The sequence below is a fragment of the Psammomys obesus genome, unplaced genomic scaffold (genome assembly GCF_907164565.1).
Source record: "Psammomys obesus unplaced genomic scaffold, mPsaObe1.curated_primary_1811, whole genome shotgun sequence".
Lineage (NCBI taxonomy): Eukaryota > Metazoa > Chordata > Mammalia > Rodentia > Muridae > Psammomys > Psammomys obesus.
In genome coordinates this window covers 17,990,600-18,062,688 of record NW_026596079.1, presented here as the reverse complement: position 1 = coordinate 18,062,688, position 72,089 = coordinate 17,990,600, and the positions used below count along the sequence as shown (strand labels likewise).

Genomic DNA, 72,089 nt, shown 5'->3' with positions numbered 1-72,089 from the left:
GCACCCATGTTTGAAAGTGATGTCTGAGTGGCAGAAAAGGTGACAAATCAGAGAAGATTTGACAGAATAGGAATACCCAACTCTTATGAGAGAGGAAAGGGAAGCTATTTAATGGGTAATGCAGAGGGAGAAAGGAGGCAGTTTTACTGGGACAGTAAGAGAGATAGGTTACAGAGAGAGAGAACTGAGATAAAGACTGAATGAGCTAGAGAATGAGAAGGAGCCAGAAGACTAGAAAAGACTGCAGAGCAATTCAGGGGCAGAGAGAGAAGCCAGACTGAATAAGTTTTGGGAAAGGAGTTTGAGCCAAAACAGTTGAGTTGACCCACGAAGAACAAGAAAGGGTGAGCTTATTAAGCAGTACGTCTCAGAGGCTGAAACATTCTAGGCCTAGGTTAGATTATACAGGGGCTAGAAGCTTCCAGGACTCAGCCTGGGTTAGCAGACAGAGGCAGTAATCCTCAGAGACAACTGAACAAGGTCAATAAAAGTTCCTTTTACCATCAACTACCCAGTGCCTGTTCTATACCACATATTTCCCATAGGCCACATACTCAACCTCAGGCTCATAGTCCTGTGAGAAGTGTCACTGCAGTTTTATATAGGATCCTTCCCTAGAACTCAGAAAGTTTGATCTCACATATAGATTTTACATCTACAGATCAGCTTAGAACCACGTGATTCCAAAAGGCAAGTGCTATTGGCATGGTTTCAGGAAGCTTCCTATATAACAGAATGGTGCCAGGGTTCTTGGCAACAATGACTTCCATACCAGACTGAGAGGAGGGGCTTCTGAAGACCACTGAAGAGGGTTCAATAGTGTATGACCCGACTATTTCTGATGGGTCTATAATTCTCTAGACAAGTGTGGTGGTTTAAATGAGAATAGCCCCCACAGGCTCATATGTTCGCATGGTTATTCCCCAGTTGATGAACTGTTTGGAAGGATTGGGTGACATGGCCTTGTTAGAGTAGGTGGTATGTTACTGGGAGTGGGCTCTGAGGTTTCAAAAACCCATGCCAGCCTCCCCCCGCCCCACTCCCTGCCGGCTACCTTCAGATCAGGATGTAAAGCTCTCATCTGCTGCTCCAGTGCCATGCCAGCCATCCTGCCATCATGCTTCCTACCATAGTATCCCTAGATTAACTCTCTGAAACTGTAAGCAAGCCTTGCAACTAAACGCTTCCTTTATACTTTGCCTTGGTACTTCTTCACAGCAATAGAACAGTAATGAAGACGCCAAGCCTTCAAAACTTTGAATTTTATGCTGACACTAACTTTTTAAACCCTAAGTCTTTCTTTGCAGAGGCAAAATGATTTCTATGGAAATTATTAAATAACCAGTTTCTCTGTGGATGGACAGATTCCAGAGAGCTCACAGCAATCACCCAGCTCCTTCTCAGAGAGAGGGATGAGCTATCATGTGATATCACCATAAATGCCAAGGACAGAAAAACTGGATTAGCTAAGAACACCTTTGCATTCAGAAGCATAGGGCTAACATGAGCAAGACAGAAGTGTTTTAGGGTCCAGAGACCCACAGGGCCAGGCAGATTTAACACTCATTAAAACTGATGTCTTGAGCTGGGCGGTGGTGGTACATGCCTTTAATCTCAGCACCCAGGAGGCAGAGGCAGGTGGATCTATTGAGTTAGAGGCCAGCATGGTCTACAAAGTGAGTTCTAGAACAGCCAAGGCTACACAGACAAACTCTGTTTTGAAAAACCAATGTCTTCTCCTTGGAAATTGCCCTCCATATGTCACTAAATTGAAATATTTCAAGAGTTATATTTCATTTATACTTTTCCTAAATTGGAATACTTCAAGAGTTGAACTTATTAGGTTATTTACATTAAGTCTTGCTGCAAAGTACAGACTAATACAAATCAAATCAGAAGACTTCCTTGCCCAGTATGTTAAATTATGGGAAAGGAACGGAATGTAATGTGTCCTAGGATCTTGTGAGCTGTATGCGGCACTGTGCGCTGTATGCGCTCAGAAGACAGAACTGTGGGCTCACAGAGGATGGAAAGCCTGCCTGGGCTCTGAGATAGCATGCTCCCAAGGACAGTTCTGTCACCCACCTCCCTCTCTCCACTCCTTTTTGGACACTGAACATATAGGTAAGAGCGAATACAGAAAATATCTGTTGTGAACAGAAGTGGGAATTCTTACATTTTGCAGAGACCAAGACTAAATCTCAGTTAAACTACTTCTCAGCTTTAGGGTAGGAGGGATATTGCAGGCGGATGTCACCATGGAATGTGAATGTAGCCAACATCCAGCCCATAGACTGTAGCCTGTCAATCAAACATGCCACAGCTCAGGTTACATGTAAGGTGATAGAGCTAACAACAGAGGCAAAACACACTGAGACAGGCAGGCTATGCAATCCAGAGAGAGGCTGGCTCATCTCTTCTACAGCAGGCTTCTCAAGATCTGAGCTCAGAAAGGGAAAGGGGCTTGGGAAAATGAGTTAGGATAATTTTAACCTTGAGCATCAACTGTCCTTCTAAAGTGGTTCATCTTCTACACAGAGAAATACAAATACAACTAATAAAAGCATGGCACTGACTTTTAGAATATTCACCTGTGAATTAAAAGCCCCAGGTTACTCACTACACTGCTTAGCTGTTGGACATACTCTTACTCTAGAGTTCTGAAAGCGTAAGAGGGAGAGGGAAGAGAAGGGAGAGAAAGAGGGAGGGAAAGAGGGAGAAAGACAGAGGAGGAGAAGGAAGAGGAAAAGAGGAAGAGGAGGAAAGAAGGAAAAAGGGACAAAATGAAGCCTCATGTGTGAGTTGTGAGAGTTGTACTTAAATAGACATGTAGCCACTTGAACAGCAACTGCACAGTTGCTGTTTAAGTGCTTCTATAAAATCGGTGGTTGCACTGTCCTTAACTATTGGCTGGAAGATAGCAAAACATTCTGAAGGCTCATCATTGACTGTTCTTTTTTTTTGGCTGCCATGGTGATTTTCAATGTTTTCAAAGGCTTCTTCCCTTCTCCATCACTCAGACACACTTTCAGCTTAAAGTCCTTTCTCCTCACCTCTTATCCATGAAGAAAATCATCACTTAGCTCACAGTGTGGAAAGCCTGTTGTTGCAGGAGATGCCAAGGAGAGCTAGTGCCAGCTCCTACCTAGAAGCAGTCATGGGATTGCAGTCTTGGTACCGCTGGCTGTTGAAGACACATGATGCCCTGCCGTGGAGGGCTGTCCTGTTACGTATGTTCCTAGCCTCCACCCACTAGACAGTGGTAGCACCTCCATCCCAATATTCAACAATCAAAATTGTGTAGACATTGTCAGATGTCCCTTTGAGAAAGAGCAAAATTATCCCCAGTTGAAAATGACATAGAGGAGAAGCTTCCTGGAGATCAGTGTGTCATCGTGGATCAACTCAGAGAGACAAACTTAATAAGCAAAACTCCGGCTAAGCAGTGGTGGTACACACCTTTAATTACAGCACTCAGGAGGCAGAGGCAGGTGGAGCTCTGAGTTTGGACAGCCAGAGCTACACAGAGAAACTCTGCCTCAAACAAACAAACAGACCTGTTTGAAGACACTGTAAAGCTTCTGGACAATTAGCATGTGTGGGATCTAGAAAGTTTGATACCCCAACAATATGAGACAACTTTTCACAGTCATTTGTTTGCCTGAGGCAAGGTCTCATGGAGCCCAGATTGGCTTCAGACTCACTATGTAGGTGAATATGACCTTGCCTGAGTCTCCTGCCACAGCTACTTTTCTCCTAGGACATTTGTCCCTCTGGGCATGGACTAAGGGGGTTAAGATCCAAATAAAAGGCCACCACTAACAAGGGTTGAGAAAGAGGAAACTTTAGGAGAGTTCATGACTATAGGAAAGGGAAATCAAGAGCAGGAAGGAGCAAGAAAAAGGAAGAAAAGTGATCCTGGTACTCTTGGCCAGTTTTCTCTCATGAAAACTGTTCATTCCTGGAACTCTTTGAGTCGGAAGACTTGGGTAGTAAGTATGGGGAGAAGGGGACCCAAGTAAGAACATTTTGGCTATCTTGTGGCCCAGAAGAAACAAGGACCGATGCTCAGAAACAATTCACAGAAGGACCCTGAAGTGAGGAGGATCAAATGAGGATTGAGTCAAAACAGAGACTGTTTTTCTACCATGACTAAAGGGGGCATCCAACAATACTAGAATACTATGCAAGTGCATGCCAATACATTTGAAATGTCCAATGAAATGGCCAAATTGGTAGAAATATATAAACTATCAAAGGTGAAAGAATAAATTGAAAGGGGAAAGCTGAACAATCTTCTAGAACTTGAGAAAGTTCTCTAGTTAAAAAAAAAAAAAAAAAAACCTTCACAAAGAATCCTCTAGAGTTGGCAGATCTTCCTGGTGGACTCCTTGAAGCATTTAAGGTAGAAGTAGCAGAGAGTGGGTGAAGGAGAAGGGAAAGGAGAGAAACAGAGACAGAGACAGAGGGAGACAAGAGTGATAGAGAGGAGAAAAGAGAAAGGCAGAGCGGCAGTGGGAGGAGGGAGAGACAGACAGACAGAGACTGACTCAATTATCTCTATAAGTTACAATAGATAATATGACCCATGGCTTCTGAAGTTATATTGTTCCCAGTGCAATTTACAGCATTATTTAAATATTAAAGCCAACTTTAGAATCAAGTAAAACTGAGCTGATTGGCTAATTTCTCTAAAGAACCTCCTTTTGTAATTGGAATCTTTAAGGCTTTTATGAATAGTGATGTGTTTAGATTTAGGGAGAGAGAAAAGAGTGCTAAATACAATTAAACTGGAAGGCACAAATCCCCTGTCTCTCAGGAAGGGTAGTCTTTTGATTTTAACATCCCTGTGGTGATGCCATTAGAGCAATCTGGGCTAGAGCAATTCTGTTGAAGTCTCTAGACATTGGTGACCAGGAAAGCCAAGCAAGCAGTTGCCAGGTTGAGGAATTTTGTTTCTCCTGCATCCTTAATCTCAGTTGTCTTTGGAGCCTGCTCAGGGTGAACTAAAACTGAAGCTTAGATGAGCCAGGAGTAAAGGGAGCAATTACAGATGTTGAAGAGGTTTCTAGGCCAGGTGTGGTGACATAAGCCTATAATCACAGCATTTACAAGGTGGAGGCAGGAAGATTAGGAATTCAAGGCCAGCCTCAGTCACAAAGTGAGTTCATTCAAGGCTAGCCTGGGATGCAGGAAACTCTGTCTTAAAAGAACAAAAAAAAGGAAATTATCGTGGCCCCAGCATGGTGGTACACAGTTATAATTCTGGCATTTGGAAGGGGAAAGCAAGGGGGCTCAAAAGCAAGTTAAAGACAATGTAGGCAAACCCTGACTCAACAATAAAATAAAGTTTAAAAGAAGTCAGTTGAAGTTAGTGAAGAAAAGGCAGTTTATAAAATCCAGCACACAGTTACGATCAAAATACAAATCACCTTACCAAATAGGATGGAAATTCTGTTACTCTGATAAGAAAGATATATTTATATATATTTAAAAAAAAAAAACAAGCAATCAAAAACCTACAGTGATACATTGTAGTGAAATACTGAAATTTTCTACTCTGAGCTTCTCCAGCTCAAAAACTGAATGGCCACTGCCCATACTGTGTTGATGACCTCAGCTAAAATACTAAGCAAGGAGAAGTGAGTGTCTCAGCATAGGAGACCCAATGTCTCACAACCAGCTCAGAGGACTACGCAAGTCAGAAACAGTGGCTTGAGAAAAGTCATTGCATACAATGTTGATAAAAAAATAAACAAAAAATGCAGGAGCTGTAAGCAGAAAAAAATTGTTATTTATATATGACAAGAACAATAAATACTTAGAAAATATCTAAAAATGAGAGACCTAGTTTTTTACACGTACACAGAAACTATGAACTGCTTATTGGATTCGAGATTGAGGATGAATCGTGCACCCAGAGTAGAAGATGCATCACCTCTCCCCAAAACGAGTTGGGGAACAATGACATTGAAAAAAAAATAAGTATTGGTTTGTTGCGTTTCACTCTTGAACAGGCAGGCTGGCGGCTGCAAGTTGACTTTAACTGTATACACAAAACACAAGGGGCCGATTGGGGCACAAACAGTGTCAAAGAATTATTTGGTAAAATATAGCTAAATGAGTGAGAAGAACAAAAAACCAGGGGTTTAAATATGAATTGTGTAAGTTTTCTACTTCTGCCACAACTATTACACACCACAGATGTATTAACTGATGGGTTGTAGGTCAAAGGTCCTGCGGGCCTGGCTAGTCTCTCAGCATCGGGTCTCACCATGACAAAACCAAAGTGACAGGGGCATTGTCACTTGATGAAGTCTCTAGAGGAGAGCCCATTTCCTTGCTCTTGCGGGTAGCTGGGGATATAGGATAAAGTCCCCTGTTTCCTGAGAGTCTTCCTAAATCTCAGCCTCTGGAGGTGCCCCAAATTCCTTGGATCATGGTCCCTTTCCTGCATCCTCAAGGCCAGTAATAGTGCTTTCCTTGTTGCCAATTACTCTTTTTTTTCTATAGCATCTCTTTTTCAACACTGCAAAATCTGTCGTTAGCTCCACACTCTTAATCCTCATGCAAAACCATGTTATATAACACCTTCCCAAGTTCCAGGAATTAGGACGTGGCAGCTTCAGTGTGTGTACAGAAAGTTTGGGGCATCAGCCTCACTGTGCCTTTGGTTTTCCTTTCACCCTATTGTCTGATAATCACCTTCAGACCCCCTCCTTCTCATGGCTCCTCAATCCTAACCTGTGAAACCTTCCACTGTTTTCCTTTCCATCCTAAACAGCCTCCATTTCCCAACGCTCCCAAAGGGAAACCATGGCTTGAAAACCCTGGGGTCTCTATCCAAAGCTCTCTTGGGTTTCTGCACTCTTGCAGCAGGCTTTTAAAACTGCAGCACCCACGTCACCAAGAAGACTTGAAAACCTCTAGCCTGAAGGCAGCTACAGAAGCTAGCTCATTTCGTGATGCCCACTCATCTTAGAGTCTTCCCTTCGCCAATTTCTTCAACTAGATGAGCCCTGGTCTTCAGCCAGCTGTCTAGCTGGACAGTCGGGATGGATCTTTGCTGTGTGGGAATCACACGGTATCCCAACTCATTCTCTGCCTGAGTGGAAATTGTTAGTGCATGCTGAGAGTGTTGGACCAGGTGTTTTCCATGTGTAGGTTATCTGATACGAAGGGGCCACTTAAAGATAGGACAGGATGATGATGCTCCTGATAAACAGTCACGACTTAGAAACTTGAGCCTTCTCCCAGGTGGGTGTCTTCATACCAAGGGGAGAGGTGAGACATGGATACGTGGTATCCACAATACCATGTGACAGACAGCTGTCTCCTCAGAGGTCCTTCCTATTTCTCGATACAGACGTAGTCATCCGGAACAGAGACATCTAAAAGCTTCTAGATGGAAATTTGAGAGACGTGACACATTTCGATTTAAGTTGCTTTAAGCCACTTAGGGCCACTTACGGTTTTTATTCCTCCCTCCCTCGCAGAGTGGATATAACTGCTAACAAACCGTTTTAGATCATGCACTGACCTTAAGGATAAAAGGTGTACTTGAAACAACAGAAATCTAGGTGTCTGACCACTTTGCACAGTGTAACCCATTTACTAGGGCTGGACCAAACGCCATGGTAATACTATACAGAACATAAGTTTCTGTCTTATTTCTGCCATTGTTATCCCGGGATTTCGATGTTTGCAACTGGAGCCAAGGTAATCAGGACAGTTAAAACCACAGTTCTCAAAGTGGAGGTGTGAGCTGCAACGTTTCAGTGTTTGTTTTTGTTCTTTTAAAGCAGTTTGTGAATTCAAAACATTTTTCCTAATATATTAAAGCATTATTACTGTTTTTTTTTTTTTTCTTTACTACTGCTTGTTCACTGACAGAGCAGAAGTATGATTGTGGCTACAAAGGGTGAGGGAGGATGGCCTGAGCCCAGGAATTTGAGTTCAACCTGGGAAACAGGACTAGATAGAAGAGGAGGGAGGAGGAGAAAGGGAGAGGGGAGAGAGAAGAGGGAGGAGGGGCGAGGAGAGAGAAGGAGTGAGCGGTGGGGGAAGCAGTGTGGGTCAAAGCAGCCTAGATCCAAGCAGCACTTAAGCACACACTGTGTTCCCCAGTGCCATGCACTTGCAGTTTGGGCTCAAAAATACAGTCAAACAAAAGGCCACTAATACACCTTCCTACCTTCCTTTCTTCCTTCCTTCTGCAACCAGGAGTCGGTGTGAGGTTTTATTTTCTCCAAGCCAAACATCTGACAGATGCTGTCTCTAGCAACCCAGACGTTGAAGACATTTGGAAAAACTTTAAAACTCTATTTTCCCCACTAGCTGTTGGAAAATAACTTCCATAAAATATCTATCATTTACATAAACATGAAGTTGGTTTGCAGTTACACTACACTAATAAATTATTTTTATAATGTGTTAGTTGCATCTCTAACACAGTATTTATATAAGCATCATACATAAAAGCCTTTTGGAGAAACTCCAATCTTTGGAGAATAAAGGCGTCTCAAAAACAAGATGCTTAAAATCTCTGGTTTGTGATACTAAATTTAAGACATAACCACAGAGCTGTTTTCTTATGAAAACACACCCGCTGTTCATCCTTGAAGTGGGGAAATAACACAGTGCTGAGGAAAAAGTTGGGGGATGGGACTGGGCAGAGAGTTTCAAAACCATAAATCAACAGCATTGGTGTGAAGCATCAGGGAAAATGAGATTAAGGGCAAATGAAGTGGTACCCATTAGCTCCAACACACACACACTAAGACTAAGCCAAGAAGTGTTTGCTTTCCTTGAGGGTCTCCTACGTAGCCCTGGCTGGTGTGAAACTAGATAGGTAGACCACATTGGCCGTTGAACTTGAAGAGCTCACCTCAGAGCCTCCCAAGTGCTATGATTAAAAGCACGCACCACCAGGCCCAGTCCTTGGAGTTGATTTTTAAATAGGGAATGCATGTACACACTGCATTTCTCATTAGGCATTTGACTACCTGTATTAAACAGCAGAGGCCCGGACAACTGGCTGTAGAGTAACTAGCCTTCCAGCAGCAAAACGTGAAAAGGTCACAAGTGGCAGAGATTAGGATGCAGGAAAGGAGACAGTCTGTGAGCATGGGTACAGAATGCTCTGAAGGGCCAGTCAGCACTCCAGTACCTAAGGAGAAAATCAGAATGGCTTGGGTGACTGGTCACTCAGCAGGCAAATGGCCACCGAGCACCTAGCTAAGGGCAGGCTCTGTTCAAAGCCCCAGAGACAGCGAGCAAAGAGGAGACATCTCTTCCTCAGACCTGGCATTTAAAACCCAGCTAGTCCTTTTGAAATTTGGGCTCTTTGTCTGAGTCAGTGTAGAAGAAGGAAGTCAAAAATGTAAGTGAAATAAACTACATTAACTTTTTTTTTTTATTCTCCTCGAAAGTAGGAATAGAGAAGAAAGGAGAGAATGCTTGACTGACATGTTTTTAAAGTCACAGCACAGAACATAAAATGTACTCTAAAAACTGTATCTGTCTGCCTGAGGGTGAGGAAAAGAAAACAAGAAAGAGGAGAGAGGCACACAAGGCAAATATGGGACTTGACGAACTGACAACAGAGGGGAGTGGTGCTGCCAAAACTCCTGGTTAGTGAGGAAGAAGGGAAAAGTCCCTATCTCTAAGGTACCTCCCAGCTTGCATTGGTATTCTTTTAAAGCCCATTTCTGGGTAGCATCTACATAAGTGCTGTGTGTGTGTGTGTGTGTATGCGCACGCGCGCACGCTGAACACTATGAAATGTACAGATGCCAGGTCAACTACATTTTAGTTTCACATATTCACTTTATCCAACTAACTGTGGAGGGTCCCCTGCCCACCTTCTCCCTCACACTTTATCCACTTAAACAAGAAGTTCTTATAACTACGGAAAATAAGCTCGTGCATCTTCATACCTGAGCTCATGGAACATGTCAGTGGCATCCATGCTCAGTGCAATGAGATTCCACACAAACAGCAGTGTGAAATATGAGTCTGTGTCATCAGGAGACCTGCCCCCCTCAAAGACTTGACACTTCCAAAGGAAATATTGTATGTGCCTGTCTTGATTACTGCCCCATTGCTAAAACTAAAACAACCAAAAACACCAAAAAAGCCAAGTCCCCCACCCCAAACAACCTAAGTCTAATGTCAGTCCTAATTCAGATACCAGCAGCATATATTGCTTTGAGAAAAACAAGTGACCGCTATGTGGTCATAATAACATGACAAACCCTAATTACTTAGGGATAGATTATCTACAGAGTTTCTGAATGCCAAGATTACTTCTCCATGCTTCTGGGCCACTTTCTTCTACTGCTACCAGCTTAATATCCAAAGTGTATTCATTTAACACTTCCATGTTAATGTTCAGGGTCAAACCAGACATTAGCAACTGCACCAACAGTGGCGTTATGACTAACTGGGGTTATATGTGTGAAACCCTGCGGCAGACAGCAACAAGAGAGTGTTAATAAAGGAGGCAACAGTGCTGTTACCACAGCCACCATCAGTTTAGAGTCCAAAACCCATTTCTGGTCATTTCCAAACAATCCAAGGTAGGAATGGGAGTCCACTTTCTAAATCCACACAATTAAAAAAAAAAAAGCAGATCACATAGGAGTTTCCAGAAATCAGACCACCTCAAAGAGGGTGGAGATGGAAAACATAATTCTATTCCCCAGGCACTCCATTACAGTGCAATAGAAATGTCCATAAAGAAAACGGAATTCTAAAACTGGACAGATTTTCTTCAAAGCAGTTTACATAAACTTTTGGTGTAAAACAGAAACTTCTATTGTCCTTGTTGGCTGCTGGGGAAGGAAGGGTCAATTTTCGCTAAGAGTGTAGCCAGCCCCTGATAAGCCAGCCATACTCCAGTGAAAGGCCAGAGCCAAGAATATTTGGCAGTACAACTTGGCCTTGGCAGGATGAGGGGGAGGGGTAAAGTGGGGGGCTCAAAGTTGGGTGGGGAAAGAACCTGGGAAGATTTTGGGGAGGGATCAAAATGTGTTGCAGGAAATATACAAAGAACTAATAAATAGATTTTAAAACTCTCCTGCTGCTTTCACAATGTCCTGCCTGGATTAAAGGCCTCAAGTGAACTGAGCAGCCTGTGCAGGGCTTGGCCTGGGAGCACCTGGCACTGTGCTCTGGCGATCACTCACAGCTGTTTTATGAGACCGTTTCTCTCTCACCCTCCATAGGGTTCAATGTCAATGGGAACTCCAAAGGGGCGGGCTGTGTGGAAAACTGCTCCAAGCACTGTCTCTGTGCTATCGCTGCCACGTCGTCACAAAGCTGCATTTTTAATCCTGCTTCCTTCCGTGACAGAATAACCCAGGCCCTCTGAGATGAATAAAAGTTTTAAAATCAAAACCACATTCCAAATGTCTTAAAAGATATCTTTTGTTCAATTCTTTCATAAAAACATTGGTCACTATTTAACATACAGAGGCAACAAAATGCACCCGGGTTACATGCATCGATCAGTTAATAAATTGTAATACATGAACATGGACGCTGAACAAACAGTACTACAGCAGCTCATGATACAGTTTGCCGTAGCGCTAACGCTGACACAGACAGCTGCAATGAGAAACAGGCGGTCCAGTTCCAGCTGACATTAGATTCTCCGTGGTGAAAAACACTCAACAAGGGTCTTATGGAGTCACTAATTTAAAGGGAACCATCTTCAGAAATCACATTGTGCAAAGCATCATGTTAGGGCAGAGCAAGAGCGAGAAAACAATACCTTTGGTTGAGGACAGGGAGACTGATTTTGTTTGTCTGCTTTTGAAAACTAAGCATCTTAATGAGTCAAAAACATTTTATTGATTAAACATGATTCAAATTTTTGACTGAAAATCAGAACGTCTTTCAATGTGAAAGCTACATCTTTCATGTTTTGATAGCTCAGATAACTGAAGATTTTCAATGAAACTGGCATAATTCTGGTAATAAGGACTTGGGTATTTTCAAGAGGAAGAGAAAGAAAATCAACCGTCAAAAGTCCTTTCTAAACTCCAAGACAAGTTTCTGGAGATGAGATTTAATAAGAAGAAAAGTTAAGCACCACAATACAACACTTAAAAACAAAATCAGGGAATCCACCAATATACAAGGTAAAGACAAACACGTGTTTACACAGAAAATGAAGACGAATTCTAACCCTATCAACCTGGAACCCTCTGCTCGGTATCCACGTGTGTGACGTCTGGATGAAGATAAAAAAGATAAATCTGTGATCTCAAGTCGTGTAATGCTAGTTTGATCAAAGGAAAACATTACTTGTGTATATGAATTTGATTTTTTTTTTTTTACTTTTATCCTATCTAGTTTTCCTTAAAATCTATGATAAATGGACAGCACTAAATCATCCCAAATAAAAAAGGGACAAGATGTGACATGCTTTCTTCTAAAGAAGAAATCTTCCTTAAAAGGAACACAAAAAGTAATCATGTGCAAAATAACTCCAGAATGAGATTTTAAAACAGGCATGTGAAGCTTGTCTTTTCCATCTAGTTAGCAAACATGAACAATTTTAATTTTAATAAATTCTAACTTCAATTTCTCGCTTTCATATGTTCAATTATTCTGCTACACGTAACTTTTTAGCATGTGTAGTAGAACATATGGGAAAAAACTTCAGGGGTTTTAAATTAAACTCGGATTCCTACATAATTGTATTTGGTTAGACATACAAGCATAGACACAAACAGCTTTAACCAACCATATGCTATAATCACCACAAAAGAAAAAAAAAGTCCAAAAATGGGAGAAGGGATTTCTTCTCATGTTATATTTGACTAGATTCTATATAGTGAAGAGCAAAATATAAAATAGATGTTATTTCTTAAAAAAAAAAAAAAAAATGCATCCAGAAAAAAAAAAACTCATAAAGCAAGATCTAATGACATTAGGATTCTGGACATGGAATATTTAGACTCATTCCATTCCATGAGACAACAACACTTTAGGGGGAAAATTCTTCCAAAGTAATGAGCTGATGCTTCATGAACCTTCCAAATACCACCTGAACGCTACTCACTCCATAGAACTCCTTGAAAGTTTCCATTTTCTATTTTTCTAAAACAAAAAAGTTTAGCCTAATGCCATCCATCTCTAATTCCTCAGTTCACCCTACTCTCTTAATCCCATCCAAGAGACAGCAAGCAACAGAGCATGCCTTTTCCTCACAAATCAGAACTCCCCGAGTGACTGCTCCAAGTTGAGAAATGAGAGGAAAAAAGCCAATGAGAAATAAGTACACTTGTTAGCATGTACGGTGGTGTAAAAGGGAGGCCAGGTAATTGCTCTTTCTGATCAACCGCTGGCTCTTAAGACAGTGTGGTTCAAAATTAAAATGAATTGGATATGCTTAAAACACTGCTTCACTTTGAATAGCTGTGAAAGTTTTAAAACTGAGTGAATTTATATGCTTGGAAATGTCTGCTGTGAAATAGCACAGAAATGATGCCACCAGAGAGGGAGTTAAAATTTTAACTGATACTAAACATCTTAAATAATTTGGAGAAACCCTAGCATTGAATAAAACCATCAGGAAAAAAAAAAACAAAAACATAAATAGGTATTCCCATGCATGTACATGTTACATAACAAATAGGCAAACCCCAAGTCAGTACAGTACAGTACCAATGACTGAAAGTTAAATAATATGTTGATACATAGAAAGAATACATGTTGACTGCCACTGATGAAAAGCATCTCAACACTTTACATAAAATGATACTAAATAGTCTTTAAAAAGATGTCTTAAGAAGACCAAGCCACAATAAGTTAGTGTTTCCATAATACATGCTGAATTATTTGATCCCATATCTATACACTGTTACTGTCTTCACTGCTAAATGTTGTGACAGCATATTTAATGACTGAGGTACATTAGTTTACATCTTTTTATAGGTATTCTAAGATGATTAATTTGTCGTTTCCAGTTTTTCATCTTCTTCACCTCCTCCAAAGAAAATCAAAGGGAACATTCCTAGAATGCAGCCAATAGTCACCCCAACAGCCTTGCCCTAAGGAAACAAAAAAGAATATTTCTTAAAGTTACATGTCCTTAAAAGAGGTTTTCTTGCTTAAACATTGATGACAACAGTCAATTGCCACACACTATGAAATTCCCACTATAAGTGTACTCCTGTTGATTATAGAAACCTAAGTATTAAATAAGCTACCAAACACTCAAGAAAATGCCGTTTTAAAGTTCAAAGGAATAAAAGGAGAAAAATCATCATGAACATGTCATCAGAGAAATATTCAGGTAGAAAATACATATTTTTTTAATCATACATGTTTTTTAATGTCAGAAGATTGGAACACAGGAGGGAGAAATGTACCAGCTATCCTCAATGTACCAGGATTTGGTACCCTTGTAATCCAGTCCTTCGGCACTTAATCCCATGTAGGCTAAGTTATATGCAGATATAAGCACTGTAGACACAGTTTTGCTCTCTTCCTCTCTACCCTGTACGTGTTATACAGCACTTGTGTTTCCAAGCTGCTGCGTACATTCTGTATAAAAACTTTCAAGTTCCACTGAATTACGGGCCCATGGCCTCCTAAAAGCATCCCTAACTATAAAGCAGCCCACAGCTATATCCCCACAGCTGTGACACAGCACTCAAGGTTCCTATGTACAGTTCTTCTGATAATTTAAAAACTAAATATTTGTGCATCTTCATAGGGTATGGTCCTACTGTCCACACACATAAACTGCATAGATGGCAATTGTAATCATGTATGACATGTATGTATCACATTGAGATTTCTGCCACCTACACTGTACATTGTGAAAAGGTTTTAAATTTTTACTTCTATAAGTGATTTCAAATTTTGCATTCCTATTGACTGTCAAACGTTTTCTTTTTAAAAAACACCTATTTTATTATTTTTTAATTATTTATGTGCATGCATGCCTCTTTTTGTGTGGATACGCACACAGGAGTGCAAGTGCCAGCAGAGGCCAAAAGAAGACACTGAATACCCTGGAAGTGGAATTATGGGCAGTTTTGAGCCCCGAGTGCTGGGGACTGAACGTGAGTCCTCCAAACCAGCATACATTCTCTTAACATCTGAGCCACCTCTCCAGCCCCTCAATTAAGTTTTCTTCTTCTCATACAGACATTTACTGAGATTCTGTTGCTACTGAACTCTATGCTGCGTTATCGCAAGACTGGGATTAATCACATAGTCGACCTCTCCTCCTGGAGCTTCCAGTTAGGAACACGGAGACAAAACCAGTCCCATCTGACATTAACAGCTGCTACATCATCTGTAGCACTGAAGGAAATGTTTCCTGTTGGATAGCAGCCAGTTAGATCGTGGAGTATCTGCAATGACTTTCGAAGTAGACATTAAAGTTTTGACAATAGTGTATACAACACTTTCTCAGTCTGTTACTACAGAGTTTTGTTGTTTCCTGTGGTGGCGGTGGTGGTGGCGGTGGCGGTGGCGGTGAGCCACTGTTTTATATTAATAATTAAATCTGTCAGTCTCACTATGTAAATATTTTAAAGGCACTACAGTTTCAGGGATAGAACAAAGAGAAATTTGTTCTGTCCAGATACTAAAAAAGTTAGTTCTAAATTCTTATTTTGATCTCAATATTTTGTTCATTTATATTTCAATAGAGAGATTATTCTACTTGGCTCCTTGGAACATGACCGCAGCTAAAAGACCCCCTACTGCCCACTTATTCTGTTCAAATGCCTTTCACTATCACCCAACGTGACCAACGGTTCCTTCTTGCTCTCTATAGAAATGCCAGAGCAGAATGATCTTTGCCTCCATTAATGTTTCAATCCATTTCTACTTCATCTTTCCTATTAGTTCACAGAAACATTCAGAAATGACGAAAAATGAACAGCTACAGTATAAATGGGAATCTATTCCAGAACGACCAGAGGATAACAAAATCTTCAGGTGCTCAAGCCCTTAATATTAACCAAGCTATATAATGTTTAAAAAAACAAACAATCAAGGGATTGTTTAAATATAAATATAAATGGATAACAAACTCTTTTTCTGAGAATGTCCAAGGCCTGGGCACTTTTTCCAAGCAACTCCACTCAAATCAATTATAATCTCAAAACTCCTACCATGCTGTCCACCATAAGCCACATAACTTACCAAATGTGTGCTAACACGCGTTTGCCACATGTCAACTTGCTTTGGTGTAAGATCAGGAATTGAGAGGCCTAACCTAGAAGCCAAAGCCTCAACGTAACCTGCAAGGCTTTAAAGAAACAAGAGAACAAAAGAGTTTCAATAGACATGCAAATGTCTTCATATAAGAAAAACCAATCACTACAAAGAGAATACAGTTTTGTCCCTGTGTTAACCACTCTATACAGAGGAAAAAAATGTTACAATTCCGTTTTTTTAGGTATAACTCTGGTTTAAAATACTTTAGAATTCACATTTAATACAGTGACTCAGATCATTAATTCTTTATCATTATTCTTAAATCGCTACACTTACTTCAAACTCAAAGTATTTACACATATGATTTAATCTGATAACCATGATCAGAAAGTAACAGTTTTTAAAATTCATCAAACCAATGCAAAAAAGAATGGCAGCCTAGAACTTTTACCCTAACTGGGGATGTTATCAATTCTACATTACTGGATATAATCTTGTTCTAAGTACTGTCAGAAAGAAAAGAGCTTGTCAGTTATGCATACTGACAATCATAATACACACTCTGGCTTCAGATATAAAGTGTTTTAAAAGTGTGCATCTAAGAACACATATAATGTGACATTTGTGAGGAATTGTGAAAATAGAAGGAAGTAAACAGTTCGCAAATGTAAAAGCTTTTTATAAAAATTTTCAGACCTCAATCTAAACCTAAGTGGCTTTAAAATCTATCAGCTGGCTCTACTAATGCATCAGAAAGCTAAATAGAAGCTACAATACTGTCAACACGAAGTTTGGAAATGGGGGAAATAAAATGTCAAAGAAGCCATACTAAAGATGTATATCAAGAATTTTGGGAATATAAAATTCCTATCATGGCTCTAAAGCATAGCTTTGGCCCAAAACTCAAGTGCAGATGTCCAATACTGAGGATCAGATCACTTACAAAACTGCCTCTGCCTAAACTGCGAGCAAAAATAGACTCCAACTGGATCCAAATCTCAAAGTAGCCACTTGAGTAGCCAAAAAAGAAAGATAATGTCAATAACAAGATGAGAGAGAGAGAGACGTTTGTCCAAATATTTAATGCCAACTTCCCAGCTTTTCCAAGCCCAGGAAACAGCCCAGGCCATCTGCCACCTGGAAGAAGGCTAGAAGCTGGCTTTTCGAAGCAGCCATTCATTTGTGTTATCATTCCTGCCATATGAAAGAAGTAAAAATGGCCAAGTAAACATATGGCTTGTAGACTGGGGGGAAGGGAGAAGGTCTCACAGAGGTAGGGTACATCCTTAGTCTGCACAAAACTCTATGTTCACTCGTGTAACACCAGAGATAAAAGAGAGAGAGACGTGGACATTATTTCCTTTGCAGGTCAGCATCCTTAAATTTGGGCCATATCTCTTTATCTTAGGGCTTTTTGCAAGCAAAAGGAAGTGGAAAAATGACAGAGGTTTACATTTAATTCTCTGTTCCCATCGTAAATGTTCACGAAACACATCTTCAGTAAAGAATTCTATTTTGCTTATATTGTAATCATTTTAGAAAATAACATAGTACATATAACATAGTGACATGGTTCCATTATTGGAACCACTATTCAGTTTTATTGACACATTACCCCCAACAATAACATTTAATGTCAAACAAATATTTAGTACTACTGATTTAGAAATATTAAACACTTAGTTTCAGAACCCAAAGGAAAATAAGTGTCCTTTTTAAAGGCTTATTAATTACAGAAGACTAAAGACAAGAATACATGAGTAAGTACCTACAGAAATCAATCATAAATGAACCTACCCAAGTCCAGCTAAATCTGAAACAAGATTTCCCAAAGCAGCAGCTGGAAATTTGAAAAATATACAGTGAATTATCAAAATAAAGCCAGCGAAGGTCACAGTATTATATCATGCGAGGCACTGAGCTCTGGTCTGCCAGGGTCAGCCTGGTTCTCTACTGTAACAACTATGTTCAGAGCCACTCTGGGATAGTTTTAAGAGTGTCAAAAGTTTGCATTTTTTTCTACTCAACTTGAAAATAAATAATTAAATAGTGACAAAGGGTAAAAAATTTACAATGAACATGAATGTAACATTGAATTATGAGAAAAACTTGCCATAACATAGAAATTTAATGGAATACTATTAACCACTAACATAAATTACTTACAATTTCTCAGGGGGGAAATATTGTCATATACAGAAAACTAGGAACCAGAAGATTAGCATTAAAGATATCTAAACAAACAAACATCTCAATGAACAAATTCATTTAAAATAAATTATCATCTTCTAGGCCTAACTTACTGACATTTTAAAATAATATGCAGACAAGAGAATTTTGACATTTGCTAATTAAATACCTGCCATTGTCGAAATTCCCAAAATAATTCCAATAGACAATTCGATTTGGGTTCCCTGAAAAATGATCAGGAAAAAAATTAAAGCTGACATGACTATAAAAGAATTTTAGCATGCTAATAAAAACAGACTATGTAGTCAAATCAACATGCTGTTGCAATACAATTACACATAAAAATATCCATAAATGTGCACATTTAATTCATATATATATATATATATACACACACACACACATGAAGAAATAACCAATCACATTTTATCCATTAAAATTGAACTTTCCTAAAAATAAATAGCAACACATGTAGTGATCAATTCATCATTAAAAATCTAATTTCTAAATTCTTAATTCTGCTTCTCTATCTCCCAGAAATATGTTTTAAAGCTCTTTAAACAGAAAGATTGGTGCATGGATGCTAAGTTCCGAGGAACATCTTGTACTGTTGCTTACTCTATCAAAAGATTTGAAAGACTAAATACGTTTCTAGGAAAACCGCCATTAGAAAGATTTTCCTCGACACCTTTGGTTCCTTAACCATTGACTGGTGGGATTCATGTGTTTAAGTGGGAAGAACATGAACAGTCAACAATGCAGGAAGAATGAGGACCCACTATGTTCCTACCGGACTCACTTACTGGGAGTCACAGGTTCCCACATTTACACTTTGGGGAAAGAAGAGGAGCTCATGTTTCCCACACACTCTATGGACGTGGCACTGAGGGGACAGGGATTCAGTGACGCCCCTGGGCTGTCAAACAGATGGGGCGCTGGGTCTATTTTGCTAACTCAGTTCCAATCCTTGATGAAGGTTACTTTTCAAGAGCTCCCTAGAAGACTGGTATTAAACATTTTTTTTATTTTTTATTAATTTTTTATTTATTTTTATTTTGTTTTTTTTTGTATTAAACATTTTTTTAAAAATTAAATACTAAGAAAAAAGGGCTAATGTGCTACATAAAGTCAGTACTCATCAGTGAGTACAGAGTGTAAAACTGGATGATACTTTCCTCAATTCTCTTGCCCCTCTGCTTTCAGTTCTACCCTTGAAGATATAATCCTTGTTGAGTATGAGCAAACAGCCTGATGCACCATGCTCCCAGACACATAAAATTATAAAGTTCTAAAGGCACCTAAAATAGATTTCTGAGGAAAATTAAAAAAAAAAAATACAGAGAGAAAGATGACAAAGATAGCTCATATAAATGCAAAGATGGCAGAGCACCACTACAGCAGAGCTGTGCACAGATAATAATAAATATGACAGCACCTTTAACAGGAATGAATCATCAATGGCCCAGAACCTTTTTGCAAAATATGCATTTGAAAGCTATTTGTGTGAACTGAAGACAAAGCTTTGTGGCTAGAGTATCTGCTAACATGCTTGAAGTCCCAGACTTGAGCCCCATCACTCCCCACACACAAAGTAAGAAACAAGTGTGCTTTATCACTTGGTGAAATTTGAGGTGCTTGAAGGTCCTGCTAAGAGCATAAAAAGCTTCATATAAACTCCAAGATGCTTGGGGAACAATTCCCTACTTCTCTATTTTGTCCTGTATTCTAGAAACTTTTGTTTTAACAGATGAGATGGAAATCACAAATACAAATACATCTACATCAGTTGTCGAAGTTAAACTTCACTGCCCTAACTACACTTACAATTAATCTATTGTATAAAATTCTATCCTAATTGAATTGTAGAACGAATAAATTCCCAAAATGACTAAAATAACTGGATTATAAAAAGCAATCCAGTAATATAAAGTTATAATAAGCTATGTAACCTGAGGCTGAGTATTTTTAGCAGCCAATAGTAACGGTCTACTACATAATTGACTATATAGAAATGTGTTCTCATGACTACAAAGCCAGAAAGGTACATCTAACAGGCAGGACAGAACGTTTATACCAGGACAGGGCAGAACACTCTGACCCCACCCTCTCTGAAAAAGCTCACATCCATTCCACAATGCAAAAAGATATCTGTGCTTTAAAGCGTGGTTAAGGAGTAAAAATAAACAAAACAAACAGAAAAAAAAAATGCACCACGTTGCTAGGACAGTAATGATTACTCGTTTTCCTTTCAGAGATTCTACCATTGTATTACTTATCTATTTTAATCTCTAAAATGCCTCATTGGAAAATGTCATCCTCTCTGAAATAGCCTTCAATTATAGAGCTGGTATTTTTGTTAAGAATCATTGCTCTTCGTTGAAGTCAGTTCATTTAAAATACTTCAGTAAAAACTGGGGCTATGTTCTTTTTTTTTTAAATTGTTTATTAATTACACTTTATTCACTTTGTATTACCCCTGTGGTTCCCTCCCTCCTCCCATCCCAATCCCTCCCTTCCTCCACCCTCTGCATGCATGCCCCTTCCCAAGTCCACTGATAGAGGAGGTCTTCTTTTCCTTCCTTCTGATCCTAGTCAATTAAGTCTCATCAGGAGTGGCTGCACTGTCTTCTTCTGTGGCCTGGTAAGGCTGCTTCCCCCTCAGGGGGAGGTAATTAAAGAGCAGGCCAATCAGTTCATATCAGAAACAGTCCCTGTTCCTATTACAATGGAACCCACTTGGATAGTGAACTGCCATGGGCTACATCTCTGCAGGGGTCTTAGGTTATCTCCATGCATAGTCCTTGGTTGAAGTATCAGTCTCAGGAAAGACCCCTGTGCTCAGATTTTTTTGGTTCTGTTGCTCTCCTTGTGGAGTTCCTGTCCTCTCCAGATCTTACTGTTTCCCACTTCTTTCATAAGATTCCCTGCACTCTGCCCAAAGGTTGCCCATAAGTCTCAGCATCTGCATTGATAGTCTGCAGGGCAGAGCCTTTCAGAGGTCCTCTGTGTCAGGCTCCTGACTTGTTCCCTCTTTTCTCCTTCTTCTGATGTCCAGCCTCTTTTCCTTTCTGGATAGGAATTGAGCATTTTAGCCAGAGTCCTCCCTCTTGACTAGTTTCTTTAGGTGTACAGATTTTAGTAGGTTTATCCTATGTTATATGTCTATATGAGTGAGTATATACCATGTGCATCTTTCTGCTTCTGGGATAGCTCACTCAGGATGATCCTTTCCAGATCCCACCATTTACCTACAAATTTCATGATTTCCTTGTTTTTTATTGCTGAGTAATATTCCATTGTGTAGATATACCACAATTTGTGCATCCATTCCTCCACTGAGGGGCATGTGAGCTGTTTCCAGCTTCTGGCTATTTCAAATAAGGCTGCTACAAACATGGTTGAGCAAATGTCCTTATTGTGTACTTGAGACTCTTTTGGGTATATGCCTAGGAGTGGTATAGCTGGATCTTGAGGAAGCGCTATTCCTAGTTGTCTGAGAAAGCACCAGATTGCTTTCCAGAGTGGTTGTACAAGTACATTCCCACCAGCAGTGGAGGAGGGTTCCCCTTTCTCCACAACCACTTCAGCATGTGTTGTCTCTTGAGTTTTTGATCTTAGCCATTCTGATGGGTGTAAGGTGAAATCTTAGGGTCGTTTTGATTTGCATTTCCCTGATAGCTAATGAGGTTGCGCATTTCTTTAAGTGTTTCTCTGCCATTCGATATTCCTCTATTGAGAATTCTCTCTTTAGCTCTGTACTCCATTTTTTAATTGGATTACTTGATTTCTTGCTGTCTTGAAGGTGGTTTCAGTGTAAACAAGTTACTGGTAACCTGGAGTTAAGAATCTCAGGTTTGGGGGGAAAACACACACACACACACACACACACATACACACACACAAAACAAAAACAAAAAAAAAAAAAAACAAAAAACCCCTACTCTGATACACTAGGAATAAGGCACAGGCCTGACAAACACAACATAACAGATAATACTGAAGTGACTGGAGTCTCCAATATTGATGGTCTAGAACCATCAGTAGCTCCATCTACACAGACTCTAGCTTTTAATAAGATACTGCACAGGATCTGATTAGAAATATAACAATCTACTAGCTTCCATGCTCCTCTCTTCCTTCAAACTTTCCCTACACACACCCTTTTATTCAAAATGTATCATCTCCACAATTGCCCTTAGCAAAGGACAGTATTTCAGCACCTGAATCTTTAAGCTGTTCCCAATAAAGGAAATGTATTAAAATGGTGGCTCGGGCACTAAAATGATGGAAAACTGAAGTATTTAGCACAGAGATGTTCTTCATCAGGTAACCTGCTCACGGGTGCACAACGAACTACAGCTTATCAGCTCATCAGAAAGGAGCTTTTATTACAAGTAGATATGCTTTGCATTAATAGTAATTTAGACAATTCAATGTTAGTAGCCTGAGAAGAACAGTGTGGTTCTAAATAATTAAAACCTATCTGACATTCGTATATACATTGATATACGAATACTGGAGAAATAATCCTAAAAATAATGAGTATTCTAGAATTACATTTTAGGCAAATTCACTTAATGTTTGTCAACCTTTGGAAATCTGGTCTTGCCACAGCATGCTACCAAAAACTCTGCAGAGGTCCTATGACCCCAAGCTATGCACAAGCCAAGAGTCACTGTGACTGCAGCTGACACCATGCTGCTGTGACCCCTGCACCTCTCTTAAACCAGAGGACAGCTGGACCCTCTGGAGACTGGGTCCTTAATTTGGACTCAAGGCTAGACCCCATAGCAGCCACAGCATCCCAAATGAATGGATTTTTACTCAAAGCAACACCTGTAGTCTACAAAACAATTATGTAAATTACTAAATCTATTTATGTTCATTCACAGTGCAGGTGAATTCTAAAACACCAAAAATAAACTCTTCCATCTCCCCTCCCTTCCCACCAACTCGACCCTTCTCCTCTCTCCCACCATCTTTTTGAGCAGTTTCCCGAATAATATTTAATAGAAAATTCTCAAAGTTAGATGCTGTGAAGCTGACAATAAATTCCCAGTGTTATAACTCAGAGCACTTTTCTTTCAAATGAGTCTAACTAAAAACCACTCCTGAGGACTTCAAATTGGTACTCAGAAAGAAATAAGTAATTTATACTTTTTCCTCTTCCAAGGATTTAGGTAATCTTCAATATATTTACTGTTACTATCCAAAAAAGTTGACTGCATAAAGCATTCTGGAAGTATGTCTAAAAGTTGTAACTACTTTAACTGAACTATGAGCAAATCGTTATCTTTATACAAAATAAAAGTAAGTAAACACTGGAAAAGGCTTAACATATTCACGTCTTAATCATTTATTTGTTAGGAAAGTGTACTAAATACTGGTGTCCACTGAAAGAAATCTCATTAATATATGAAAGACAAACCAGGCATTCCTGAGACTGCAATGGTCACAGCAAAGGGGAACTTTTAAATAATACTACACAACACAAAGGCAGAAGATGTTATAAAGTGACATCTTTGGATCAAACGCTGGGACTAAAGTCTTGACTACAGCCCAAAACACCTACTAAGATAGTCAAGAATGAGAAAATTCAACAAGGAATTAACCAAATACTCTCTATATGTGATGAAAAGTACCAACACAACTAAAGAATGCCAGACATTTTACATACATTTACTCCTTAATAAAAATATTAGAAGAGAATTATATAAACCATAAATGTTTGCCTACATGCTTTGTCAAAAGTTTTATGATTAATATACATGATGCTTTAAAATTGAACTTGCTTATTGTTAACTAACTTGGCACAATACATAAATTATTAGGAAAATGCAAAGCACACTAATTTCTTTATTAACTCATAGTAGAAGTGGTAAGAAGACTTACTGCAACAATCATAATTGCATTATCCAAAAAGCCAAACCCTACGAAAGGTATCGCATTGTGGAAGAATACTGAAAAACATCAAAACACAGAAAAACATATTTTAACTTTTGATAACTTTACAATGAACACAACAGACCATGTAATTAAAGCTTCTAAACAGACGTAAGAACGATTATGTTCCTACTGTAAGTTTATTTCACAGTTGTTATACTGGGAAGCAAAACACAAATGTGTAACACATACAAACAGCTTTAGGCCTTTGTGTTTTCTTACCAGCGATGCACCTACATACAGTTCTTGGGAGAACAAATTTGTAAACATATGATGATCTCATTTAACCTGACTCATGTAGATCTAATTCTCTCTTGTACCTGAGGACTATCGTAACACTACTAATCTCTATATTTGTAATAATTTTAAAAGTTCCTACACTCAAATTCCAGAAGTTATCTGACTGTTTTACTCCCTTGTCAACTCTTTGAAGAAATTTTAGGAAAAGGCAATTGCTCATCTTCATCTGCCATCTATGTTCAGTTTTTAACATCTCAGAAACTATCAGGATTTCTAAATGCTGCTGAAAAGTGTAAGAATCAGTATTTCTGCTATATCAAAATGTGGCTTGAAGGCCTCTTCCTACCAAAGGCACTTCTCAGCTCATCTATCTGAGATATTTAAAGTCAAAGTAGCAAAACCATGTTTTTTATTCAGCATCATTTTTTCAAATTTGTATCTTTAGCACACTGCTAAATACACAACAGGTGCTCAAAAAATAATTAAGTTGAGAATTACTAACCTGGAAGAGAAGCTAATTCCATACTTAGACAACTGGAGGCAGGCTGTGAAACAGATTAAAAGCTGGAAACAGGAAAAGACTATTCTAATTGGCCTTTCCAAGTGCTAAGGCCTATGCCATCTAACTGACAACTTTTTTCAATAAACATCAAGAATCTGAATTTTATACTATATCTAAAAAAAGTCCTCCCTTTAGCCAGTTGGTTATAGTTGTTAATGACTTCAGATTCTTTTTTCTTTTAATGCAGTTAAATATGCAATGTAATTAAAATACAATCCAGAAGTTATGAAAATATGATATTGCTATGGTAAGCTCTGCCATCAGGGAAGGCTAATAGGCAAAAATTTTTAAAAATACTTCCACTCACAACTAGTATCAAAGAAATACCATATTCAGCATAATAATATGTGTCATCATGTATAGATTATTACAGTTACAGTTCTAGATAAAACCAGTCATTTCAGTGTTACTTGTCACAGTAAGAATGTTCACAGTGAAGACCAAAATATTCCATTGTGATTATTACTACAAAAGCTATCAAGATGGTAAAAGTCACATTCAAAAACTGGGATTCAACTCAAGAACCCCACCTTGCTTCCCTCGCTGTTCACCTAAGTCCACTGGATGCCTACTAAACATACTGACGTTTTATAGAAAAAAGTTTCCAAAACACACATACAACCCTAACTTCCAACTACAATATAAACTTAGTAGGGAAAAGGGATCATGAGAAACTTTAAAGTCACCCAGTGAAGGCCATACAGTGAAGAGAAACCTGCCTGGGTATATCTACACATAACCTTCTCAGTGGTCTCTGAAACTCAAACACGGCAGAATAACAGAGACGTCCGTTGAAATTACCTCATATTTGAATAATATGATGGCATCTCAACAAGCTGCTAATGGCATTAAATTAAGGTGATACTGATTGTTTATCCTGGGAGGAGCCTGGTGAGGAAAACTAAGGCGTGGTGCCATACTAATCAACTTGAACTTGAAGTAGATCTTCTTGTTTATATTTAAATAAATCTGTCATAGAAATTTAAAAAAAAAAAAACTACTTTAATTAAAAGGAGAAAAATGAAGTTTCTCAGAGGAGAAGTATGCACGGGGTATCCCACTGGGGACTTGAGATACAAAGACATATGAAGCTTGTCTTAAAGGATTTAGACCATACAAACTTACTCACACAAACAGTTAATTCAGCAACACCTACAAGAAACTATAATAGTATCGTATATGCTATCAATGCAGACTTAGGAATCTGGGCTGCGAGAATCAGGAAAGATTACCTGGAAAGAGAGATCTTAAAGAATTCTTAAATTGTTTTGGTGTTTGAGGAAAGTTACTAATTTCTAACATAAATTATATTCTACCTATGAGAGAGAGAAAAAAAGAACTATCATTAGTTTTTTCCTAGTTGTTTAATTTGCCTTCCAATGAATAATGATCTCCTACTATTTCACTATTCCTTCAATTCCCTTTGGCAAACACTATTCTATAGCTAAGCAGTTGTTAGCAAATCACATTGAATATTTAATTACCTGCTTAATTATCACCTACTCAAATTCACCACACTTTTAAATGTTTCTTTTGCATTGTCTTTTAATAAGACCCTAAACTGTTTTACATCATTCTCATGTTAACCTGAAATATTCATCCTTATCATAACAGAAAAGGAAGAACAGTAGAGCTCAGTAACGAAGTTCTTCCTCCTCAAATGAACTTCACTTACTTTCTTAGCACTATGAATGCTACCCAGAAACAATTTCTGCATCAGAGAACAGTTAGCCTGAACCTAAAATTAAGTTCTGCAGTTACCTAACTTAAATCCAGCACATCCTTTTGCCTACGAAGTAAATTTGATGCATATTTCCCTGCAAATTAAGAAAACGTCTAACATAAACTTACTTTTATTATTAGATGATAAGAACACTTTTAAAATATTAGATATCCCATAATATTGTGATATATCTTCAACCAGGTTTACAAAGTACTCCTACATGAAAAATAGGATAATCCATTCTTAATTTACTATATAACTTAATTGATTATTATAAGAAACAGTTCCTTTAGGTCCAAAGAGAGCTACGTATCAATTTAACAATTGTAGAACCATTACCATATCTCAGCTGGCCTGGAGTGGGTGGCAGAGCTTCCAACTTTTCTAAGGGAGAGAAAGGGTACAGGGCAAGAATTAGTTACGACTGTACAGCAACACACAGACAAAATGGAAAGACACTTCTAGGTTAGTAGATCAAAATTATCCATTTTAAAGAATATTGGTTTCAAGGAAACCACAAGATGAGGAACTACACAGCTTCGCATATGCTGTGGGTCACACACACGCGCACGCGGGTGCTCTTTTAGTTAGGTCATGGCATCACTATGCAAGGAACCCATCTGCGTCAATTACAATAGAAACATACTCCAGAAATATAATTTGTCTTCAACATAGGAACTCTTAAGAAATACATACAAACCGATACTGACAGAAGAAAAAAAATCATTCAAATATGCTTTTATTTAGTTATTTATTTATAAACGGGGTCTTGTTATACAGTCCGGGCTGGCCTCAAATATGCAATTTCCTGCTTCCTCATTCCAAATGCTAAAATACCAGGGCTTTACCACCACAACCACTTGGAAATTTCATTTCAAAAGCAATGTCATTACAACAATAGTTTTACTGGCTTGAATCATGTCCTCCAATTAATGCCATTTAACAATATGCTGAATTTTTTAATTTTCCAGGCTATACTATTAGAATAAGTAGTCTACACACTAAAACAACCAAAAAAAGGAATAGTGTTATTATTCCAAATAACAAATAATAACATACTCTTTATAAGAAGTGGCAAATACTTATCTTTAGTCAAAAGGCCAAGAGGCAATAAATAATATATGACATTAAGTTTTTCCAAGTATTAACAAAAGTATGTCTCATTACATGTAAAAATTTAGAATTATTACAAAATGCAAATAGCTAGTCCTCCAATCAGACCATCCCACCATCTGTGAAAGCTGCAAAGGTCAATAATTCCATCTTCTCTCTCCTAACCCAGCCCAGCAGAATGAGTCTGACTCACAGAGAAGAACCTATATACATTTGTTCCCCAGAGGGTGACTATGTTGACAGCTTGGTTCCAGTGAGGTAGGGTTCAGAGGTGCAGCTTTGGGGAAGTGACTGAATCACTGGGGTCCTGACTACCTCAATGGATTCATCCTTTACAGTCGTAGAATTGTGGCACTTTTGGGAGGTGGTAGAAGGTAGGATGTGGGTCCTAACTGGAAGACATGCTTAGAAAATTGTGCCCAGGCCCTTCCAGTCTCTGCTTCCTGGCCACCATGGGGTGAGCAGCTTTGCTCCATGCCCTTCTGCCATGATGGTCTGACTATCTCCTCGTCACCCGGAAACAATGGGGACAAACCACTACAAACGTCATAGACATACACGTAGGCAAAACACCTGTACATGTAAAATAATAAATCTAAAACAAAGGTTGATTTTTAAATGTTAACAAAAGATGAAGAATCCCAGTTTACTAAGTGACCAAACCAACCAGAGAGCCAGAAATAGCTTGTAAAAAACTGTAACCACCTGAAGGGTAGCTGACTTTTATTCCTTGATGATTGATATAATGTACCACATGAGAATCCCCACTATGAAGCTGAATTACTGTTTATCTAGGAAATGTAAAAATGAAGGCAGTCACTATAGAAACCACAAGTGATTCAGAAAAGAGCATTTCCCCCCTCCTATTTCAAAAATAAAAATTCATTTAACCCAGGTGCTTTAAACATAAATATGTAAGCTTTATATTCTGTTCATGTAAAGAAAATGGCAAGTTAGATAAGAAGCGGAAGACAAAGAGAATGAAAAGCAAACAAGGATAAGGAAAAAATGCAGAGGTTTTTGTTGTTGGGGGGGGGCAGAATAATTGGAGATTTGATGTCAAACAGAATTTTTTAAGCTTGAGAAGGAACCCAGGCCACATAGGAAGCTCTCTCAGGGGTTCCATTGCTGGAGCACAGGTTTATCAGCCCCTCTGTCCCATCTGCTTTGTTGCTTAGCCATTCAGAGGTCTGAGAATTGGGTTGATTGCAGACATACAGCACAGTGCCAATCACCCTAAGAAAGCAGAAAATCATTCAGGCTGCACTCACACTTTGCTTGCCACTAAGGTTCCAGAACACCTTGGTGATGTTCTGAGAAGTTGACTCTGAATTCTCGGCCCATTGTTTAGTTGTTTTTTCTTCTGTTTCTAATGAGACATCTGCTGGGAGAGGAAATGACTAACTGTAGGGTAGGTTCTAATAAACTGAACTCTAGCTAATTAAGTTTTTCATTTTGCTATACTGGAATATATCCAGGAAGCTTTCTCATCGGTAGAAACTCTTCTGGCAGCCTACTGGTGTCCCCTGTAATCCCTGCTCTGCACAGAGAGCACAGGAGGGTGGATCTGAGTTCAAGCTCAGCTAGGGTTACATAGCAAGACCCTGTCTCAACAAACAAACAAAACCAGGCATGCAGGAGACAGAGGCAGGTAATAATCTCTGTGAGTTCAAGGCCATCTATGTAGAGAAACCGTGTCTCAAAAAAAAAGACATAAAATCCAAAAACAGATACCATACTGTGGATAGTAACCCTAGATCTGAATCTTCACTGTTATAGAAACCCTATGACCTAACTACAGTAAAGCAAATACTGCCATTTAGAGCTCACATTTGCTTCAATCCTAGGATACCCCTACTAGATTTTACCCATAGTTCACACATAAAATGTGATTTACATTAAAATAGTTTACCACTGACATTGAAATACACCCTTTTATATAAATGTGAAAATGTACTCTGGAGAAACAGAACTGCCTGTGGGGACAGCAGGCTGAGCGTATGTCGGTTCAGGTCAGAGGCCCTGACAGCCTGACATGGCAGCAGTACAGATGAGCAGCTTTAATGCAGTAGCAGATAAAAAGGCCAGCTCTCAGTGGACACTTTAAGAACAGACTGGAGAAACAAAATCCTAATGTCAATCATTATTACTTTGTGAGAAGAAAAAAAAAACAAAATACACTAACAACAGCTTTTAGCACAACAAACAATAGAGCTTAAAGTTTAAAACCATTCTCCAGTGCAAAAGATCAAAAAATTCTGGACCAGGGGTCTTTTCTGACACTGATACTCCAACCAAGGACTATGCATGGAGATAACCTAGAACCCCTACATAGATGCAGCCCGTGGCAGCTCAGTCTCCAAATTGGCTTCCTAGTAAGGGGAACAGGTGCTATCTCTGACATGAACTCGGTGGCTGGCTCTTTGATCACCTCCCCCTGGGAGGGAGTGGGGAGCAGCCTTACCAGACCACAGAGAATGACTATGAAAGACAGTCCCGATGAGACCTGAGAGGCTAGGGTCAGATGGAAGGGGAGGAGGACCTCCCCTATCAGTGGACTGGGGGAGGGACATAGGAGGGGCAGAGGAAGAGAGGGTGGCGTTGGGAGGGGACAAGGGGAGTGGCTACAATTGGGATACAGAGTGAATAAACTATAACTTATAAAAATGCAAATAAAATTTTTAAAAATTAGAGATTTCAATAAAAAAAATAGGTAAAACCATTGTCCAGACTCTGCCTTAGCAGTGGATAACTTTCCTTATGATAAAGCAATGAAAGGAACTAAGCACACTCTAAGTCTACCAAAAAACACAAGTCCCCCAGGCTTACTGCTTAGCCTCTGATAAAGGAGAGGGATTATCACAGAGGAAAAAGGACAGATTCAAAGGCACTGTTTGTTCTCAAGGAAGCAAAGTCAATCTTCACACACACACACACACACACACACACACACACACACACACACACACACAGGTGCTGGAGGGTAAGGAGTGGGAGGTGATCAAACATGCCAGGCAGACATCAGTGTCTTTGACCTATGGTCACTCAACATATAATAACACTCAGAATTGCAGTATGTACATGTGACTTCTGTTATCTACAAGACATACCACAGTTCTAACATGCTTTTGCCCTTGAAATCATTATTAGTTGCTGAAGTCTGTGATGTGTCACAATCACCGAAAACGGGGTTCAAAACCAACAAAAGAAGCATGGTGGAGTAAATTCTTATTTTTGCTGTGTCTTTCACAAGAACACATTTTTCCCTAGTGAAAAAAAAAAATCAATTTTGTTCATGAAAAATCAAACCTTTACTCTACCTGAGGAAACCATTTTCTAACATCAAATTCCCAAAACAATTTATTCTGGTGACAAAAGACCGTGTGCCTTAATACGGTTTTCAAAAGACTAATAAAAGTTATATAAATTTGCACTTACAGCAAAGTTATTAGTAAAATAAACTATGCAAGAACAAACATAGTGAATATACAGTTATTTGATGTTATCTTGAGAAAACAGTGTTTATAGCTCATCTGCCCTTGCCAAAATGATTTTTTATAACAAAATTTATCAATATTTTTAGACTGAGCTTTTCTGTCTATTAACTTAGACATATATACAGCAGGTTAATTTTCTACTGGATACTTTAATTAGTTTTTGTTTTTTTTTTTCATACTTAGAATTCTGTTTCTAAATCTCTTGTATTCTTCAAAAAACTCATTAAGTGATGTTTTATTGTGGTATCACTGAACCAAAATAAAAACAAGACATGTATTTAAAGGCTAAAGCTATAAAATATCTCCCAGAAAAAGTATGCCTAATGAACCCCACCATGCTGCTTCGCTTGGGATGGAGGTCTCCCTTTGCTGTCCAGGCAGGCTAGATTGGAACCAGTGGACCTCTGGCCTCAGCCACTCAAGGGCTGCAGCTTCCAGGGCAGGCACTGAGCCCAGCTTGCATTTCATTCAGGTCAAACTCTATGAAAACATTTTGAGCTGTAGACAAAACACAAGTAAGAAAGAAACTTAAAAAAAATTTCAAGCTCCAACTGTCACTTTCTTTTAAATGACAAGATTCTAACAAAAAAAAAAAAAGGATAAACCTGAGTTTACTCTAAGATTTAACCTATATCTCTTCTTTACCATATTTTCCTTTAAAGATAATTTTATCAATATTAACAAAATTTATATAATACTTCTTAGAATAACCTACACTTGTTGGTGTATTTCTTTTCTAACTCTTCTACAAGATAATTTTTTTAATTCTTTATTAATTACACTTTACTGGCTTTGTATCACTCCTGTGGTTCCCTCCCTCCTCCCATCCCAATCCCTCCCTTCCTCCACCCTCTGCATGCATGCCCCTCCCCAAGTCCACTGATGGAGGAGGTCTTCTTTTCCTTCCTTCTGATCCTAGTCAATTAGGTCTCATCAGGAGTGGCTGCATTGTCTTCTTCTGTGGCCTGGTAAGGCTGCTTCTCCCTCAGGGGGAGGTAATTAAAGAGCAGGCCAATCAGTTCATATCAGAAACAGTCCCTGTTCCTGTTACAATGGAACCCACTTGGATACTGAACTGCCATGGGCTACATCTCTGCAGGGGTCTTAGGTTATCTCCATGCATAGTTGGTTGAAGTATCAGTCTCAGGAAAGATCCCTGTTCTCAGATTTTTTTGGTTCTATTGCTCTCCTCGTGGAGTTCCTGTCCTCTCCAGATCTTACTGTTTCCCACTTCTTTCATAAGATTCCCTGCACTCTGCCCAAAGGTTGCCCATAAGTCTCAGCATCTGCATTGATAGTCACTATTTGCAGATGATATGATAGTATACCTGAGTGACCCCAAAAATTCTACCAGGGAACTCCTACAGCTGATAAACACCTTCAGCAAAGTGGCTGGATACAAAATTAACTCAAAAAATCAGTAGCCCTCCTGTATACAAAAGACAAAAGGGCCAAGAAAGAAATTAGGAAAACAACACCCTTCACAATAGCCACAAAGGACATAAAGTACCTTGGTATGACCCTAACCAAGCAAGTCAAAGACTTGTATGAAAAAAATTTCCAGTCTCTGAAGAAAAAATTAGAAGAAGATATCAGAAGATGGAAAGATCTCCCATGTTCATGGCTTGGCAGGATTAATATAGTGAAAATGGTCATCTTACCAAAAACAATCTACAAATTCAATGCAATTCCCATCAAATTACCAACACAATTCTTTACAGACCTTGAAAGAAAAATTCTCACCTTCATATGGAATAACAAGAAACCCAGAATTGCTAAAACAATTTTCTACAGTAAAAGATCTTCAGGAGGTATCTCCATCCCTGATCTCAAACTATACCATAGAGCAACAATACTAAAAACTGCATGGTACTGGCATAGAAACAGACTGGTGGATCAATGGAATAGAAGAACCTGACATAAATCCACACACTTATGGACACCTGATTTTTGACAAAGATGCCAAAACCATTCAATGGAAAAAAGACAGCATCATCAACAAATGGTGCTGGTCTAACTGGATGTCTACATGTAGAAAAATGCAAATAGATCCATACTTATCACCCTGCACAAAACTAAAGTCCAAGTGGATCAAAGATAAATTTTTAAACTAAATCAAACAACTGTAATAGAAGCGTAAGTGAGATAGCTACAATTTCCATATTTTACTTTCTATTGTTGAATTATACAATATGTTTACAGCAACTGGCTCTGAAAAGCAGAAATGCAGTTCATGACATACAATAACCTATTGTATATTATTTAATAGAAAACTACGATTTGTTATTTTAATGTTGAACACATTAAATTAAACTACATTTTCTATAATAAAAGTCAATTTGAAATTATGGAAGTTTTGAAAAACCAAGTACTTAACATCTAACTCTATTTACTGATTGTGCTCTCATCACAAGGTAATTCTAAATATAATGGTTTGTTTCAGCCTATTGCTATGCATATAAAAAAATCAAGAAAAATATTTTTTAAATCCTTTTAATAAACTTAAGTAGCAAAACAGCTTCTCTCTGAGACGACAGAATACAAGCTAGAGCCGGTGCCTGCCTTCTGGACACCTGCCTACTGCACATCCACCCAGCATCTGCCCAGGGAGCAGAGCCAGCAGCTCAAATCGTGTCACCTACTAAGGAACTCAGGAGGGAGAACAAAGACAAAACTGATGTTTTAAAACAGCAATCAGAGAACTACGATCCCAGGCAAAATGGATGTCTGTTTACTTCTTAATGAGAACAAAAACATCAAATGAGAATGATGAAATTCACAGTAATGCCTTAAAGTATACAAAATGCAAACCATGCTGCATGCAGAATAATTTAGCTAGTTATATTAGAAGACAAAAGCCAGGCACCAAAACAGGGATTTATAACACTGCGTAATCATGGCTCTGTAGCATGCTTACAAGGAAAAAAAGTGAGCAGTCTTTAGAAACAGCAAAGAAAACTGATTTGGCAGAGCTTATTGATAGGCCCTTCTAAATAAAGATTTCAAGTAAATATTTTGAAATTACATTTTAAGTACATGCTTTGGGTTAAACCCATGAAAGTATTTGAATGTGATCCTGTAATTTTATTTAGCAATTAAAATTTCTTATTGTAAGATACACATATATACATATGCATATATATGTGTGTGTGTGTGTCTGTATGTGTATTTATATATTTATGTACGGTATTCCTGCTCAGAGCTCTAGCAGAGCTGTGTCATCCCCTTGACCTTCTGGAGAAGCTGATGGGCACCATAAGGCTGAACTGCACCCAGTCCAGGACCTAGAGGAGCCACTGGGCCAGTGGCACCACAGCTAAAAACAGGACATGACCAGTGGTGTTGACAAGAAAGCTAAGTGCTCAATTAGATAGGAATTTACTGATCTATTAAATTCTGGCTTAAGCAATAATTACTATGCTGAGGTACAAGAATTTATTTTCCTCCTCTCTTCCATTTCACAGTATCTTTCTGTTTTTTAAGATAACCAACCAAACCATTGGTGTGTGGTTGCTTTTACATATGTAGCTGTGTACAGGCCACAGTTACACATGCTTAACAGAGACTTCTGCCTTTATGCCTGTGATTGACAGGAAATTACTATTACATGTAACATATCTTTTTTTTCTAATACAGTAAACAACAGTGTAACCTTAAGTCCTGCTACTTTCACTTAATATGGGTATTAGCTTTTTCTTTGAAAAATAATCATATAACCATGCATAATATTACACATGAACACTTAAACTGAGCTAGAAACATCTGCCTATCATAGAGTATCATAAAAAGTACATCTGTCTGTGAGTATGATTACATAACACCCCCAAAGACATTCATTTTTAAAATAAAATTGCTTAACATCAAGGAAAGAACAGATTTTTTTTCAGTCAATTGCTACCATTTTTTCTTTCTGCCATTCTTCAAATATGAACTCTTTCATAAGAGATTATCGATGAAAAGCTTCTCACAGTGGGTGCTGCCTCCCCCAGAAGCAAATGCACGGCTGTTTTGCATATGATGAAAAATGGAAACCACTACTAGCAGTAGGGATTCTAAACTTTTTATTGTTACCCTAAAGTCCATGACAACTAAGAACTATCCACTCTAAATGCCCCTGAGCATGGCCTCCAGGAGATTCTCTGCTTTGAAGATGTGAAGATGTAGCCACAGAGACAGTGACTCAGTCATGATGTACAGCGCTAGTCCCCAACCTAGATCCTAGGTTCAAATTCTCTTATTTAATAAACCTCCAAGAGAAAATAAAGAACCATCAAAAATAATGCCATGCACTTACACAGCATTATCAAGACATTGGTCATGTTTTAGTATTTCAAACAGAAAGAAAACTGCAGTTAAAATACCAATATGCTCTTCAACTTGTTTTCCCTCTCTTCTAGGATACAATTTCTCTTAGACATAGTTTTCAAACATCAGTCATTTAAAAGAAAGTGAGAAGTCAGATATACCTCATCATCATTCATCATGAAAAAGAAAATAAGAAACCCATACAGCTCATCATGATCATCAGATAAAACACTGTATGAATGGGAAGAAGGGAAGAGGCACACATCAGATTCCTGCTGGTTTCGGAACTCTATGGCTTCCAGTCTAGGCCTAATCTTCATCTCTAGTCCTGAACAAATCTGCTGTCCTGAAATCAAACTGAACTAAAAATCAGGGCTTGATGCAAACGCCTGCTCTGACAATTGCCAAATCCTGAACACACTTTCATGAGAGATTTAAATCTCTGTACTCCTGAAGATTCAACTGTGCCCTTCTTTATTGTATGCTGGTAGCTTGTGGAGGGACACTGCCTAAATGTTCACAAAGAGGTGGAGCAACAAGGGGCATAACTAAAGACCAAGTTTCAAGAGCTGATACCAAATAACACCTACTGTTAGCTCAGTTACCGCTCAGCAGCACAGTAACTGCTGAGAATGTGCACTGTAGGCTATAAGGCTGAGAGTATTTCTCTATGTTTACATTGATAACGATCTCCAGAATAATTCAAAGCCAAAACTATTCTCCAAGATGCTAGCATTAAATGTGTATGCTTACCTGCTTACTTTGTTTATCACACTGGCATCAGAATTAGCAAAGCAGAATATAGTAGGATTTTACAGACAAGGAACTAGTATGTTAATGTGAATACAAAGATGTGCCCACACATGTGCCTCTATAGTTCTCTGAAGCTCTGACAACTCGTCTCTAACAAGTTCTAAACACTGTCTGAGTGGTATTCAGTTCCTATCCTCACAAAATTTCATTAACCCATAAAGGCATAAATTAACTCTATCTTTTCACACACTGTATTGCATTCTTAGGCAATGCTAAAAGTTTACTAGTTAATATTAAATGCTAAATAGACTATGAATTAAAATTAGGACAAAGAATATTGATTTTAAACTATTTTTTCTCTGTGTAGATTTCACATATAAATACATATACATATAATTCCACCACTGCTACTATATGAAAATGTACAACTACCAAATCTAAAACGACAGCTAAACAGCCTTTCACTTCTCTTTCACTCTGGCATTAACATGAACTTAGAACTTATATAAACTTTTAGACTACTTAAGATTGCATGTCTACGTATGGGAGGAGCACCGACATAAGTCTCACTACTTAGCCCAGGGTGGTTTTAAGCTAGGAAAGCTCTTGTCTCAACCTCCTCATGGAGCAGAAATGCATGAGCTGCTACGTGGCTGTTACTGTCTCATGGTCACAAATTGAACCCTTTCATTAGCTGAGCATGCAGTTATCACTCAATCACAACCACAGGCCAGGGTGAGACAATGGAAACACTCTGCTAAAAATCTAAAATATTAGTGCAAAGGAAATGTTCTTAAGCATTGGATTTCTAACAAGCAAGAAGTGCTGTCACATAGATGCTTCGCTATTTGCAATCAACATCTGCCAAACAACACTGTAAGATTGTACTGTACCGAAAGTATCAGGGCTCTCTGCTGCTGATACCTCCTTCGCACGCTTCACAATGACCATCTCAGGTTTAGGAAATCTGCATGCTAAAAATATTCTAAAATCAGAATGCAGTCAAGCAATGAAGTCATTACAGCAGACCTTCCTATGCACAGTACTGTAAAACTGACAATGCAGGACTAAATGGTACAGTCATAATAGCCAGTGAGGGCTAGGTGTAGCTCCAGGGTACAGCACTTGCCTAGTAGGTGAGGCCTAGCTTGTCTTAGATCCCCATCACTGAAAAATAATAATAACAACAACAACCAGTAGGAAATTTTTAAATTACTCTGCGACCTTATTTATCTCCCCACCTCCCATGACCCAGAGTAGGGGACATGGCTATAACCGGAGCACTAAGGAGGCAGAAAAATTAAGAACAAGAGTTAAAACCAACCTAAACCACAGAGTAAGTTCCAGGGCAGCCTGAGCTTAGTGAAACCCTTTCTTCAAAAAGAAAAAGGAAGGAGAGAGGGGAGGAGGGGCACCCATATGGACGCTGGAGGACAGCTCCTATCATATGACACTATATGTCAAAGGCCACCACCCTGGCCTCAGGCCTCTAGCTATGACAGAACAAAGCAAGTACGCTTCCTCCTCCTCTTCCGGAAGACAGGCCTCAATATATAGGTGACTTGGGATTAGAGGTGTGCGCTCTCACACTTTTCATTTCTCTGTTCACACTTTCATTTTTCCCATCAATTCCTCATTCATGCGTTGTTTGCTTGTTTGTTTTGTTGAGATAGGGTTGCGTTGTGTTGCCCAGAGAGGCTTAAACTCCTGAGCCCAGATAACTCTCGCCTCATTCTCCCAAGTATTCCAACTGCAGTCACATGCAACCACACTTGACCTTCAATTCCCTGTCGATGATCTACTCTGTAAAATGTTCCATGGGCTTATCACTAGGAGACAAGAAGGAAACACAACTGCATGCTTTTCTAACAATGAACTGAATAATGAATACAGTGTCCAAATATGAACACACTGTGATGAGACTAGCCACGACTAACCATCACACACGTGTGTTTACAGAGTGGTTTGTGAATTGAGGCGCTCACCAAACTTACAGAGAAGTCTGTACATTATACAATTATTCAACTTAATAAACAAACAAAGCTAAAGCCACATTGTTAGAGCCTGATGCTACTTTATTTAACTAAAGCATCCTCATTTAAATCCATTTACCTGAGAACTATATAAAGCACAAACAGCCTATATAAATGAAAATTTGATAATTTAATAAATTATGCATAAACTATATGCAAATCAAGAAATTATTTTCCTTAGAAGTTAAATATTTTCTTTTTAAATTATTCAATTTTACTATCATTCAACTACCAGCCTAGGATTTACTAATCTACAATGAAGCAAAGTTCAGCTGTTAAACCTTGTTAAAAATAAAGGAATTTTACCATAAATTTGACTAGAAAGGTTTTCAACCTGCCTTCCCACCTATGACTGGAAAAAACAAACAAACAAACAAAAATACTTAAGAGTCATTAAAAAAAAAACTCATAAAAAATTATCCCTGATACCAGAGTTATATATATAGTCAATAAAGAACAGAAATGCGTAACGTGACTTTCCAGCAGGAAGAACTGCGCTCCTAAGTCAAGATTCCAGAAAAAAAGGCTCTGGGATTAGCCTTAAAGCACTGCGAATTTTAAGCAAGTAAGAGGAAAAGGAGGGAGCCCTTCTTCCCATAAAACATAGACTAAAAGCCACCAGCTCTGACTAAGGCAGGCAGGCATTTATACAAAAGTGAGGAAGCCAGAATGACATACAACAGGGTTTCACAGCTACAGAGGGGTAAAAGGTAGATGTATAGGAGGGGCGGGGAGAAGAGGAGGGTCAATCTGGAGCAAGGTAGGAAATCCACTTTGGGTAAGAAGGCTTCCTTCCATGGGGTAGAGTGGAAGGAGTTGTGGCACTGGGTGTCAGTGGCCTAACTAAAGTGAAAGAACATTTGCATGAGAAGGCATCAGCAGTGCCAGCGGTGGTACGCTGGTGCCGAGAAAACAAATACATTAGTACTAATAGGACTCAGGTTTCTATACAAGAGAGAAGAGAGTTACAAATGCAGAAACTAAGAAACTAAAATGGACCATGTGGTAATAGTTTAATTACATGTTCTTTATAACACACACGCGCGCACACGCACACACACACCTATGCACCTAATTCTTTGTTCACTAACTGTTCAGGTTGATAATAATGCTACTAGGTGTCAAGGTTATGTAACCAACAGGGAGATTTGAGGAACCACTGCAGACATAACAATTAAATAGTGTGCTACTTGTCTAGAACTTCTTGCTCTACAGAAGCATTGGATAATTGCTGAAACCTTAAAAGCATCTTTGAAGTAACGAGTAGTAACATACTCATGCTACCATATAGCCATAGGACAATGTTCTTTATTTTAAAAATTATTTAAAATTTCCATCCACATTTACAGTGTATCTTATTCACAGCCACCCCACACTCCCTCTCTCCAGTTCCCTCATACTTGCAACAAATCTCCCTCTCCCATATGCACGTAAGTGTGGAAGGCCTCTACAAGGCATGAGCAGACTCCTAGCACCCCAGCCCCAAAACTGACTCTCCCTTCCTTGGCAGCCACCCACTACCAATAAATCCTCAGTCAGAGGTGGCACCTTGCAAGTCTTCCCTCCTTCCATGTTGGAAGTTTTAATCGGCTTGTTTGTGTGCAGGCAACCACCACTGCTGTGAGTTCGTCTGTGCCACTGATGTGATGACATGTCCAGAGGAGAGCATTTCAAAACACTGCTCCCATCCTCTGTTAGATTCTTCCCACTCCCTCTTCTGCAGTGTTCCCTGAGCCTTGGGAGCACTGAGCTCCGGCATCTACAGCATCTACTGCTGACCACTCAGTCACTGACTCTTAGCACTTTAAACAGTTGTGAATTAACCACCACTGGACACAGTGAGCAGTTTCTCTGACTAAGGTTGGAATCAGCACATAAACATGAGTATTTAAAAGAAGCTGGACAACATGACCACTTAGTCCAACTATCAACAGCCTCTCCCTTTGAGCCTATCACTTCTCCAGCCTTGGGTTTTCACAGTGTTTTCAGCAGTACCAAGAATGACGTAATCCTGTGGAGCAGGCCTCAAATCCAATCAAGAGAGTGGCTGGTTACCCGACAAACTGTTTTGCCTTTATTGTACTATCTTGCCTGGCAGGTCAGTATTGCAACATGCAGGATCCAGCACTGGATAAGACCACTGATGCCCTTTCTGCCCCCCAGAAGCCTGCACAGCACCTTCTACCACTGGAAAAGCCAGCTAGCAGGGAGAGTTTCTTGGTCAGTTCAAAATTAACTTCCTCAAGTCCTACAACCAGTGTGGTATCTTCAGTAGCAGGGTCTTACAGTCTAGTTGTGGTAGGAGCACAACAGGAACAGCAGCAATGGTCTATATGGTATGGGTGATTCTGGGCCTCCCTGACCATAGGGAGGTGACCTGTACATAGACAGCACTGAGATTTTCATTAATAAATTGTCTCCTGGGAGCAGTGCTGTCAATACCTCTGTTCAGTGCCATTTTTTTCTTTTAATTGTATTTTTAATTATTTTACAAACTAGTGTTTCATAAGATTTCTTCATACATCCTTATTTTTTTGTTAGCCCTTCTCCATTCCTCCAGAAAATTGTTCCTGTTTGTAGAAAATGCACATCAAAGGACTCTGATTGTAAGTTTTACTAAGAGATGGCTCTTGGCATCCATTCGTCTTGGGGGCGGGGGAGCTGTAGCTGGAGAGTACTACTTTACCTATGTACACCTCCACACTCTGCCCAGAGCAGTCTACAGTCAACAGCTCCTCTTCACAGAAGCAGAGACCAGAACTGTCACCCACCTCAGGACAATAAAGAGGAGCCATCCCACCTCCACAACTCCCCACAGGTCAGCTGAGTCGCCTCTTCAGACAATACCAAAGCTTCATTTCTTCCCCTGCTGAGCCTGGCCTGGGTCCTCCTTTCTCTCCTAAGGTAAGGACTGAAGCAAAAATACCCAATGTACTTCTTGCCGGTTAGTCTTTGTCTCAAGGACTGCTTCCCGAGGAACTGTAACCTACGACTGAGATAATAGGGCTTCATCCCAGGAACTAGTTTTCTAATGATTCGAGGAAAGAAAAAATGTTCAATACTGAACAATACTTGGAAGTCTGTAAATATAAGGTTGTACCAAAAAATTCTAAGTAATCAGAAATAAGTGCATGAGGAGAACAGCATTTTAAAAAGCAAATGAAAACGATCTATGTGTGGAGGCACGTTCATTGAGGAAATACTTCATTGGAGAGTATGTTCTAGGCAATATTAGCAAATAAAAGAACATGAATAGAAAGTAATTCAACAATGTATCACTTAATAGGGACACATCTGAGACAAGCGCTGTCGGGAAATTTTAGTTGTGCAAGTATCAGTATGTTTAAACAGTGATGTTGTCACCAGGCAATTTCGTGTTTCAGAACCACCATGCTCTATGCAGTTCATCACTGCAATGGTCTGAGTGTGGTCTGACTGACCTCTAAAGGTGCACTGGTCCCCAGGGTAGAGAACCTTTATACCCACTCTCCTGAGAGGTTCCCTGGGTCACTGGGGACATGCCCTAAAAAAGATTATGGGAGCCCACAGGATCCAGGTCCTATCTGTCTCACGCACATCCTCCCCCCAGTCCCTGACTGTCTGTTTGCAGACTCTACCTTTTCCGGTCTACTAACAGCTTTCACATGACTCCCATGCTGCCGCCTGCACCATTGAAGAAAATACAGCCAAGAGGCAGCTGCAAAGCTTGAAAAGCTAGGTGGTTTAGACTCTGCTTCCACAACCCCAAGCTGCGTTTATCTTTTAGTAATATTAGCTGTCACAGGTATTCACTCATTGATACAAATCTGATATGGTCCAACATCATTATGTAGCATTTGTTACACAGCATTCATTTCCCAAAGGTGGTTGCTGTATGGCTAAAAAAAAAAAACTATGTTCATTCACAAGACATCTTTTTTCTAATGTCTTTAAAAAGCAAGCCCCTCTGAAGCAGGAAAAAAAAAATTCTTAGATTTTTTTTAATACAAGATCATTTGTGCATGCAAATATAAAATTCTACCATTCTCACAAAATGTTCTACATCTTTATCATCATGATCACATTTGTTTATACTTTTCAATTCAAATGTACCTATGTTTACTATCTGCATAGTTTCAATTCTCTACTATCTTAAAAGAAACAAAGGAATAAAAAGCTCTAACTTTTGTTACTTAAAATAAAGTCCCTGAACCTGTAACATGGAAATCCCTGGGAACTCTTGAGAAAGTGTGAAGCCTTTAAACCTACTGAGATAGATCCTTCATTTATACCTTAGTTTCAGGTAATGTACATGTAGTAAACTCTGTTAAACCAAGTTTACTTTCCATTGAAATAGAGAGGTACAAGAAACATTACCCACCTTCATAACAAAATAAGTCTAAAGTCGATTCAGATTCAAAGCTTAACTTCAGACCCCTAAGAGAACTGTAGCTACAGACAGAGCAACTGGAACTTCGTCAAGAGCCTCCAAGGGCAGAGGAGACATCAGCAGTTGTTTACCTGGGACGGATGCAACCTTACACCAGGAGAAGAGTCCAGCAACAACAGGTGAAGAGCAAGAAAAGGCAACGAGAAGAGAGACAGTACAAAGACACTAGGACACACACAGCCTAGGGTTTCTGCCTGCACCTTCTTGAAGATTTCTACTCAAAATTATACACAATGAACCCAAAGTGTCCCTGGGAGTACAGTACTCCATGGCATCTTGGTTCTCACTGCCACTCAAGGCCAAATGCAGCTTGAAAGACCTTGGTTCAAATTCATGACTACTATTTATGAACTGCAGTGTTTCAACTACCCATAGAAAGTGTTCTGCTCTTAAGAGAAACAAAATGGTTTAACTACAGAAAACAAAGACAGTATTTTGCTCCTATCATTCCTCAGCATTTTTAAAAATCAAATTAGTATGTCTCTAGATTACATGGTTAGAGTGCTTTTTTTTTTTTAAACTCATTTCAAGTTAACTCATTTCATTTTTAACTCATTTTTAACTCATTTCATTTTAACTCATTTAACTCATTGCTGGCTTGACCCAAATGGAATTTCCAACAATTTCTGTCATCCTTAGTCCACAAGCACTGGGAACTTAAGCAATGTGGAAAGCACAGTGTCTGAAGCTGATGATATGAAATTAAGATATTAATGGAATCTTGTCTTATGAACACTTCCATTCTGCTAACATACTCTTATATCTTCCACAGCAACAAGCCCATGGCCCAGTTCAGCATGTAAATTCCTACCTTCCCTGTCTGCCTAGGAACACAGACAGAGCTATCTGAATTCATGTCTCCAAACTATAAGCCACCTGACTACCCCCAAAATTTATTTTTAGTTTCTGAGTTTGAACTGATCACAGCTGATAATTTATCTAAATACAAACTAGACTTTGCTCACTTTACCTACATATGGTGCAAATATAAATGCTGGCAAAATCCACTTTGCCTATAAGCTTCTCATAAAGAACAGATTCTACCTGCTAAATGGCCCACACATTTTCTACAGAATGCTGCCAAAAAAAAAGTATAATTTGTTTACATATGAAATTTAAGTTTTTCATAATGAAAAATTTTAATTACTTTTCAGTTTTCTTCAAACCTGTAGAAAGCAGAGTGGATTTCTGAGATTCCAGCAATGCAAGATGACCCTCTAGACATATGCCTACTAGGTCACCTTTGTTGCTGGTTACAGGAAAAAATGTTAAAATATCATCCTCCTGTGAAGCCATGTTTCAAGTATAGCACAAGAACACTATTTTCCAATTTACAATAAATTGAGGGTCAGAATGAGGTAGAGACAAAGAAACACGAGATATCTGAATTCATATACCTTGGGAATCATGATTGATGAACTAGAATTCTACTCAGGAACCACATGGGGAAATTAGCATATTAATTAACAAATTACCAAATGACAAATGAGTACAGAGAAGATCAGGTAAAACCTAACCCACAGCTCCCTTCTGCACCCCAAGTTCCCTTTCCAGAGTTAAACCCTTCCAAATCTGTATTTCTTCTCAGCCAACTAAATCTGGCTACTCCCCACAAGGCCATCATAACCTGCTTCTGGCGAAGACGCTGCTGCTCCCCTTGTTCTGAGAGCCAAGGGATGCCCCAGCAGAGTGCCCCCTCACCATATAAACTGCCAGACCACCTTCTCTTTTGAAATGCGTTCTTTGCTACTTAGCTCCTAGACATATTACTGCTCTTTTCCATCTCTCTCTAGACATTCATTGCCATCTAATTCTGGGTTTTCTTCCTCTCTCTCCATCCAGCAAGCACTAGTGTGTCTCAGAACTACCTCCTAGGATAGTGGTTCTCACTCAACCTGTGTGTTGCAATCCCTTTGGCGGGGGCGGGGTCACATATTAGATATCCTGCACATCCGATATTTACATTACGATTCATAACAGTAGCAAGATTACAGTTATGAGGGAGTAATGAAATCATGTTATGGCTGAGGGTCACCATGACACGAGGAACAGTATCAAAGGGTCGCAGCATTGGGAAGGTAGAGAAGGACTGCTCTAGGAGCTTCCCCTTCACTCTGCTCACTCTGCCTACCCACCTTACTATCAACGTGAGTAGGGTGCCCAGGCTTGAATCTTCCCCTGGAACTCCAGTATCCACACACCCAACTAACTACTAAATGGGTCTCCATCATTATCTCACCAGCCTCCATTACATAGGAAGCTATGGATAAACTCGAATATTAGTTTTCTGACTTTCCCAAACTTTTACACCATCTTATTAACTATTCTGCACACTGAGGACCCCTGTTGACAAAGTAAAGAAGCCATGTTTACTTTTATATTGAATACGTATTTGTGAAAATATACGAAAGACAGACTATGATATGTTACCAGCTGGGTATGGTACTGCAGGCCTACAATACCAGCACTTAGGAGGCCGGAGGAGATTGAACTTGAGGCAACTCTACCTAAAAAACGCAAGCCAACAAACACACCAAAAAAGATGATACAGGCACATTTGTTTTTATTTTGTTTGTTTGTTTTTTTAATTGGCTAATTGGATATTCATCCTGGTGCAAATATTCAAAAAGGAAGGGTAACAATTGAGGTTCTGAAGCCAAACAAGGCTGAGTAATAACTCAAATATGATACCCATCTTAAAAAATCTTAGGGAAAGAACTCAGCCTCTGTTTCATAATCTATAAGATAAAGATACTCTCTTCCAAGAATAGTAAACAAGGTTAGTATCAGAAAAGTCAGTTCAGTATGTCCAGAATCTATCAAGTACCCAATAACCTACAGAGCAGCAGTGATGGCATGCTTACAATAGCAATACTTACAGTAGCAACACAACAAAAATTCAGAAGTTACATTACAAAATCCCAGACCGACTTTTAAATTGCAGATTTTTTAAAAAACATATTAAATAGTCTATCCTGAGATTTAGTAGGAAAACAGAAAATCTGGACTAGCCAAAAGCATCATTCTAACTTAAATTTCTCTGCAGCTTAAAGACTCATAAAAACAATGCCCCAGAAAACTACTTTTTTGGGTGTTTGGAACAATGGCAATCCAGCCAGAACTCATATATTATTAATGAAAACACTCACAAGAAAGGTCTTAACTGAAATAGCTGAAGCTGATCTATAACCATGTGATGGATGTCAGTGGCTGGCTGGAGAGAGGATTGGTCCTTGAAGTCTCTATCAAGATACTTCTGAGTGTGGAGTGAAAGGGCACAAGGTTTTGCTTTATTAGTAAAAGAAAAATAAATTATAAGCATCATGGAAAAGTAACAAATAGCAGAACAGCACACTTTAGAAACAGTAGCAGAAATGCCAAGAAGCACACCTCCTCACAAAGGAGGACAGAACCACCAGGAATGAATGAGAAGATAACAGAATATGTGAGGGCATTGCAGGGAGGTGGAGAGCAGACCAAACTCAACACGCTTCACTCTCACTATGACAGTCTAAAGATGCCACCTAAAACAGCTGTGTTTTGCAAGCATCTGACATAGTGACTGGTACGTCTACCAAATAGAAGTAGCCTCAGAGAAAATCACTGTACCAAAATACAGTATAGAAGGATTCTGGCAGAGAAGAAAATGTTCAGAAAGACTACATCAAAAGCCAGCAGAATAAATATTTCATAGTTTCCCTGTGAAATCTTTTTTCCAAGAGCCTCACATTAATCAGATTGAGGTGATTTTACCATGTAACTACTTGTTACATGATAGTGTACCTTACCTTAAAGAAGACACAAAGACATAAGCCAAAGACAAGGCCGGAGTCCTGTAAAGCTTCATACTAATTAATTCAACTGACTTGAGCAAGATGCTAACAGAATCTGCGCTCAGGGATTTGGTCTCCATTTATTCCAGTGATTTTATAAGCAGGCATGCCAAAGGTAGGCAGACAAGAATGTGATTACGCAAACATGACTATTTTTAGAAAAACTAAATCTCTATTAATAATGATTTAATATCAGGTCATACTCAACATTCAAAATCACCCAGCTTCTTTCATTTCCATGCAACCCTCTTCATGATCCTATAAATCACTGACTTTATAGTGTTCCAACTTCTCCACCCACAAATTTTGTAAATTTGCTTATCATAACTGATATTTTTTAAAAAATGGACTACTGAGATAGAAAATGCCAAATAGTAAATTAAACTAGGGTGATGTCTGATTTATTTGAAAGCAGTGTTTTCTAACTTTAGATGTTTAGAATTTAGTTAAAGAAAAAACAACACAATTGAGAAAAAGTTATCGGTAAAGTTTATTGATAAGACAGATGAGAAGTTGGCTAAATATGTCAGGAATTATCCTCTGTCCTCATCAGGACACAAACACATGGAAAATTAAGCACGGAAGTTGGGGCAAAGGCATGCAGCCAATAGCAAGCACCGTGGATGCTGAGAAGAGACAAGGGAGAACAACTAAAACAATATCAGCATATCATATAAATGATGTCTCTCAGCCAGGAGATTTTGATGTCTCTTTCTACAAGTCTCCATATTATCTACCATCCAAGAAACATGTAGCTACAGGTAGAGATATTTTTTGGCCAACACTACTAGGAGAGAGTAGAAAGGCACCACCAGTGAATGGTAGACATAGGACAGGAATGCTGTTAAATAACCTCTGAGGGGGACAGCCCCATAGCCAAGAATTATCCAGGCCAAAATGCCAACACCTAGAAAAGTAAGAAATCCCGATAAAGACAGAGGAACGCTGTACACCTCAGTGTCTAACGAATTATTGTAGTAGAACCTGTTACAGGAACAAATGTTCCAAAATGTTCCTATACCCTTATGAAAACTAACATGATCATCTGCAAAATCTTCAACAGAAAATTCATTCAATATACAGATATAATGGAACTGTGATTATTAGGTATGATCACTCACATAAAATGATTTTTTTCTTTCCTTGAATCTGGAATAGGCCTAGTGACTTGCTTTCTTGATCAATAGAATGCAGCAAAGATGACAGTGTGGGCTTCCAAGACTAAGTCATAACAAGTTTGTAGGAAGCTGGACCTAGGATCTCAAAGATGTCCATAGCCTTATCCTCCAAAATTTGAATATGCTACCTATAAAGCAAAGGGACTTGACAAATGTGATTTAAGATTTTGAGAGAGATTATCCCGAATTATCTCATTGGATCATAAAAGTTGTCACAAGCTTTGTACAGTGACATATGCAATAAGGTTTGTCCAGGGTATAATTATTGCTAATTTAAAACTAAAACAAGGGGGAGGCAAAAAGGTCAAGGGGAAAGAAGATAACGCAACAATTGAAGCAGAGATTCAAGTGATAGGGCCATCAGCCAAGGAATGCTAAAGCCTGGAAGAAGCAAGGAACAGATTCTCCCTGGAGACTCCAGAAGGACATGGCCTTGCTGACAAGTGCCTTTAAGACTCATTTTGGACCCTGGGTTGCCAAAACAGCACAAGAGGAACTGTGTTGTCTAAGGCACTGAATGGGTGCTAACTTGTTGCCGCAGCAATAGGGAACTGATAAAGTTTTACAGCTTTTCTACCCAACTTGAAACACTTTTTCTAGGAACTCTCTGACCTATTACCTACATGCTAGAGCCATTCTGAAATGTCATGGTCACATTACTGAGGAAATATGTATCTGCCTGAGTCAGTAGCCCACTGTGAGTAAAACTTTCATGGGCTGACTTCTGGTAAACCCGTGGTGTCTCCTGCCCTCTTGCTAAGGCTAGTTTGTGGCTACCCATCCCTTATTCCTCTTTTATTATCTCAACTAAAACACTGAAATGTCTTTACCTGTGTCCTAATTGGCATAGGAAATGCTTTTATCTTTGAGCGAAAACTGAGATTATTGCAATCCTTCCCAGAGGCTAAGATATGGGTGTAACTGCTTCTTTTTCAGATAATCCTGAGGAACAGGCTGTGTAAAACAAGAAAAGAATTTTTAAAGGTACAAGATCCATAGTAAAGCGATCTCCAGGACAAAACTTGGTTAAGTGTAAGTACTCCAGATGTCTAGCCCAATAGCTGTCAGATTTTCATTTTTGTCAAAGGCCCTTTAGGCTATTTGCCAAGTACTCCAAACAGAGTGCCTTATCCTACCTCAAATAAACAAACGCGAAAGGAAGGAATGAAGACATTACAGCTTAGAACTATATAAGTAATATGGAGTACATAAGTAGTAAAAACAAACTTTAAAAGTGCACAGTTACTGTTTACACAGAGGGGGTGGAAAAAAGCAAGGAGAAAAAGCTAATAAATCTGCTGCTGCTGACAGAAATACTGCACTAGCACTAGTCACTTAGAAATATCGTCTTTTTTTTTTTTTTTAAGAGTAAAACAGGAACACAGTCCCTCACTACCACAAACCATACAGTCAAGTTTGCCCCACTTGGGGAAGTCACAGGGGTCAGCACACGCTGAGTGCCATGGATGAGCCTCACCTAGGAAAACCACCTCCTTGATCATGGTATCACCTCTGCCAGCTAAGTATCACCTTGATATATCTTCTTTCCCTTACATAAAATTGTTTTCTTTTTTAAGTTTTGACTATATTTGACAATAATATTCCCATAGAAGCTTTTTTCAAATCTCATCCCTTATGGTATCTCTCCCAGAGCCAGCTCTTGTCTTACATAACTCCACAGTAACTGTTCACTAAACCTTCATTAAGCATGGCAATCAGCCTCCAACATGACGGCAAAGGCTCCCATTCTCAGATGCAATATTCACATCCTGCATAGGAACCTCCTACAAGGTACCACAGCAAACAAGAGATTGCATCTAAAAAACTAGCTTCTAGAACTCCTTCCTTCCCCTGAGCATCATCTTCCCTCCTCTACCTCTCCCTCTCTCCAGGAATTCTGTCTTGAAAGCTCTCAGCCCTCTAGAAAGGTCCATATATCAAAAAACAAAAACAAAAAACTGACACTGCCAGCCAATAGCCTTGTGAGTGAGAGAGTGAGTCCTCCTGGGAATGAATCCTCCAGCCCCAGGCAAGACCTCAGAAAGCCAAAAGCCTGACTTCAGTATCATGAGAGACTGAGTAAGAAATACCCAAATAAGTGGCTCCAGGACTCAGGAACATTAGAAATTGTAAGGTACTTGCTCTGCAGGAACATCAGAAACTGTAAGGTACTTGCTCTGTGTTCTGTGTTTTTTAAACAATTTGTTTTATAGTAACAGGTATCAACTAATACAATGACTACTGCCTTGTTTCAAAGGCAAAATGTACTTCTAAAGGTTTTAAAAATAATTATGAACTTCTGAACAGAAATGTTAGTTGCAAAAATGAGGAAGAAGAGTGCTTTAAAAATCTTGGCTAACGCCAAAAGGCAACTATAATAACACCAGCTTCTCAGCTCAGTCTTCTAACAGCCAATCCACTGTTGAGCAGGTGAGAGTGCAACAGAAACTTTCTCTTCAAACCGAAAAGGATATCAGTCTGTAATTTTAAAATCAAATAACCCAACTCAGTAATAAGATAAGCTGAGCTGTCCCACAAAGTCTGCCTCATCTGTTACAAACCGTTTCTGGAGTGTTATCTTGTCACAAATTATACCACAGGCCTACATGATAGATACATGAGGAAGATAAGGACCAAGTTACAAATTTCAGCAGACCTCATGAGCCATCTCAAAACAGAGATGATTTTTTTTTTCTTTCTGCAGTATTTCATCAAAGCCAGAATGCTTCCCAGGAAGATCAAAGCAGCTTTCCAAGAGCGCCCAGGCTTTCCACAGTAAGAAACAGCCTCACAGTGACTTACTCTCGTTAGAAAGTGTAGTAGTAGATACTCAGATATTTAGTACATTAGTTGGTAGTTTAAAACGTTATAAAGACGGGTGAGATGGCTCACTAGTAAGGCACTTGCAGCCTGGCCTAAGGACCCGAGTTTGATCTCCTCCAACAGTATATTGGAAGGAAAGACTGGACAGCTCCCACACACTGTCGTCTGGCAGTGTGGCAGTGCCACACAAGCATGCAGCGGCACACGCACACACAAGTAATTAAAGTATAATTAAAATATGTTTAACAAGAAATACTGAAAAATTAACTGAAGAAAAACATGAGAAGCTTTCACTTTAAAAAAAAAGAAAACAAAAAAAAAAAAACCCTCCACTGACCTCAGCAATAGTGGGGCATGCATTCCCGATGCAGTAATCCTTTTGCCTTATGAACAAGATAACTTACTAAGCAGGTCTAGCTAGCTATCTCTTTAACTACATGTACTAGAGATGAAATTGTTAAGTGAGCACCAGGGCATGCTAAAAAATTAATGTGGCAGCTCCTCTAGGCGTCGCTTAGCTCAAGTGATTTAGTCAGTAGCATCAAAAAGTAGACGACCAAATTCTGAAGTTCTTTACTTTTCTAAACAAGAGGCATTAAGCCACCAAATTGTTTCCCATATACTTAGCCATTTCTCCTGAACAAATACATTTAAATTACCAATGGCTTCCTCCAATAACTTAGATCATTAAACTTTATTGATGCTAAAGACCTCTGTGGACTTGAATTTTTAGGTCCTTCTTAGGATATCGAAAACCATCATAGATTTTAAAGTACTATCTTCATTAGGAAATGTAGCTCTCCTACCTGATACACTGCTAACGTGTACAAAAACAGTAATGCATGAGATAAAATTTAGCAAGTCAGGTATTGCGGAACATGCTTTTCAATAACTGATATAAAATTATATTCACAGGGCCCTCCAATCTTGCAACATATTGACAATGTAGAATTTCTAAAACCCTGCTTTAAAAGAAAAGGGAAAATGGATGTGTACATAGTCTTGCCTGGGCGACAAAAATTGACTTAGGATTTGACTGTCTAAATCGTTTTCAAAGGGCACATTTTCAGAATTGAGTCTTTTTAAGCCACACATAGAACACACACATAGACTAAAAATATGCTGGTATTCATTTATGATTTCCTGTAATATTGTGATTTACTAACTGAATGTGTTGGGATGTTGCATTTCCTGTAAAAAGCATTTTGGGTAATCAATGCCTGAAATTATCCACTACCTTATATTGATTCACAATCTCCTAAACTGGAAAAAAATTTAAAGTAGTTAAAGGGTACAACTTAAGATTCTTAAAGTAGTAAAGGGAAGCCATGCTAATATCCTCTTACACATGGGCCAAAAACAAACTTTAAGACATCTGAGAGCCACGTTACAAATTAATGTGCTCCATTCTTCGGAACCTATGGGATGTTTATATAATGCTAAACAGTACCAACTTCAACTGTTGAAAAACTTTCCAACACATCCGAATGCTATAAAATAGTAGCTGTGTTTTGTACATACGACAGAATTTACGTAGCAAAAATATACATTTAAAGACTGAATCCATTTCGGTCTTTGCGTCTTTTCAAGTCTCCTTCTGAACTTTTAGCCTTTTCACCTACACTCAAATTCTGACCTACCACATTCCACACTTGTTTTAAAAATATCGTATCTTAACACGTCTGTTTAAAAATAGCTTTCCTTTCATCTTTTCCCAATTATTTTAAGTAGAAGCGTGCTTTCCATTTTTCAAGCCACAGATCCCCTAACCTCAAGCACCCAAAACCTCGCTTCATTCTTTCAAACTCCAAGGAAACAAACATTGGAGTTCAATCTGAATCTCCAGGCTTCCAGTATATACTCAGTTGCTGGCTTGATACATTCCTTCCACTTCCCAGGAAAAGATTTCCTTGGGCGGCTCAGAAGTGAGTAGCAATATACAACCTAGAGCATCCCTGCCTGGGAAAGCTACACCCCTTTGGGGGACAGCACACACCTTCAGGAAAGTTTCCTCCTGCCCGCCTAGCTCGTGGCACTTTCTTAGCGCAGGCAAGACACGGCACCTGCACGGGTGCAGGGTCTCAGGAAGGCACCGAAGGCTTAGGGAATGGAGGACTGGAGCGAGGAGGCACAGGACAAACCAAAACAACCGTCAGAGTCAGCTGGCATTTCAGGCTGAACCTCCTGAATTCCAGGGCTGGGGAGGCACCAGCCCGGCTTGGCCCTAGCTGCCTGGCACGACCCGCACGTGTCCTCCCTGCCTTGGGGACACTTGGGAAATGGAAAGTTTCCCCCTTTCGGACGCCCCAGACGCGGGGCCAGTGGGTGGGGAGGGGACAGGGGTCCAAGAACTAGGTCTTCCGAGGCGCCCCACCCGCTTACCTTGGGCGATGGCAATGGACTCGAAGCGGTGCAGCTCCTTGAGCAGGCAGCTCCTCTCGGTGGAGTGCAGGCTGTAGATGAAGTCGCGCGCGCCCTGCGCCGTGTTCAGCGCCTCCATGGGCTCCTTCTTGGGGTGTGTGCCCAAAAGCCGGGGACCGCCGGGGACCCCGAGCGCCAGCAGCCCCCGGCCGCAGCCGCACCAGGACGGAGGGCGGGGCGCGGCGGCAGGGCCCGGCCTCAGGCTGCGCGCCGTCCGGCTCCCCAGCAGCGGCAGCAGCCGGGACATGGCGCTGGAGCGCGACCCCCGCGGCAGTCCCAAGGGAAGGCGGCTGCGGGCGCCGCTGGACGGAGGCTCAGGAGCTGGACGCAGCCCGGCCCCGCCCCAGCTCCTCCTGACGCGCGGCCCGGACGCCCCGCACCATGCACTCGGCGGGCCCGCGCGGCGACCGCCTCCCCGCCGTGCCCGCTCCGCTTCCCGCAGGCCGCGAGCCCGGGAAAACTTTCTGTGCCGCGGCCGGGCCGGGAGCTCGGAGCGGGCGGGCAGTGCGGGCGGGCGCCTCCCGGGTGAGGAGCGGCGGCGCGGGCGAGCTCGGCGAGCGTGTCTGGTCTTCCAGAGGGATGAGTCACCGCGCGCCGCCCTCCCCCGGCGCCGCCCTCCGCCGCCGGTCGCTTTCCCACCTCTGGCCGCGCGCTGTCCCCACTCGGCAGGGCTGCGGCGCCCTCAAAGCATCCGCGCAGTCTCTCGGGCCGGAGCCGCAGCCGCCACCCCTAGCGGTGGAGACCGGGATGGCAGGGCGGGGCGATAGGGAGAAGGCGGGGTGTGGGCGGAGCTACGCAGGCGCATAGCCGCTTGGGAGGGAGCTTACCCTAGAGTCTCCACCCACTGCCTTGCGTGGAGGGGGAAGGAAGGGGTACGCACCCTGTCAGATGGCATCCGCCGGTGCTGAGTGCACCGCAGGGAACGGCAGAAATAAATGAATAAGGAGTTTGGTGCTCGCGGCCGGCGGCATGGTGCGGCTGCAGGCAGCTCTCCGCAGCACCGTCCTAAATCTGGAACTTGGACGGCCCTGGAGGAGCAGCGGGGCGGCTAAGAGCCTCGTGGGGTCACCGCACCCTGTCCAGGCCTGTGGGAATTGAGCACAAAGAGCCGCGCCCTGCGCCGAGCCTGGGCCCACCGCGGCCAGACAGTGCGGCGCTGAAACGCCCTCTCTGGCAGCTCCCCGGGGAAGGCAGGGCCGGTTCTACCCGTCCCAACAGGAGGAGGGTTTGAGACTTAAGCTTCAAGGTTTGGGGCAGAGAACATCCTTCTCTGGCCTGATGACAGCTGCTTACTTGCAGATTGCTAACTCTGGAGCCAGGGGCAAGAATGTCGTAAATCTTTTTTCGAGGGGTGTCTAGAGATTTTTCTCCCCTGTTTGTGGCACTCAGAGGAGAGAATTCCAGATCCTAGATCTCTTCAAGGCCCAGGCCAAGTGTCACCTACTCCATGGAACTTTCTCCTCTGTGTAAGGGAGATCACTGCTTTATCTGAACCTAAGGACACTTAGGCATGCTATCTCAGAAAATAAATCTGCTTAGACGAGAAATCCACTCAAGCGTAATCAAGATCCAAATCCCTTCTTTATCGTAACCGATGCGGCAGCCAGTTGAGAACCCGGTACGTAGCAGATATGCTATGAGCACGTAAGACAGTGTGCTCAGCCTTCTCTGTGGTTTTGAACCTGCAAATGCTATGAACCTCAGACCGAAAGTACTTGGGTATCTGCCTGGAGCATCTGTAGGCCTTTTTTTGTCATCATTCCCTTAATAGAACAGTGTAACAACTATTTTCATGCACTTACACAGGTTATTATTGGTTATTAAAAGTAACTGAGAGCTGATTTAAAGTATATCAGAGGGCCCAATCAGCTATATTGTCACAAACCCTACAGATAAAACTGATGCCCCCAAGAGTTAACCGAGGGGAAATGACCCTCCCCTAGAGGGGGTGGTAACTTCTGCCAGGTGTCCCAGAGAGGAAGAGGACTCAGCTCTGCTAGCTATCACTGCCCTCAATGCTTACTGGTGAACAATTCCATCTTTGTCACTACCACTGTCCTCCACTGAAACCACTCCTCAGCTTTTTCAACCTTCCAGTCTGGAATGAAGACCAGATACCCTCCAGGAATCCTCCAAGTCCCAAGCACCAGACTTGTGCTGTGTGAGGTCCCTGCAAGCTCTACAGTCAGCAGGGAATAAACTGCCAGAGGCAAGAAAGAATTTGTGCTGGTTCAAACTTCTGGAGTTCCACATCAGGCCAGTTTATTTTAGACATATTGAAGCATAATACAATTTTGGCAAAAGAGTTTCCTGCTAACAATTATCTCAATGCCAGGTGCACAATAAAGCTTAAGGTGTGACTACATCAAAACTCTTTTGTAAAGTACTTGTGACCTCTACCATGAATATGGGTCTATAGCTTAAGATCCTAGAATCTGGTGTGGTCCCTGACCAAGATAGTATAGAGATCAGCAGATGTTGTGCCTGATTCATGAGACCCCAAAAGGCCACCAGGAGTTGAGTCCATTACAAAACATATGAGGAACTTTTAATAACAAGCTCGAGCTTGGGCCCACACCCTCACAGACACGTGGTTGAGAGTAGAGACCCAAGCTCAGGGTAGAAGGGTAATTTAAAGGTCCCAGTCCCTCCCAATGTGCCCAAAGCTGGGGGATTCCAGCCTGGCAAGCGCCTATTGGTTGAAACACAAAAGGGGATGTTGCACTTTAAACTGATTGGCTGTGGGGAGGCCCCCAAACCATTAACAGTCTGGCTTCCTTTGTTTGACTGTTGCTATGGGAAAGGGATGATCTGGGCCAGTTTCCTAGCAACTGTATCTCCAGTGGAAAGAATTCAGTAAGGCTAGTTCCTCCCCGAGGGTGGCTGGACATGTCTGGCGTTTGTTCAGGCTTGTGCTTTAAACTTTAATCCAATAACCCAAAAAAATAATTTTTAATTCTTTGGTCTCTCACAGGCACATGAAACATCTCCCCTAAGGATGAGTTCCCTTGACTAAAAACAAAACTAAATGTAGAGGTCTAGGAAGGGAGAGACTGGGATAAACATTCTGGGGAATTTAGGTGAGACCTGTCCCTACAGATAGCCAAGTCACCAGGTTACTAACAGCACCCACTCCCAGCCTTCCGGGGGGGAAAACAGGTATTCATTTCCTCCACTGAGAAGACAACCCTGAATAATTAACATTCCTGGTTTCTCCAATGCTTATTATCTCTGAGCACTGTGCCCTCTACTGGGTTCCCAGGCTCTCCAGCATGCAGATGGCCATTGTTAGGATAAACACACACACACACACACACACACACACACACACACTATGGGTTCTGTTTTTCTGCAGAACCCTGCCTGATACACTGATCAGCCACTGCCTGTTAATAGTACATTGGTAAGCAGGACATGATGTTACATAACTGTATTCTCAGCACTTGGAAGGAAGAAGGAGATCAAGGAATTCTAGGCCAACCTTACCTACATAGCAAGTTCAAGGCCAACATGAGACCCTTTCTTTAAAATAAAAGCAGTAGATTGTCGATAGTCGCTGCCAATGAATTGAACTTTTATTGTCCACTGGCTTGTGTACTTCTGCATATTAACTGTGGGCTTAGCCAGTGATTTGCCTTAGCTGATAAAAGAGACACTATAGACCCGATCTGATAAGCATTTGCTCATTTGGAGACTTACTGTATTGCCTTTGGAGTATAAGATAATAGGAAAAAAATGTATAAGCAAGACACTTACAAGGTAAGTTGCACCTAAAATAAATGAATAAGTGTTGAACTGGATTAAAAAGAAGATTTGCATGTGAAGTGGTGAGAACATGAGTAAACTTTAAATACTAAGATGTTTAAAAGAAGTGTACCCGTTCCTTTCCACTTGGGATGAAAATGCAGGTATGGTACAGCGATTGCCTAGCACATGCAAAGCACTGGATTTAATCCTAAGCAATGCAGAGATTACAGTAAAAGTAAAGGCAAAGCCCATACTACCTCCAGATTGATAGAAATGTATTCCTAAGCTGAGTAAGCACTGGTAAGGCCCACTGTAGTCCAATCATGGCCTTATGAAATCTCTTCTTGCTCAAATAAAAAAGATAAATCCTGGAGACAATCAAGTAATGACCAGCTGGATATGAGCAGACATGCTTGCCCTTGGCTACCCTATTTAGTCCCCGTAATTACACCCTCTGCAGAGACCAGCACAGCACAGGATCATGGACCACATGAACACTACATAGGCATTAGTTAGGCAGTTGTTCTGATTAATCATTGCTCTCTGAGTGAACAAAACTTTAGTGGCTTGGTTTATTTGGCCCATGATTTTGCAGCTCAAAATTTAGGGTAGGTTTCCTCAGGCAATTCTTTCTTGAAGTCTCTAAATTAGTTGCAATCAGATGTCAACCGCAGCTGCTGCCATTTGAGCGTTCAACTGGGCCAGACATCCAAAATGGCTCACTCACATTGACTGATGGCTATCTGGAAATTCAGCCCTTCCAACATGGCAAACTTTTTACCTGGCAGCTGGCTTCCCCTCAGTGAGAGAGTTTGAAAGGAACTGGGCTCATGGCCTATGATGCGCTATCTTTGGAAGTCAGGTAGTGCCCCTCACATCGTAATCTGTTTTACTAGCTGGGAAGCAAGCCACTAAAGCCAGCCCAGATTCAAAGGAAAGGTTCTCTTTTAGTTCTTTTCTTGCTTTGACCCACCCGTCACAAAGAAACAAAGGAGTCCAAGTTTTAATGTGGGCTCACGGTTTCAGAGTGTCCGGTCTACAGTTGTTTGGCTTCATGTGCTCAGAGAGAACATCATGGCAGCAGGAGCAGGTAGCAAAGGCCAATCTTCATTTACTGGGAGACAGGAAGCAGAGAGAAAGGGGAATACCAAGGAGCCAGGACAAGTGATAACCAAGAGGACGAGCCCCCAGTGACTTCCTCCCACTAGACTCCACTTCCTATCTTCCACTGCCTTCCAATAATGCTATCACTTTCTGAATCCATCAAGTAATTAATCTATTGATTAACTCAGAGCTCTCATGATTTAATTGTCTCTGAAAATGCCATTACAAATGCCTAGAGGTGTTTTTCACTAATCCCCTAGGCCTTTGTTAATCCAACCAAGTTGACAGTCAAGATTAAGGATCACCAGTGTAGAGATCTCACTTCTAAATGGGAACAAAAAAAAAAAAAAAAAAAATTAAAGGCATGTTTTCAACTCTCTATCTGCACAATGCAATTCAAGGACCTTGATTTGGTCTGTCAGTCTGTGTTTTCTCCAGCCTGTGGGACAACTCAGTCTGGTGACATATTTGGAGGCCATTGTCACCTCAACACAATTCTCTGGATAACAATTGGAATTCTTCAAATCTAGCTGCCAAACAAAGAAATCTGAAGGACCTTTTGGAAAGACCACCTATAGGAAGGAGCCTGAGCCTACAGCCCCAGAAAAATGTCTGGCATATTCATGAAGTCATCTTGGACCATCCAGCTGCACTCAGGCTTCAGATGACAATGGTTGAAAGAATTATGCTAGAGCCACAGTGCTTGGATTTGAGTCTTTACGATGTATTAACTGTCCTAGCCCATAATAGTAAGTCAGCCTTTCCATTGCTCATCTGTCTGTCTGGAGACGCGGACATAATATTCAGTTGGCTAATGTGTTAAATGGAGATATGGGCACCTGCTTTATAGGGCTGTGATGAGACCAATGAGTTAGTACACATCACGTATTTGGAACAGCATCTGACACAGAGTAAATGTCTAGCAGGACTAGCCATCATTACCAGGTTCCCACAGACCTCCCAACCCCCTCTGTGACTGGACCCTAAGTTGACAACTAGACCTTGTTGTAACTACTCCCTTTCTCAGAAAAGCTGAATAGCCTGGAGACGAACAAACAGAGAAGAGGGGGTGTAGGAGGCTCTGTGGCTGTAAATGCATATTCTATGGAAGAGTACAGAAGAAAGCAGGCCTACATGAGGGTGGCAAGAAAAGGCGCTGGGTGAACATGAAGTGTGAAAAAAGTGATGCTAACAGAGTTAGAATGTAGACGAGGAAGAGATGAGGGGCTCCGGAAAGTAAATTTAGCCAGGGCTCGGCCCAACCCGCAATTCTAAAGGTAACAAACATCACGCTCTGTTACTAATCCCACGCTCCCCCGTGGTTTAAATGAGAATGGCCCCCATAGGCTCATATGTTTGCATGCTTGCTTCTCAGCTGGTGGATTGCGGGGAAGGATAAGGAGGTGTGGCCTTGCTGGAGGAGGCGTGGCCTTGCTGGAGGAGGCGTGTCACTGAGCTTTGAGGTTTCAAAAGCCTGCACCAGGACTAGTCTCTCTCCCTCTGCCTCCTGCCTTCAGATCAGGATGTAAGCTCTCAGTCCCATGCTTCCCTGCTGCCCAGTCTCCTGTCATGATGATCACAGACCAACCCTCTGCAAGCAAGCCTCCAATCAAACGCTTTCTCTTTTACAAGAGGTGCCTTGGCCTGGTGTCTCTTCACAGCAGTAGAACACTGACTAAGACACTTCCTCATGCAAACATCCTGCTGAATCATGGGTCCACAGAAGTCTGCAACACAGAAATACCCTCTGGAGGCTCTGCCACTCTTGATGGCGGCAGGGCACAGGCCACGTGCTGTCCACCACGTGTGAAGTTACTTACCCAGTTATTTCTGTCCACTTTGGAATTCTGTTACTTAACTTAGGTTAGACCTTTTGTCGCTTCTGTTCACTATTTGTAATTTCTTTAATGAATCTGTCATTCACTGAGTTCTCACCCCAGTATGCTGACCCAGGACAGTCTGCCCCATTAGAACTGTGGTGGATAATTTGCTGCCTCACATAAAAACAATGACAACAAAGGCTGAAAAGATTGTTAAAAGCACTTGCTGCTCTTTCAAACGACCTGGGTTCAATTTCCAGCACCCACATGGCAACTCACAACTGTCTGTAACTTCAGTTTCAGGGGATCTGACACCCTCATACACACACACAAGCAGGAAGAGCAACAATGTGCATAAAATAAAAATAAATAAATCATAAAAATGACAGCAAGGAGTTATTAGCTAGATTTAAGACAACTAAAACAAATGAAGGTGAATAGTTTGGAAAGTCAGCAATATCAGTTCTCCTGTGCTTTAGTCAGGGTTCTTTGGAGAAACAGAACTATTAAGACCCTCAGACATAAACAGAAAGATTTAGTATGAGGGACTGACTTGTGTTGGTCTCACTACCTGCTGTTTGTATACTGAAAGTCCTCAAAAGGCACAGTTCCGGTCCCAGCTGAAAGTTCTTAAGAGCCCAGGGACACGGGGAGGTAAGACCCAGTCCCAATTCAAAAGTGCCAGTGTCCCAGGACAAGAGGAGAGAGGTGGCTAACCCAAACAGCGCAAGTCTTTTCCTCTGGTTTTTATCCTATCCTGGCCCTCAATAAATTAGACGATGCACTCTAGTGTTTGCAAGGGCGTCTCACTGCCTAGTGCACTGATTCGAACGCTTATCTTCAGAAACAGCCTCAGGGACACATTCATGAGTAACACCTCCTAGCTCTGTGGCTATCCTTCAGAAGTCAAGCTGATATACTGAAGTTATTCACCATAATCAGGCATGGCACATGGCTGATCCCAGCACACGGAAGGCTAAAGCAAGACAATTACAAGTTTGAAGACAGTCCTGGGCTACATGGTAATATTTTCTACAGAATAAATAAATAAATGAACCATGGTACCACTCAAAATCTTAGCTGCATTTATGTGTTTGTGTTTGTGTGTGTATGTAAATGACAAAAATTGAATACAAATGTGCAAATGGACAGTGTGTGTGAGAAAGAGCCTAGGCTCCTGAGTTCAAATCCTGACTCTAACATTACTTACTATATCAATTTGGGCAACTTGCTTAGCACACTAAGCTTTGGATTGGGGAGTTTTGCTTTCTTTTGTTTTTTCACAAACTCATCCCGCAGGAGGATTAATTGAGACTAGCTATATAAAGCACACAACAACATGATAGATAGTCCACAAATAATTAGCATTAAAATTCATACATGTTTAAATTGGTGCTTAGGAAAACAGAACACCTAGATGTTGTGGGTATAAACATGGTCTTGTTTTACTCCCAGGGGCGGGATATGGGACTGATTCAGATGGTCCACCTCAGCAAACTATTTGCTGCATGCAGGCTCTCAGAGGCACTTTTTGCCAGCTGCAGATAGTTTAAATCTGAGGACTCTGGAGAGAGAATAAATGCCAGAGCCCAGAGGGTTCGGAGGAGCTCTGAGAAAGAACAAGGCCGCTGTTGTTGCAGTGAGACAAGAAGTTGGAGGTCTGAAATGAGGATTAGACTGGCTCCAAGGAACCCGACGACCCTAACCAGCAGAAAGCAGCTAAGAGAACTACACACCCTCTCCCAGTAGTCCTTTCTCTCTCCTCCCTGGTGTTGGGGTTTTTGTAGGGATTGGGATGGAGCAGGGAGAAAAAAGATTTAAAAAAATGTAAATAAAGAGGTTTGGGTTTTTTTGTTTTGTTTTTTTTTTAGTACACCAACACCCAGAACTGTTGGAGATTTATATAACTTTAGAGGTAAAAGAACTGTGGTCAACTGTCAGCTGTGGTCTAACTCCCTGAGATGAAGTCATCAAGGAACACAGTCACCATTGCATTTTGACATCACTGAGAGCCAGGAGGCCAGCCAAGTTACCACTGTGGTAAATATTGAGATGATGGGACGGTCTGGGTCGGACACTTGAACTTTTAGATGCAAAAAACCTTTAAGAGTCAGAAGACGCAAGGTGGGGAGAGAAGCAGAGGTCGGTAGTGTTTTCTGTCCATACTGTCAGAGAAGCCTGAAATCCCTCTCTCTTGATAAGATGCTAGATGGGTTTTCTTTCTTTAAAAAAAAAAATATTTAATTTTATTTTATGTGCATTAGTGTGAAGGTGTCAGATCCCTTGGAATTGGTGTTACAGACAGTTGTGCACTGCCATGTGGGTGCTGGGAATTGAACTTGTGTCCTTTGGAAGATCAGGCAGTGCTCTTAATCACTGAGCCATCTCTCCAACCCTGTTAGCTAGTTTTTCAAATAATTTTCTCCTTTGCACTTTTTTCTTTGACTTGAATTGTTCATGATAAGTACAGAAGTGGCTTAAATAAAACCAAAGCTTTTACTGTATATGTAAAAAGGAAGCTTAAATTACCTTTGATGTGAAAACAGTTGGGAAATTTAAATACATCCTGAACATCCGATCTTTTTTGGGGATCTTTTGGGGCTAGAGAATGGCCCTGGTTTGCTCGGCGATCTAGAGCACTCGTTGCACAGTCGTGAGCATCCGTGAAGCACACCGGGCATGCATGCATGCTTGTATTCTCAGCAATAAGGAGGATTGTGCTTTGTTAACTTCCAGCCAAGCTGAAAGAACACAGCCCCCAGGTTTGAGGAGGGAGCCTACCTCAAAGGAAAGGGGAGAGAATGATGGAGAAGAGCACCTGATCCTCCACGTGCGAACATAGATGCACGCAGCTGCGCACACGTGTGCATACCCCACACACACACAGAAGTGACTCTTTAAAAGAGTTACTGGAGCATTCGCACTCTTTAAAGCAGCCTCCCAAAACTGCCTCTCAACACTAGTGTGCAACTTCCGTTTCCTGAGATTTAACCCACATGGCGGAAAGTGCCAATCACAGAGCAAGAAATAGTGCCTCGTGGAAGCAGGATAGAAAATGTAAGAAAGGGCTGTCAACTGGATTCAAAACCGCTATGTTCAGGCTCATCCTTCCTTACCTGTAAACAGCCACACGAATGGAACTGCATCCATGTCCAACATAACAAGCACATGTGCATATAAGCACACAGAGAGAAACATACACTCACACACACACACACTCACACACATAGACACACATGCGCGCAAACCCACACACACCTACCTCTCTTCAGGGAAATATTTTGTAACCTTTTCTTGTGCCCTTTATGTTTGAGATTGAAAAACAATTCCATCTTGGAGGCCAACAGAAAGGTCAGTAGAAGGACTTTGAAACTGTTCTTTTGGAAGAAAAATGAGGTATTGATTAAGACTGAACACCTTCTGAACACTTTCTCAAAAAGATGTATCACCAGTCCCTGACATATTTGAATTTCACTCTGTATACTCTGTACCAATCACCCAGGAGTGAAAAATCTACTTTTTTAATAGTTTCTATATAATAAAAGACCCTGAGATAAGTAAAAATGTTTTTGTTTTTTTTTTTTTAACAAAGCAAAGCATCACAGTCAATGAGAGAATAAATAGAAGCAACAAAGTAAAAGATGACATTAAACAGTTACAGAAGTGACCAGCAACCTGGCGGAACACAGGTAGGTGAAAAACAAAGATGAAACAGAGCAGAAAGTTAATTCAAACAAAGTCTTGGAGAGGGAGGCGTGGGGGACACTTCTGAAAATGCAACACTTATGACACATAACAACTTAAAAGTATTTAAAAAAAAACTAAAAAAATAAAAAAATAAAAAATAAAAAATAAAGTATTTTAAAAGAGAACTTATAAACAAATTCCCATGAAGCTGGAGACTTTCCTCTTCCTCATATCAGGAAAAACTTAGATGTTTCCTGACAGGGGACACCAGCAGGGGCCTCCTAAGACACAGGAAGCACACAGAAGTGAAGGAGAAAAGACACACCAGGTTCTGGCCTCTGGGCCTGCTATCGCTCTCTTGCTCTGCTCCAAGAACATCAAGTACCCATGCCAATGAAGGGTTCTTTTCTGAGCACCCAACAAAAGAGTCCGGACAGACTGGCCTACAACAAAAACCACTGTTTAACCAGTCTGACCCATCCTGGTTTCCAGAAAGTGTTTTGATGTCCATTCTTGAATATAAGCTGACACAAGAGATTAAAACCACTAGTTAATTGAAGATGGAAAGACACATGCAAGATAGCTACAACTTCCTATTGTTTTAAGTAGTTCCAAAAACACAGGGAACAAATTAGAACTTTTGAGAATGCATAAAATAAGCCAGGTAGGGAAGCAATACCTATTCTACTGGCACGAGCCAGGTGTGTGGCACACGCCTGTGATCCCAGCACTCAGGGAGGCAGAGGCAGGCTGATCTCTGTGAGTTGGAGGCCAGCCTGGTCTACAAAGCAAGCCCAGGACAGCCAAGGCTACACAGAGAAACCCTGTCTCAAAAAATCAAAATACAAACAAACAACCTCCCCCCACACACACCCCTAAGCAACACTAAATGGACTCATCAGATCTTATTTTTGGATCTGTGGGGGGTGAGAGAAAGAGAGAGAGAAACAATAATAATTAAGAAGAGGTCATAAGGTTGGAAGGGAGGGAGGGATAGGGGAGGAGACGGAAGGGAAGAGTGTGGGGTGGGAATAATGAAAATACAGTACTCCTTTATGAAAGTCTCAAAATAATAATAATAAAATGTTAAAAAATTAAAAATATGCCTATCAGTGCAAAGTGCAATGCAAGGCCTAAAGGATTACACTACAGTAAGACAAAAAAACAAAAAAAGCAAGTAGATAATATGAGTAGAGGGCACAAAGGCTCACAGACAAGCACTGAAGAAACCAGTAATGTTAACCAAGCAGGGTTGTCTCCTCAGTGGAGACACTCCCTGGGAACGATGTTGTTGACAACCTGGTGACCTTTGCTAGCTGTAGGGCTGGCCCGTGCTCAAATCCCCCAGACTGTTGTGTTTATCCCAGACTCTCCCTCCCTAGACCTCTATCCTTAGCTTTGTTCCTGGGTCTATAGAACCCATCCTTACAGGAGGTGTCGTATATAACTTGTAGCCTGCTGACCACTATACTGTCTCAGTCAGAGACCACACCAGACCCTAGGCCCTTAAGCTATAAACCCCATCCTCATGACCACATGAACCTTATCGATGTAATCATGCTTTATAGTGCACAAGAGATTGGATAATTATTACCAGTAAACTCTTTTTTTTTTTTTTCAAAATTCTACTATACTTAAATATGTCTAAAATAAACTATCCAGGTGTCAGACTCTAGAATTTTGACCAATACCAGCTAACTAAGTTGTGCTAAGCCCAGTTTCCTTCAGGACCCCCCCCCATACACACACACACACAATGTAAGAAATACAAACTAATGACAAAAGTTAAAAAAACAACCTAAAAAGTCCAATTTAGTTAATGGGGATTGAAAGTATAATCTCATGGTAAAGCAATTGCTTAGCTTGCATGCAGCCCTAGATATGATTTTTTAAAGCAGTTTTGCTTATGTAAAGAAGAAAATAGTAAAATAAATAAATAGATAAATAAATAAATAAATAAATAAATAAATAAATAAATAAATGAAAAAAGATATGTCCACAAACTTCTCAGAGTTGAAGGTACGTATTCCCATATTGAGAGGGTATACTGAGATCTCAAGACATTTGATGGAAAAATATCTCGTCACAACATTCCAATCGTTGTGGGTAAAGAAAATATCTTACAGTTTCCACAGATGCAGAGACCCACAGCCAAACAATAGGCTGAGCTCAGTGAGTTTTGTGGAAGAGTAGGAGTAAGGATTGAGGGAGCCAGTGGGGTCAAGCAGACCTCAAGGAGACCTACAGAGCAAACTAACCACAGAGCTCACAGAGGCTGAACCACCGACTGAAGATCATGCGTGGGCTGGACTTAGACTCCTACACACATGTAGCAGATGTGCAGCATGGTCAGCATGTGGCTCATCATGGGAGTAGGTGTTGTCTCTGACTCTGTTCCCTGCCTTTGGATCCATTTCCCCTAGCTGGGCTGCCTTGTCTGGCCTCAGTGGGAGAGGATGTGCTTAGTCCTGCTGTAACTTGAGGTACCAGGATGGATTGGTATCACTTGGGGGCCTCCCCTTCTCCAAGAAAAAGGAGAGGGGGAAGGGGGGTGAGAATTAGACTGACAGGAGAGGAGGGAGGGAGCTGGGTCAGGATGTAAAGTGATTAAATAAATAAGTAAATGAAAAAAAAAGATAATATCTTACTGTTTCTAGATGCAAAGTTGACGGTGATTGTTGGTGGGGGAAGTCCAAGTAAAGAGGATTTTATTTGAAAATGGTTTCTGATGTCTGAACAGTGATCCTTGGAATCTGGAAGAGAATGGACCAAATAAAGAAATTATTACTGACCTCGAATTCTATCTCCAGAAATCTCAAGTGAGGAGGGCAGATTATACTCTTATTGGGCATTGAAGTCTGAAACTGTTTGTATTTTGTGGTTCATTTGAGGTATATTTTATCAAGTAAAAGAGCAAGCAAAGAGATCCAGGAAATGGTATCCAATAATAGACAGAGACCCAATAATCAACAGGACTATAGCTCTACACAGCTGGTCTACATGGAAACAGGGCAATGAAAAGTTGTGTAAGTTTCTGTGACTACCCCACAGGGCAGGGTTTGGAGATCTTTGGGAAAGATAGCCTCATGGTGTCCTTGGGAGTGGCTTACCAGGAAAGAATAGGAAGCCTCCCTTCCCCCATGCCTCTTCCAGCACATCTCATCATCTAGAGTCTTTGTAATATCCCTGGTGATAAGCTGGCAAACATGTTTCCCTGAGGACTGTCAACTGATCAAGCAAATTAGTCAAACCTAAGAAGTGGGTTATGGGAACCCTGGCTTATAACAGTTGTTCCTGTAAAACAGTTTAGGGCTTGTGACTGGCACCTAACAGGAGATGGAAGTGGTGTCTGCTGCCTCAGCATTGCTTGCTTTCTGGTCCTCTCCTCTTTTTTGTAACCCACTGAGTCCAACTTAGTGCTGCCTGTTGGAACACTGATGATCATGTTGACTCAGTCTTGTGCTGGTCTTGTGCAGGTCACCAAAACTGCAGTGAGTTCAAGGGTACAACGGCCATGTCATGAGCAGAGGACAGCATTTCCAAGCACTCCTTCCCAAAACCTTTATTTTCTAGTATTTCTTTTTTCCATCCTTGCCTGTCATTGGTAGAGTTTGACCATTAAGATTTCACCTGTCTATACTTGCAAAATTATATGTACAAAACCCCACATCTTAAAGTGGATGTATTGATCTGATCAAAAGCTGTTTTTCTAGCGGAGTCTCTCATTACTTCCTTTTCCTTGAGCCAAACACTATTCTCTCGGTATAGATGCTCTCCACTATCTCCATGCCCCATCCCTATGGTCCTGTCACCACCTACATTTGTAGCACCATCGCCCTCAGCTTCTCTACCGTCTACTCTGTCTCTGTCTTCAAGAGGTCTAATACCTTCACTCTCAGGTAATCCGTGGAGATGCTTTTCAGGAGTGATGAGTCTTTTACGGAAACCTTCACCCTCTCTGTTGTACTCTAACAACTAGGGAGCCCCTTTTACATAACCTGAAAGATTCCCTCTTCAAGTTCATCTTTGCAGATAGAATTGCATCCTGCACACAGAATCCTCAATATGCTCATTGACTATTTAAACAATGTAGTCAATCAACATTAGATTTTATGACTCACTGTCATTTGAAAGGCAAAGGAGGGGAGTGATCTTGAGGAACTGTCATAATAGGACTCAGCAGTGTTGCTCTGGGTTCTAGCAAGGTATGGAAATGGTTATTTGATTGCTAAATAAAAAGTAACTAATATGGAAATGTTCAATGTCGTGTCCACAGTATGAATAATAGTTAAGAGCACAGTGTTAGAGGATCCAGGCTAAAATCTTGCCTATGCCTCTCAGACGCTGCAATCTTTGGATCAATTAATGTCTTTTAGCCTCAGTTTCATTCTTGGAAAAATTCAGATAATGATGGTAGCTATGTCCTGAAGCTGTCCATTTGCTTCAATAGTTCAGGGGTGTAAAGAGTTTGGTGTAAAAGGTGGAATACATCACAAGATTCCAGCTTCAGTTTTATTATCCGGGGTAAGACCTGTCCCTGACTATTACCAAGAGCACTGGCTTAGGAGTCAGAGGTAGTTCTTACACAACAGTAATGGCTGCACAAGAAAAAGCAGATCAAGAGTAATAAGATTCGGGACAGTCACAGGCTCTCAAATACATGGCTAAATGAGATTGTGTTTACTTTAGACTTCGTCTTTTCAGACCTAATAAGGGCCCTGCTCCTGGAATCTGCTACCACAAAAATCTGTTCCCCATTTAGAAAGTCCTCAGGGGCTGGCATGAACAAGGACCAAGCTCAGAAGAGGGAAGGCTCGGCTCTTTCTCTCTCACTTTTAGAGGCTATAATGAGTTGGAGGGTTAAGCTTGCTGTCCCATGTCAAAGTAATGCTAGCTAACCATTACTTAGCATGTAATGCAGGACTATGTGCTTGGTCCTTTGCATATTTCACCTCGCTTAATCTTCTTAAAGCTTGCAATGAAGCTTTTGTTATCTCTAGTTTATAGATGATGATGATGATGATGATGACGATGATGATGACGACAATGACTGCTCATCACTCTTGCAGACTTAGCATCATCAGCTACTGTACTAACCCTCCGTTGCTTCTCCTCACCTCCATTTATAAGCCTATGGGGTAGGAGCAATTTTAATCTTCAGTTTATTTTTTAAATGGGAAACTAGAAGTACAAGTAGGTTAAGTAAATTTCCAAGGTCACTAAGCTAGTAAGTGATGGGGAGAATTTAAACATCCATTTTCTATACCTCCGGAGTTCAAACTTTCTTCCCTGAAAGGCCTAGCCAAATTCAATCGTGAACATGTTGACCTTCAAACTAGAAGACATTGAGTTATTACAGCCTTGTCCTTGTGTGAGTTCCAAGGTCTCTTGAATCCAAAAGTCTATTTTTCCTCTTGATAACTCCTGTGACAACATCCCTCTGTAAATTATCTATTACCTGCCTAGCTTCTGATGTAGTGCTTTATTAATCTCCAGTTTGAATTGTCTCTTATCATTATTCTTTTTAACCATCCCAAATAATGTCACCCTTGAGAGATTAGAAAATATACCGTTAGGGAAATTTTTCAATGAGATAACACTAAATACAGAGTAATCAACTTGGCGTGTCCTTATCAGTTACCAAGCTATTGTTATTCTCCATTTTTCTTGGGCTTTCTCCTACTATGTACTTAGGATCCTAGACATGGACCAACTGTCCTATTGACCAACAGCCAAAATAGCCAGTTAAACACGGATCTTTCATTGTTTACAGAAAAAAAACAACCAGAGCACAAAGGACTGATGAGTTTCTGTCTTGTCCAGTTGCCATACTTGTTGGCACCCTTATCTGCCTCGCATGGTACGGGCACGCTGCCCTCTGTTCTCGCTGGTCACACATTGGCCCTCACTTCAGCTCCTTACACTCATGGTCATAACCATGGCAGGTCATCACAAGTGCTTCTGATGCCTGCAGTTTCTACTGTACTTTCCACTATTCTAGATCATTCACCCTCAGCCCTGGTCACCTAGGATCCTTTCTTTGCCTCTGAGCTATTGGTTCCATCACATGCCCACTGTCCATCAGACCTCCCATGTTCTTCCTTTCCATTGAACTCAGTTTGGGTTCCAAGGTCTTATAAGTTCCTCATTTAACACACCGTTAGTTCCTTTGCCCTCTCCTGACTCCATCCCACCTGTTTGGGATAAAAAATACAAACAGGCTAAACTCTGATCTCATGAAACAAAACTATCTTAAGCATCAGAACCTGGCTGGAAGCATCTGAAGCTTTACCATAACTGTCTGCACCTCTCTAAGCCCCTTCTTCCTTCATCAGAGACATCCTTTCAACCTTATCCCTCAACAGAAAAAATCCTGGACTCTCTCGTGCTTCTTTAAGTGCCCCATTGGTGCTTTCACGGGGATAAAAGCATATTCTGTCTTCGAGACAAGACAAACTTCCAAATCCATAACAGAAAACGGCTCATTTTTCTGTTTTATTTCAGGGCAGTCTGGGGAAAGAGGCAATGACCTGCATTTCCACTTCCTTGTCTTCCATTTATTCTCCAGCTCACTGAGTAGGGTTTTCACCCCAACTACTTCACCAAACTGCTGTTATCAGACTACTAGTGAGGTCTCACGGCTGTAATGGTGAAGTTTATGTGTTAGCTTACCTGGGCTGAATTGTACCACTGGCTCTTCTGCTTTTCCAGTTTGCAGACAGCATGTTATTATTACATTTCTTGGCCTCCACATTGGCATTACCAGTTCCCGTAATACACCCTTTCTTAAATATTTACAATGATTTCATTAGCAGTACTGGGGTGTTGATCTGAACCTAGAGCATCATCACTGCTAGACAAGTTCTCTATCACTGAGCTACAGCCCTAGCCCTTGTCCTTCAATATTTGCATATGTCCCAATTGGTTCTGTTTCTCTGGAGAGGCCTAATTAATATAGTTGCCAAACACAATGTTTACTTGAATCTTATGATTTTTCCATCAATCTCAAATGAGTGTGAAACAATGAACTACTCCCTCATTCTTTTTTTTAAAGATTTATTTATTTATTATGTATACAGGGTTGTGCCTGCATGTATACCTGCAGGCCAAAAGAGGGCACCACGTCTCATTATAGATGGTTTTTGAGCCACCATGTGGTTGCTGGGAATTGAACTCAAGACCCTTGGAAAAGTAGCTAGTGCTTTTAACCTCTGAGCTATCCCTCCAGCCTCCTCCCACATTCTTAAAACAAAACTTTTTTTTCTTCTGTGAAGACACTCTCCTGAGTTTCCTGCCTTCTTATCTTAGCAATCATTTCTTCTTGTAAGTCTTCTGCAAACATCCTGCTTCACCTCCTATATGTTCCCAGTATACTTCTCGTTCTACCTCCTCTTTCACAATGAGTAACTCCTTAGGTGTAGCTGTTCCTACCCAGATTCACTTCCAGAATCCTGCCCAGGTTTGTGCCTCTAGCATCTTGCTTCACTTCTAAACTTGGATATCCAATAGGCATTTTAAACACAACATCAGCTAAGGATTCCAGAGTCTACACTGTTTATCCTCAACCTACCGTAAGAAAGCAGCATGTTTTGGGATTTCTGTTGCTATGAGAAAACACATGACCAAGGCAACCTATAAAAGAAAACATTTAATTAGGCTTACCACTTCCAGGTTAGAATCTGTGATGGTAGCACAAAGGCACAGATGACAAGATTAGTTTAGAGCTCACATCTCAAGCAGCAAGTAGGAGGCAGAGAACAGCATGACTCTTGAAACCTCAAAGCCTGCCCCAAGTGATAAACTTTCTATAGCAAGGCCACACCTTCTAATCTTCCACCAACTGGGGAGCAGGTATTCAAATATCCAAGACTCGGGGTGGGGGTGGGGAGTGCATCTCATTCACATCACCACACAGCATTAGTATCTACTCAAGTCCATGGGTCAAAAGCTCAGGTGTGAAGTGTCTAGAGCAGGCAAGTCTATGAAATTAAAAAGTAGATTAGTAATTGCCTAGGTTACTAGGCTGAATGGTGCCCCCTTGCCACAAAAGATATGGCCACATTTTAAGTTCAGGAGTCCATGAATGTTATCTTATTGGGGACAGTACGGGTTCTTAGAACTACTGTTAAGGATCTCAACATGAGATCAGCCCAGAGTGTCCAGGTAGGCCTTGGATTCAAAGGCAAGCATTCTTACAAGGAGCACACAAACAGGGTAAGAGGAGAGAGAGCTTGCAGATGAAGACAGATGCTAGGAAAGAAGGCACACACCCCCAACCCTCAAACCCCCACAGCTTTCTAAGTAAGGCCCTGTTGGCACTAGATGACAGGCTCTGGTCTCCAAAACTGTGAAATAGTACATTTCTGTTGGTTTAAACCACCAACATTGTGGTCATTTCTCTTAGGAAAGCAATAAAATGGGTTGGGGAGAGGGAAACTAGAGAATGACTGATGATAAGTAGGCTTTTTTTTTTTAAATGATGTAATAGGCTAAAATT

The 72,089-nt window shown here is 40.6% G+C and overlaps 1 protein-coding gene and 1 non-coding gene across 2 annotated transcripts; both read right to left on the bottom strand.

Moving 5' to 3' along the window:
* Nucleotides 1–11,409: 11,409 nt before the first annotated feature.
* Tmem65 (transmembrane protein 65) lies at nt 11,410–53,810 on the bottom strand. Its single transcript, XM_055626743.1, has 7 exons — nt 53,196–53,810; nt 27,189–27,233; nt 24,274–24,341; nt 18,551–18,605; nt 17,989–18,031; nt 16,177–16,282; nt 11,410–14,063 (listed from the first exon to the last, which is right to left on the bottom strand). Exons 1-7 carry the CDS (start codon nt 53,479–53,481, stop codon nt 13,962–13,964), a joined length of 705 nt encoding a protein of 234 aa, XP_055482718.1. The 5' UTR covers nt 53,482–53,810; the 3' UTR covers nt 11,410–13,961.
* On the bottom strand, nt 49,354–49,517 carry LOC129690920 (U1 spliceosomal RNA). Its single transcript, XR_008722373.1, has one exon. It is a non-coding gene; the product is annotated as a U1 spliceosomal RNA (small nuclear RNA).
* Nucleotides 53,811–72,089: the final 18,279 nt, after the last annotated feature.

Coding starts and splice junctions, on each gene's coding strand:
- Tmem65 (XM_055626743.1), bottom strand. CDS start 53,481: ATGTCCCGGCTGCTGCCGCTGCTGGGGAGCCGGACGGCGCGCAGCCTG. Junction 24,342..27,188: donor TCCAGGCCAGCTGAGATATG/GTAATGGTTCTA, acceptor GATGTTTTTCAG/TATTCTTCCACAATGCGATA. Junction 14,064..16,176: donor CGCGTGTTAGCACACATTTG/GTAAGTTATGTG, acceptor TTGTTTCCTTAG/GGCAAGGCTGTTGGGGTGAC.